General features: G+C 32.0%; 8 protein-coding genes across 9 annotated transcripts in view; 4 read left to right on the top strand and 4 right to left on the bottom strand.

Annotated features, from left to right (window-relative positions):
* LOC107009419 (NEP1-interacting protein-like 1) overlaps positions 1-368 on the bottom strand; it is a 1888-nt gene extending 1520 nt beyond the window's left edge. The window contains exon 1 of the mRNA XM_015208755.2: positions 1-368. This exon is cut by the window's left edge and continues 48 nt beyond it. Within this exon, the coding sequence (XP_015064241.1) occupies positions 1-118 (118 nt within the window). The 5' untranslated portion in view covers positions 119-368.
* Positions 369-13364: 12996 nt separating this feature from the next.
* LOC107008923 (probable prolyl 4-hydroxylase 10) lies at positions 13365-17425 on the bottom strand. The gene is made up of 8 exons (XM_015208137.2): positions 17028-17425; positions 16851-16938; positions 16330-16427; positions 16105-16202; positions 14866-14995; positions 14597-14784; positions 14330-14416; positions 13365-13610 (listed from the first exon to the last, which is right to left on the bottom strand). The coding sequence occupies exons 1-7, from the start codon at positions 17213-17215 to the stop codon at positions 14343-14345; spliced, it is 864 nt and encodes a 287-aa protein (XP_015063623.1). The 5' UTR covers positions 17216-17425; the 3' UTR covers positions 13365-13610; positions 14330-14342.
* A 2362-nt stretch (positions 17426-19787) lies between these two features.
* On the bottom strand, positions 19788-22594 carry LOC107011781. Its single transcript, XM_015211425.2, has 4 exons — positions 21690-22594; positions 21246-21497; positions 20263-20393; positions 19788-20169 (listed from the first exon to the last, which is right to left on the bottom strand). Exons 2-4 carry the CDS (start codon positions 21477-21479, stop codon positions 20031-20033), a joined length of 504 nt encoding a protein of 167 aa, XP_015066911.1. The 5' UTR covers positions 21480-21497; positions 21690-22594; the 3' UTR covers positions 19788-20030.
* Positions 22595-26171: 3577 nt separating this feature from the next.
* On the bottom strand, positions 26172-27221 carry LOC107011782. Its single transcript, XM_015211426.2, has one exon. It carries the CDS (start codon positions 26743-26745, stop codon positions 26365-26367), a length of 381 nt encoding a protein of 126 aa, XP_015066912.1. The 5' UTR covers positions 26746-27221; the 3' UTR covers positions 26172-26364.
* Positions 27222-32913: 5692 nt separating this feature from the next.
* On the top strand, positions 32914-41703 carry LOC107010894 (DNA-directed RNA polymerase II subunit 1). The gene is made up of 14 exons (XM_015210153.2): positions 32914-33242; positions 33335-33598; positions 34541-34840; positions 34923-35081; positions 35221-35382; positions 35483-35703; positions 35817-35958; positions 36040-36376; positions 36531-36816; positions 37099-37357; positions 37442-40521; positions 40789-40860; positions 41043-41099; positions 41176-41703. Exons 1-14 carry the CDS (start codon positions 33159-33161, stop codon positions 41291-41293), a joined length of 5541 nt encoding a protein of 1846 aa, XP_015065639.1. The 5' UTR covers positions 32914-33158; the 3' UTR covers positions 41294-41703.
* Positions 41704-43717: 2014 nt separating this feature from the next.
* On the top strand, positions 43718-51840 carry LOC107011333 (phospholipase D delta). Its single transcript, XM_015210791.2, has 10 exons — positions 43718-44857; positions 45130-45246; positions 45769-45963; positions 47628-47930; positions 48011-48079; positions 48211-48358; positions 48817-48965; positions 49624-49782; positions 50994-51194; positions 51290-51840. Exons 1-10 carry the CDS (start codon positions 43895-43897, stop codon positions 51584-51586), a joined length of 2601 nt encoding a protein of 866 aa, XP_015066277.1. The 5' UTR covers positions 43718-43894; the 3' UTR covers positions 51587-51840.
* Positions 51841-52762: 922 nt separating this feature from the next.
* On the top strand, positions 52763-56109 carry LOC107011868 (serine/arginine-rich splicing factor SR45a). The gene is made up of 7 exons (XM_015211536.2): positions 52763-52901; positions 53039-53058; positions 53951-54061; positions 54151-54250; positions 54569-54718; positions 55499-55571; positions 55657-56109. The coding sequence occupies exons 1-7, from the start codon at positions 52899-52901 to the stop codon at positions 55884-55886; spliced, it is 687 nt and encodes a 228-aa protein (XP_015067022.1). The 5' UTR covers positions 52763-52898; the 3' UTR covers positions 55887-56109.
* Positions 56110-57495: 1386 nt separating this feature from the next.
* On the top strand, positions 57496-61196 carry LOC107011840 (bifunctional nuclease 2). 2 transcript variants are annotated; one of them, XR_003576914.1, is made up of 9 exons: positions 57496-57941; positions 59087-59299; positions 59395-59447; positions 59546-59602; positions 60118-60183; positions 60277-60348; positions 60752-60861; positions 60944-61027; positions 61130-61196. XR_003576914.1 is itself a non-coding variant. In XM_027914781.1 (9 exons), the coding sequence occupies exons 1-9, from the start codon at positions 57680-57682 to the stop codon at positions 61174-61176; spliced, it is 972 nt and encodes a 323-aa protein (XP_027770582.1). In that variant the 5' UTR covers positions 57502-57679; the 3' UTR covers positions 61177-61196. The 2 variants fall into 2 exon arrangements, 1 of the variants encoding a protein (XP_027770582.1); XM_027914781.1 differs by having other exon boundaries at positions 57502-57941; positions 60936-61027.
* Positions 61197-70557: the final 9361 nt, after the last annotated feature.

Genomic DNA, 70557 nt, shown 5'->3' with positions numbered 1-70557 from the left:
TCGTAGATACGGCAAAGCTAAAACAATATTTAACCCTTTCAACGAAATCTCCGATTGAAAAATTAGAAAGAGAGGATGATGAAGGCAAAGCACGAGATGGGTATGCATAAAAGTCCATTCTTTTTTTGTAGGTCGATGGATTCGAAAATTTTTTTGGGGTTTGTCCTTACTAGTATAAAGATTCTGGGGCTCCAAGAAAGCAGCAAATATATATGTGTTTTTTTGAAAGTAGCGATGTATATATATAAGAGTAGGCAAAGAGAAGAAGGTGTATACAGCAAAAGGAGTAATCTTCGTTGCTAAGACAAGTTGACAATTACCCTACAAGAACCAGCTCGCATTTATGACTTTGCTTACTTTTTCGATCAAGATGAGAGTGAAAACGAAAGCATAAAAATAAAAGGTAAAGAAAAAATTATATGGTATGATCGAGATTGAATTAAAATTTGGCTTTTTTGCGAAAATTCAAAGAAAGTGAAGTTTTTTTTTTTTGGTCTTTAGCTAGCGTGAATTTTTTATGTGAGATATTTCAAGCTCTCTTTTATAGAATTTTCGATAGATATTTTCGCTAATTATGTAGATGAAGCTATTAAATTTATGGAAAATTAATCATTATAAAGGATTTTGTAAAAATAAGTAATAAAATGTTCTTCTTATACATTTTCAATATAAATTCTTAAAATGTTTTTATTCATACATTTAAGAATTTATTTAGTAGATAGCTTACCTCTACGATAAATAAAATTTGAAATAACAAGTGTCAGAAGAGATTCGAATTCGATGAAAAGGGTAAGTAATTTTTTTATATAAATTTGCATAATTATCCTTCCCCCAATTAATTTTGAGTTTGGATTAAATTTAAAATTTATTTCTTTTACATCATATCAAAACAAAGGAGCACCTCTAGAAAATTGATGGCCGAAAGCCAAATTCAAATAGAGATCTTAAATTTGAATATATTTTTTTTATGAAATTTATTATAACTAATTATTTAATTTTTCTTGAGACATAATACTCATAATTTAGCAAACTTCTATACTTCTTTGCTTTTTTATGAAAAGTTTATATTTTGTACAAATAATACTCCATGTTTTTTTTAAAAATATGTATAGCCTATTATTTTTTAAGAAGATAAGGCCCCTCAAATTTTGAAGCCTAAGGCGATTTTTTTTTCTTTCAAAATATAAAGTTGTCACTGTCAAATCATGATTAGTTTAATTATACTGATAATGAACGGTGAACTCTAAATTAAATGATTCATATAGCAGATATTTATTCTTAACCGAGGCAAATGTTAAAGAGTACGTACTCCCACATTGTACGAAAAGAAATAAGTAATTTTCTTATATTATTTAAACAATTTCCATTTCATAAACTAATTTTGAAATTTGAATCAAAGTTCAAAATTCATTTTTTTTTCTTCAATTGTATCCCCTTCTCATTTTCTTTTTGAATTTCCCTTCTTTTTTCAGATCAGACTTCAGAGTATTAAAGGAATTGGTGGTTTGGTGAAGGGTGGATAGATCACACTACATTTTATTAAAAATTTAGGCAGAGATATTTTTGGGGAAGGACAAGGAATGTGCATGTCAGAGCACAAAAATAGACCTATTTATATCATAAATCAATAAAATGCATGTAATATATATAGTTAGATTATTTTTTCCCCTAATTTTAGATCAAATTTACTTTTTCAAATGATCTTTTAAATAAGATTTTTTTCATTTTTAAAAATTAAATCAGAAATCTTTGATTAGTTAGTAATCTAAGGTAGAAATGAGAGGCAAATATATTTATGAGATAAAAAGAAAAAAAGAAAAATTATTAATGTGCACTAAACTAGATTTTGGCGTGACGCAAATGCATACAAGGCAACTAAGTATTTTTGTTTATTTAATTACATGTTGGCTTATGGAAGAGTTGTTTAAAAATTAAAAATATGCCTTATGGGGTAGGACATTAGCATTCTTATTTTTTTTTATTTTTGAACACATTGGACTTATCAATAAAATATATGCATTGTTATGTTGGGCTGCCTTTTAATTTGTTTTTCAATTAGATCAAATTATACTGTAGAAAAAATTAAAGTACTAAAAATATATACATTTTGACGTAAGTTTGCACAAAAGTCTTGCTAACTATGGTAATCGTTTGAAAAAAAATATCTTTCTTTTATATCTATTTAATATATTTTTAATATAAGATGATAAGATCCAAAAAAAAAAATATTCTACTTTTTAAAATTCATAGCAAATAAAAAAGAACAAACAAATTTATAGAAATGACACACTATATCTTTAATTTTTTTCCTGAGGAGAAAGAGAAAAAGATCTCTCAAGACAATGAAGGATTTGTTTTCATTGTAAGATTAATTTGAGATACTTAGGATGTGTTCAGTATAGAGAATATCTTTTTTGTTATAAAAAAAAAAGTTTTTTTAAGGATGATAAAATATTTTATCTATTTTAATAATAAAAATAAATTTTACGAGTGATATTACACGTCAAATACACGCCCTTAAAATAAAAGCATAAATGCAAAGTTGTAAAATAAAATAGCTGATTGCAGAATCTCAGCTTTGAATATTTGATATAATATCCGCACTCTTGCTCTGTTTTTAATTAAAGAAGAGATTAAGTTTTACTATATATTAATATTGTAAAATATCTAAGTAATCAGATCACATCTAAAAAAATATGTGAACTTTAATAATTAGTACTGATTAATAACCTGAGAATTAAAATGATAATTTTAGGTGCTCTAATATATTAGTAGGTAGCATTAATAGTATGACAAAAAATTCACACCTATCGCTTTATATAACTTCAATTCAGTAAAAATGTGGAAATAACCGTCATTCTCTTGCGTTACCTTTATCAATATCTTGTGAAAAAAATTACTAGAATAATGTTTGTAAAAAATATTAAAAAACAATATTGAATAATTTATGTTTTGATGGAAAATCGTAAAATCAGACGGCAAAAGAAGAAGCATTCAACTTAAAACAGTGCAGTCTTGTTTAGTAACTTTTTTTCCCCATTGATCTTTTGATATTCAAATCGAGATTTCAATTAATCTGAATTCAATTTTCGTAAAACTTATTTAAGTAGTAATTATTTTCTTAGTAGACGTATTGAAGCCATACATACATAATACATTCACTTTGTTTAAATTTAAGGGGTCATTTGGGGTGTGCGATCAAAAATATTAATTATATTGAAAATGGAATTGTAACAGAAAAGTTACAAGTAATTAAAAGCAAATGGTGATTTGGTTTAAATTGCTCATAATAGTTAGAGTGCTTAACGTGTAAGTTTTCTTTTAAACAACATTAGGCAGATCATGAAAGTTATTTTGGCTTCATTTAATCATGAAGGCATGAATTTCAATAGCCCATACATCAATTATGAAAAATGAATGTATTTATTTTACAATCACTTAACATATGTTTGAATAGATATAATAAAGTTCTATCGATCGGAAAATGAGAAATACTTTTTTTTGTCCAAGGAATGCTTATTTTATAAAGCTAAAAGTATTTTTTCCTATTAAGTAAAGATACTAAACAATGGCCAAAATAAACTACGTACTATTTTTCATATTCACTTTTTTCGATTAATACTTTTGGTGAAATATTTCAAAATAAGCAAATTTCAAAAATTTGGCCAAATTAACTATTAAAACTCAAGATGATATTCATCCAAGAATTTTGGTAAATATGAAAATAAAAATTATTAACTCTTTATGATTAAGATTTTAGTATTTAAACATATATTGAAATTTAAATGTATTAATTTCAATAAAAACAAATGAGTTATTACTTTCTTTGACTAAATACTAAATGAAGCCATAAATTTTCGGAACAGCCTATAGTACAACTCAAGAATTATTAATCAATATTAGTTCACCTAATAACAAAAATCAATATTAGGATGTGAAATGTCACTATCAACTAGTACTGATTTTGTACACTTCTTAGAACAGATTCGGGTAGGCGTTCAATTTTTCTATTTTTAATTTTAGAAAAGTGTATATTGTATTTCAAATTAAATTAATTTGGTGTTTTAAAATTGATTTTTTTATGCAAATAAAAAATAAAATAAGAATAAAATTAAAGCATAAGATACTTAAATATTCAAAGCTTTGTTTTAAAAAATGTGTCTGAAATACTTGTTGTGCTAATTAAAGACGAGTCCGAAACTCAAAGGGTAGAAAATATTAACAAAAATTCCAAAACGGTATATAAAATTTTATATAAACCAAAACGGTAAAATCGCTGCCGACGCAGCGATTTACTTCAACTGAAAAAGTAAAATCGCTGCCGAGGCAGCGATTTGACATTATTTTTTAATTTTCTTTTTTTTTTAAAAAATAAGGTATATCGCTGCACTGGCAGCGATTTATGAAGAAATTTTCTTTTTTAAAAAAAAAATCGCTGCCAGTGCAGCGATTTATAAAAAAAAAAAAAAAATTTCCAATATAAATCGCTGCCTAGGCAGCGATTTATAAAAAAAAAAAAAAAATTTCCAATATAAATCGCTGCCTAGGCAGCGATTTATAAAAAAAAAAAAAAAATTTCCAATATAAATCGCTGCCTAGGCAGCGATTTATAAAAAAAAAAAAAAAATTTCCAATATAAATCGCTGCCTAGGCAGCGATTTATAAAAAAAAAAAAAAAATTTCCAATATAAATCGCTGCCTAGGCAGCGATTTATAAAAAAAAAAAAAAAATTTCCAATATAAATCGCTGCCTAGGCAGCGATTTATAAAAAAAAAAAAAAAATTTCCAATATAAATCGCTGCCTAGGCAGCGATTTATAAAAAAAAAAAAAAAATTTCCAATATAAATCGCTGCCTAGGCAGCGATTTATAAAAAAAAAAAAAAAATTTCCAATATAAATCGCTGCCTAGGCAGCGATTTATAAAAAAAAAAAAAAAATTTCCAATATAAATCGCTGCCTAGGCAGCGATTTATAAAAAAAAAAAAAAAATTTCCAATATAAATCGCTGCCTAGGCAGCGATTTATAAAAAAAAAAAAAAAATTTCCAATATAAATCGCTGCCTAGGCAGCGATTTATAAAAAAAAAAAAAAAATTTCCAATATAAATCGCTGCCTAGGCAGCGATTTATAAAAAAAAAAAAAAAATTTCCAATATAAATCGCTGCCTAGGCAGCGATTTATAAAAAAAAAAAAAAAATTTCCAATATAAATCGCTGCCTAGGCAGCGATTTATAAAAAAAAAAAAAAAATTTCCAATATAAATCGCTGCCTAGGCAGCGATTTATAAAAAAAAAAAAAAAATTTCCAATATAAATCGCTGCCTAGGCAGCGATTTATAAAAAAAAAAAAAAAATTTCCAATATAAATCGCTGCCTAGGCAGCGATTTATAAAAAAAAAAAAAAAATTTCCAATATAAATCGCTGCCTAGGCAGCGATTTATAAAAAAAAAAAAAAAATTTCCAATATAAATCGCTGCCTAGGCAGCGATTTATAAAAAAAAAAAAAAAATTTCCAATATAAATCGCTGCCTAGGCAGCGATTTATAAAAAAAAAAAAAAAATTTCCAATATAAATCGCTGCCTAGGCAGCGATTTATAAAAAAAAAAAAAAAATTTCCAATATAAATCGCTGCCTAGGCAGCGATTTATAAAAAAAAAAAAAAAATTTCCAATATAAATCGCTGCCTAGGCAGCGATTTATAAAAAAAAAAAAAAAATTTCCAATATAAATCGCTGCCTAGGCAGCGATTTATAAAAAAAAAAAAAAAATTTCCAATATAAATCGCTGCCTAGGCAGCGATTTATAAAAAAAAAAAAAAAATTTCCAATATAAATCGCTGCCTAGGCAGCGATTTATAAAAAAAAAAAAAAAATTTCCAATATAAATCGCTGCCTAGGCAGCGATTTATAAAAAAAAAAAAAAAATTTCCAATATAAATCGCTGCCTAGGCAGCGATTTATAAAAAAAAAAAAAAAATTTCCAATATAAATCGCTGCCTAGGCAGCGATTTATAAAAAAAAAAAAAAAATTTCCAATATAAATCGCTGCCTAGGCAGCGATTTATAAAAAAAAAAAAAAAATTTCCAATATAAATCGCTGCCTAGGCAGCGATTTATAAAAAAAAAAAAAAAATTTCCAATATAAATCGCTGCCTAGGCAGCGATTTATAAAAAAAAAAAAAAAATTTCCAATATAAATCGCTGCCTAGGCAGCGATTTATAAAAAAAAAAAAAAAATTTCCAATATAAATCGCTGCCTAGGCAGCGATTTATAAAAAAAAAAAAAAAATTTCCAATATAAATCGCTGCCTAGGCAGCGATTTATAAAAAAAAAAAAAAAATTTCCAATATAAATCGCTGCCTAGGCAGCGATTTATAAAAAAAAAAAAAAAATTTCCAATATAAATCGCTGCCTAGGCAGCGATTTATAAAAAAAAAAAAAAAATTTCCAATATAAATCGCTGCCTAGGCAGCGATTTATAAAAAAAAAAAAAAAATTTCCAATATAAATCGCTGCCTAGGCAGCGATTTATAAAAAAAAAAAAAAAATTTCCAATATAAATCGCTGCCTAGGCAGCGATTTATAAAAAAAAAAAAAAAATTTCCAATATAAATCGCTGCCTAGGCAGCGATTTATAAAAAAAAAAAAAAAATTTCCAATATAAATCGCTGCCTAGGCAGCGATTTATAAAAAAAAAAAAAAAATTTCCAATATAAATCGCTGCCTAGGCAGCGATTTATAAAAAAAAAAAAAAAATTTCCAATATAAATCGCTGCCTAGGCAGCGATTTATAAAAAAAAAAAAAAAATTTCCAATATAAATCGCTGCCTAGGCAGCGATTTATAAAAAAAAAAAAAAAATTTCCAATATAAATCGCTGCCTAGGCAGCGATTTATAAAAAAAAAAAAAAAATTTCCAATATAAATCGCTGCCTAGGCAGCGATTTATAAAAAAAAAAAAAAAATTTCCAATATAAATCGCTGCCTAGGCAGCGATTTATAAAAAAAAAAAAAAAATTTCCAATATAAATCGCTGCCTAGGCAGCGATTTATAAAAAAAAAAAAAAAATTTCCAATATAAATCGCTGCCTAGGCAGCGATTTATAAAAAAAAAAAAAAAATTTCCAATATAAATCGCTGCCTAGGCAGCGATTTATAAAAAAAAAAAAAAAATTTCCAATATAAATCGCTGCCTAGGCAGCGATTTATAAAAAAAAAAAAAAAATTTCCAATATAAATCGCTGCCTAGGCAGCGATTTATAAAAAAAAAAAAAAAATTTCCAATATAAATCGCTGCCTAGGCAGCGATTTATAAAAAAAAAAATTTTTTTTGACAAAAAAAAAAATTTTTTTTTTTGTCAAAAAAAATTTTTTTTTTTATAAATCGCTGCTAAGGCAGCGATTTATATTGGAAAATATATATATTTTTTTTTTATAAATCGCTGCACTGGCAGCGATTTTAAAAAAAAAAAAATTCTTCATAAATCGCTGCCAGAGCAGCGATATACCTTTTTTTTAAAAAAAAAAGAAAATTAAAAAATAATGTCAAATCGCTGCCCTGGCAGCGATTTGTAAGAAGAAAAATTTTGAAATCGCTGCTTGAGCAGCGATTTCATTTTTATATTAAAAAAAAAAATTTTTGGCAAAATCGCTGCCTCAGCAGCGATTTTACTTTTTCAGTTGAAGTAAATCGCTGCGTCGGCAGCGATTTTACCGTTTTGGTTTATATAAAATTTTATATACCGTTTTGGAATTTTTGTTAATATTTTCTACCCTTTGAGTTTCGGACTCAATTAAAGACTGTGCTTCCAACTATTTTTTGAGAAAAACAAGAACAAAGACAGATTCTTTACATAATATACACTAATAAAAATATGTTTGGATTCCTCTTGAATTATAATTAATGATAAATGTAAATTATGAATTAAGTATAAAATTATCTATTATATTCACAAAATAAATAAATATTATTAAATATCCTAATATAATATAGTGAATAACTAATGATCGACGGTGAAAGTACGAGCTTACCTTACTAACAATATGTATGTATATATCACTTTCACTATGTTAATAGGTTCGTGTTTGATCAAATATTTCTACAATTTCCGCCTTGAAAATGTTTAACATGCAATACTTTCCACCTTACTTATATTATATGAAATTATTTATCACTATGGTAGGGGCATGCCACAGAATTAATGGTTCTATAAATAATACAACTGAATCGAAAATAATTTTAAAATAAAATATAAATTTATTTTATTTTGTGTTTAAATAATAAGATTATTGTCTATCAAATCCCCAAATCAAACGATTTCTTAGCATGTGTTAGGCGGGGAATAAATAATTCTAATTTTTCATATTCGATTGACAAAAAAAAGGATTCTCTATATGAAAACAAGAAAATAATTTCGCTGATGAAAGTAATAAAAAACAAGATTCACAATTGACATTTTTATTATGAGTGTATTGTCAATCCTCCCAACTCTCTCAACACACTTTATCTTCACCCAACCTTCCACCTCCCATTTTATTTAATTATCAAGTTTTTTTTATATAAAACTACATTTAGCATAATATTTTATTTACATATCAAACCCAAAAAAATAAATAAGACGCTCACTTATTTTCTAAAATATATTTTTCATGAAAAAAGAATCTTTATATCGAACACACCCTTAGTTATTTCTCTTAACCATGAAGAAAAATATTGATAACCAATCATATTTGTGATGGAATGATAAATACTTCTTTGTTCTTAATCAAAAGATTTCAACTTAAGCTAATTAAACAATGATATATGAATATTTTTATTCAAGATTTTATTACATCAGTTGGTACGAAATTGATCCGTTATTATTGTAACTCAATTAATTAATTTAATGATATAAAATAATTTATTGTTGAAACACAAAAATATAAACTCTTCTTCTTAAATTTTTATTTTATTTTATTTGACGATATTAAAGGAGTAACTGAGTTTATTAATGAAATAAAACAACTTGAAAATTGAGATATCAAACAAATAAAATGATAGCTAATAGTGATTATAACTCATCTATCAAAATAATATAAAAATAATAATCTATTTTTTAAAAAAATATGAAAGTTTTTTTTTCTATTCACTCTTTTAATATCTTGAACTCATAATTTTAAAATTAAAAATAAAATATGATTACCATCAAAATAACTTTCTGTTAATCTTTTATAAAAAAAAATATACACATTAACATGAAATGAAATGAGCAGTAATATTCTAATAAATCCCCGCAAATCATGGTGCACCCAAAGGCCTTAAATGATGATGTTTTGAAGGCAAATTAATTATATGGTATGTTAGGAAATGAAGACGTTTTATCTAATTTCAAAAGTTAATTTTTATAAGATAAAAGATTATTTATTACAAGTCATATTATATTGTATTTTAAAAAAAAAGACTACCTTGATAGAATTGATGTGAAACGTTTTTCTTTTTTCTAGTGGTTTTATCATATTTCTTCACGCATTCAATTCTAAATCTCTTGAATGCAACTTGATAATATTTATCGTATCACTAAGATAAAGCCACATTAATTACACCAATTTTATTTTTATTTTTTTAAAAATTTTTATTACTTGAAAGGAGAGAATTGAATTATAAGATGATGAACTGAGCCTTCACTAATTATAAAAGTTCAGATAGTCAATCAATCTAATAAAGTACGTACTCATGTATTTTCCTAATTATGCCATTTCATGTTTTTCGAGATTAAAAAAAGAAAAACTTACCTTTTGTTTTTCTTTTGATCTTCATTTCTTTTCTTGTTGTATGAGCGATTCCTATAACTAACAAGAGAATCAATATTTTCTAAATCCAGATGGTTTAGTTTGAGGGTGAAGTTTCCGTTAGAGAATTCTGTAGTTTTGATTCAAAGTTATTTATTTTTATTAAAAATTCATAGTAAGTAAAAAGTTAAAATTTATAAATTAAAAATTCTGACTTTGAATTTACTAACTAAAAACGACTATAAAAACTACAAAGGATAGATTTGGTTGGGCAACCCTAATTACGTATATTGTAGGGAGAATCTATTATGACAAATAATTCAACTTCACTAAAGATTATGTGATGTAATTTGAAGGAAAGCTCAACTTAGCAAGCCAATAAACCCTAAATTCATTTTCTTACTTTTTCTAGACTTTTCACGTAAAATGTCATTAATTACTCAACTTGAAATAATTATTACTGGCTGCTAAGTGCTAGACCAAAGAATCATAGTATTAATTAAAAAATAACCCTAATAATAGTACGTTCTTCTAATATGGTCATATTAAATTAATTGTGAAGTGACCATAATTTAATTTGAAGAATCATATAAAAATCTAGAAATAAATAAATCATATAGAAACAATAACTGCATGCGCAGAAACTGATCTGAAAATTCTAGATTTATTTGGGGGATGAGGGACATGATCCTTGTCCCCTCAATCTTCTAATACTTTTTTTTTAAAAAAAAATTATATTTATTTATTTATTTATTTTATTATTGCATTCAATGTCATCTTTTTGAATGCCATCATAGGCATAAAATGGGTAGTGATAACAATAATATTATATAATAATGTCACACAATATAATAAGCATAAAACATACCAAAATATCTGCTTTTTCTTATTCTTTTTTATTTATTAGTTTCTTGAGCTGAAAATGTAATGTATAAATTAATACGCCCAATTGAAGTACATTTCAACTATTACCCAAACAAAAAAATATATTTTCTTCCTCTATGATTATTGATGACGAAAAAATGCAAAAACTCCTTTTACCCTTTTCTTGACGTAATTATAATATTATAGTAAAATACTTGAACCCAATTTTGCCTTTTTTCTTGACGTAATTATAATATTGTAGTAGTAGTAAAATACTTTGAAACCAAGGGCCAGAACACGTTATGACAAAAATAACTTTTAGGCTCAATAAATATAATATAGTATCACTATAGGTATGCTCTAGGTTCTTCATATATATATATATATATATATATCGAAAAGTCAATCACTTCAATAAGATTAAAAAAATGATATATTTTTTGAAGACTCATATATAAATATATGGTTTCATTAATATTATAAATTAATAACTAGTTAAAAGTATAAATATATCTAACACAATTTAGTGAAACATAATTCTTTTGTGTTATATTTTTTTTGTTAAAATTTAAATCTTGTTGAAATTTAATTTTAATTTTTCTTATTGTATTCAAAAGTTTCGATATTGTCTTTTGAATGACACCATATAATTGTGAAGAGTTTCTAAATGTAATAAGTGTTTTCTGACTCTAACTTGTTCCAAAGGTATTGTATTATATTTTACTTTATCATCAATGTTATTTTTTCCAATGATATCAACAACTTTTTCTAAGCTTCTGGACTTATGAATATGTACATTTTCATTCATTCAATAGGTTATTAACATCAATTTTATTGCAGTAATAGAAATCATTAATTATGATTTTAAGTACATAAATGACATTTTCACAAGTGAATCCATTTAAAAAATTTTGATAATTCATCTCCAAACAAATTTTGCGGTATCGGGTATTAATAAATATTAATTTATTAATTAAATAATATATATATAATATAATAATATTTATAATCTCATCTATATTAATTTAGTGAAATTTTACTGACGCATTATTGTGGAGTAGATTTTTAATTTATAGGATCTTTTATTAAATAGGGGGTAGGGGGAATTAAGGGACAATGTGAAATCAGTAAGTATAGGCCTAATTCTAGATTTATAAAGTATTAATAATCCTCAAATTAGATGAATCAATCATACAAATGCACTGATGGCGTAAGCGAACTTTTTATATTCACTGTAATTTAACATGTTATAGCTGATGTTTCGTTTTAAATATTTTTTATGTTTAATCTTAGAGACAGAGACATACACCATTATATTGTTACTTTCTCTGCCTAAATTTGGTTGGGAAGCTAGAAATAGAATATTGTGCGACTTAAAATTGAGTTTCCTTAATTTTCTTAAAGGCTCTCCAATAGTTATTTCCAGCTTCAATATTTATTAAATCTGTATATATGTATGGTCCTGTCCATATGTAATTGTGAGCTATATACATATATAACTTGGAATTATTATTATTATTGATGCATTATGAGAAGTAAATTAATTTGTACTAGCTTGATTATTGAAGTGATTTTTTTGGTCGTTTAATGAGATAGTATGATCATTAAATTTCACCATGCATTGTTAGTTTGTTTTTTTTTCGTATGGTGTATATATAAGATGAAATTAAGAGTATGGGGAATTTCAAAACTTACACCTAGCTAGTGGTGTATAATGATAATGCAACTCTAACTTTTAACAGCAGTGGCGGAGCTAAGTGGTCAGTATAATTAATATCCTCCGTTAGAGAATTATATTGTATGTATATGGATATTAATTATTTTACATCATGCACGTCCAATTTGATATAAGAGAAAAATGTGTACATATTGGAAAATGAAGGGACATTATATTGTGGGGTTCAATTTCAAAATGAAATGTAAAAGAATTGTGTAGCTCTATTTTTTCAAAGGAGTAGTTGAATTATTTATCAGCGATATCTTTCGGTAGATTTGTGTTCCAGTCTCTTCTCTTTTCTTTATTTATATATTCAGTTAACTTATTGCTAATGATTCATTATAGGATTGTCTTGCCATTTTTTCAAGTTGTTGCTGCAACTTGCAGATCGAATTGACCTAGAGAGCCAAAGCCTACACAAATCTAGAATGTTGTATGAACTGATAAATGAAATACCAGAGATCTAGTTTTTGGGATTGCACATGTATATGTGCTACAGGCGGAGCTTTTGCCATGTGGGCCACATTCATCTATATTTAGTAACCCTTTTATTGTTTGTTCTTTTGGAGACTAATTTCTTTCGATTAATGAAGATATTACTCCGGTATTTTCAATGGATTTTTTTCTAAGAATAGAACGAGAGTGAGGAATAAAAATCAACAATCAACTTATCATTTTTAATGTCCCACGGTTCTGCTAGTTTAGAAAGTAAAACACCACCAAAGGCAAGCACTAGGGTCAAGAAATTTAAAACTCGTATTTAAAAATTAAATCCTGTCGTAATATTTTTAGGTAAGTTGAAATATTCTTCCCAACTAGTAAAATGTACTACCAAAAAGTTAATATCTCAAAAAGGTTCCTTCTTGGCATGATTTTGATAATGATCAGTGGAACTCACATATTTTATTTGATTAGTCAATTGTTGTGTAGCCTTCCTTCCTCTGTTTTTAGAGTTTGAGGTGAAAGATGTTTACCATCCGAATAACAATACGTATCGTTGCCATCTTTGTGAATTTACCAATTTTGCTACTTTTTACTTATAAACTTGCTCAGAAATCGAATGAAGCTTCTCACATCTTTATTGTTCCAATTAAACCCACAGATGAAAACACAATTTTACAGAAAAGAAAGGAACAAAATGTTGAGAATGAGTACTATCAAAGTAAAATTGAAGCTTCATGTGTGGTGGCTCTATTCAAGACTATCCTCCTTTTGATACAAATGGCACAACAGCGACTGCATCCAAACTCAAAACTGACCTGCACAACCATATCTATTAAGTGGCATATCAATTTTGTAGAAATTAATAAATCACATAAACAAGCAAATATTTGAGAAGTAGCACTAAATTTAAAGGTTGTAGAAGTCCTTATTTCCTTTCTGTTTCACAAGGACTCTACAAATATTTCGCACTGCATTCCTGTGATTTCTGTTGTGTAGAAAAGCATGATGACATATTGATCACATAACCATAGCCTAGAATCCTACTCTTAATCTGCATCATCAAATTCCTTCCCTGAACTCAAATCATGTCACAAACTGCTCGGTAACTGTTTCCAGAAAACAGCACTGGAACTTTTCTTCTTTCCGTCACAATATACACCATGCTGCAATCTCAGCATAGGCTTCATCGGCACTCAAAGGTACACAAGGTATAGACACCCCTTCCCACAAATAAACATTTTCTCATGCATGACTGCAAACTTCTAGGATGGTACACAGAAAAAAATTACACTAATTGTTTATTTCAAGGACTTAGTACTAAGTTTATGGGTCTCAAGGATCAATACTAAAACACCAAACCAAATGGGAAAATGTGGGAAGAGTTAAAAAAAAAGACCGCCGAAAAGCTACAGCAAGATTCATCAACATAAATGCAAAGTACTAGCAAATAAAACAAGTTGTGTACATATAAGAAGACTGCAGAGGGTGCACATATTTTTTGTGTATTAAATACCACTCAGGCGAAAATGTTTACCTATAGCAGTAGGTTAAGCCTTGTATTCATGGACGCGCATCCATTTTGTAGATGACCATTTGTTACCTTTAATTACAGGGCACCCACCTAAAACAAGACATATGCAATACTACTTAGTTGCCAATCAAATAAACATTGCTCATTACTCCAGAATACAATATAGCAATTAAAACTTTGTGAGCTAGAAGATGGATGTCAGTAATCAATAATCAAGTTCTCAATGTTCAGCACCCATTATCCGTATCTGCTTGTATGCAGATTACTCACCATGCAAACTTGATGGATCTAGAACTGCATCAGGCTTCATGCTCCAGAAAAGCAATGCGTCACCCATCTTTGGTTTTACAGAGAGTCCACCTTTTCCACATACAGATAGTTCATTCCACCAAGGGACTGCACTATAATTTCCCTTTGCAGCTGGGAATACTGTTTCGCCCCCTTCATCAACATCTGACCTGCAGCACGCCAAGAGAATTGTCTAAGGGATTCCACGAGAATACATTAAGAATAAACCTTGCCGGGAAAACGTCACTTACAAGTACATTAAAACCGTCGCAATGCGTTGACCCCCATTTTTAGTGTTAAACTCATCAAGAAAGTAATCGTAGTGGGGCTCATACTTTTGCCCCACTTCGTAGTGGAGAATTTGCAGACCTTCACCGTGCTCTGTAGACAGAAGCAGACACATCAATTCACATGCAGTTTAAGGCATTACATGATGACAAAGAGTCACATAGATCACTACTGAAAGAGGCAATTTGAGCACGTCTAGTAGTGCCGTCCAAACGAATCACTGGTTAAGCATCAAGATGATGCATCTAGTTTAAGGTTCTTCTTAAAAAAAGTTAATGAACACTTAGGTTCATAGAATAAGTTATATCTCTGAATGTGTAAGGAGCAGAAATGAATCTAGTGGTTGACACTAATAATGCCTGGAATAGTCACTAACTAATTAGTAGACTTACACTAGCAAGATAGGCCACTTACTACTTGACTTTGGACATTATACTACATTCATACTCATCCCCCGCCACCATCCTCAATTCAATGCATATTAAATCAGCATCCAACAACAGACCAAAAATAACGCATCCAATTTTATATTGGACAATGCATACAACTCCAGAAATCATCAATACGACGAAATTAAATTAATTGGTTGGAAATGTAAGGCTCTTTCTGTTGGATCTCTAAAAGATCATTCCCCTTGGTGTACATCCATATTTAGCATAATGAAATTCCTAACAAATGTATACAGTATATTTCTATTACTGGTGATGCCAGAGAAAGCTGTCCAATTTCCTTAAATTATGGACAAATAGTATTACTCCCTCAAGGTCCAATCTGTTTTGGAATAATTTGACAGACATGGTTTAGAAAAGGAAAACAAAAAAGACCTTGACGGACATTGTAAATATGAACAAAATACCAAACTAACGTTAGACCAAAAAAATGGAGCACAACGAGTCAAGTCAATAGAAAATGGGAATGTAAAAATTATTCAGTTTCTAAATATAAAGGTGCTGGGACGGTAAAGGACGGCAAACAAAACAGTACCAAAGAAATAGTGACAGAGAGAGTACATTAGATAACACCATTAAATAGAGTTCATCAAAAAAGGAAGAACTAATTAGTGAACTAGGAAAAACCATTTTCAGACACCTCAAGCTTTATTAAATGACTATTCTTTCCATAACAGCTAGAGGGGAAATGATCCTTCGGTAATAAGATGCATATTCATCGAGTTACATCCTTCGTTAAAAGGAATTGCATACCTACTGGTATGAAGGTGAAATCTGCAATCCTTTTCTCAATATCCCTGATCACCTTATCACGCCCTCTTGCAAGAAATGTTCCAGAACTGGTTCGGACTCTGGCGGGGAGGGAATATCAGGAGAAAAGAATTAGAGAATAAATGATGGTACTAGAATTAAATATCCATAATCCTCAGCATTACAACCTAGCTCGACAATCCCCGGGTATGTAAATAATATGCTTACCTGCTGTCCATACTCTTGCCAGTAGAACTATCTACGACACTTGACTTTTGCATGTGAGGCTTGGCAAGACTAATCAGATACTCACATTCCTCCTTGGACTGCCAAAGAGATAACAATAAAATTAGGGCAATGAATCTGATTGATAGCAGTAAATGTATCAATCAATAGATCAACACCAGTATCATATTCATAGTTGGAAAAAGAAACTTTGGCATTGAAAACTTCCATTTGAGCATGATTTTTATTGAAAGAAAATCCAATCAAATCAATTCTCCTACAGATTTCTGTGACATTCTTTTCTTCTTTTTTTTCCATACGCTAAGCAGCAACAGAATCCCGATAAAAAATTTCACAAATCACAAACTAATTGTTGGTAAAACAAGAAATTTCTAATTTTCTACAAACTGAGGCATAGCTGTAAGCATAAAATTGACAAAGAAATATAGGTGTAAGATAACTAGTAGCAGACATAAACACAATGTAACACTAATTGTAAGAGATGAAATCTTTAAGAGAGATACCAAGAAGTTATGGTAAACGTAGGCTCTTGGTTCCGAAGAAATCACTTCAACCCACTGATCAGTTTTTCCATCGTCGTCATCATCTTGTCTGCGACCAAAAACAAGAACCCCCATCAAAGTTCATCAGATCCCTAAAACAAGAAAAAAGAACAAAGACAATCACAAATGAATGGGTACCTTTGAACTGTATTGTGGGCTATAGAGGTGAGATCGTGTGCTTTCTGAGAGCCCCTGTGAAAGGAGATAATTCGGAAAGCAAGAAGAATGAGAGCGAAAAATGACAACACAATAATCCCACCAAAGATTAGTGTAGAATTCGACGATTTTCGAGGCCCCAATCGAGAATGCCTTCCTTTCACTGCCATTGCTACTCAAACCCCACGATGAAATCTGCAAAATCTTGAAATTTTTGAAGATCTAATCTACAACTTTGATCAGCTAATGCAACTCGGCAAAGAAATGGAAACAGTGGGTTTTAAAATTTTGACTAATCAAACACAGATTTTGTTTATTTGTTTATTTTCGGTAAAACAGTGTATTTATCCTTGCAGACTTTCTGTTGTAATCTGTATGACAGATGGATGCATTACTACTTACTTACTACGCCTAATTTAATCTTTACATTTTTTGTGTTGAACTTTATACTTCACCCAAAAAATAAAAAACTTATCTATTCATTTTTAATATTTGTTTATTTCAGAAACATATTTAAAATCACAAGATTTTATAAAAATTTACTTTCTTAAATGCTGTATCTTTTTATTTATTTTTTAATCTTGTATTGAATTATAATAGAACAAGTATATGAAAATAAATGGAATGTTTTAATAAAACAAGTAGTTTAATGTATTAAGTTTTCGAATTATAACAATTTATTGTATAAAATCTTATTCTATATTCTTGTAAGACACTATTTTCACAGTTAAAAGCATTTAATTATAATTTTAATTATTTGATGTAATATCAAATAAAAATAAGTCATATTTATCATAACTCTTCCAAAAAAAATTCTTTAGATGGTAGACCACTACATTTGCTACATCCTACCTATGATAGTATTTAGTTGCACCATATTTTCTTCTTTCAAAACTATTTAGTTCATGAAACTCAATTAGATGGTTATTAACTAATGGGAAAAGGGTCTGATATACCCCTCAATTTTGTTATTTGGAGCTGATATACCTCTTGTTATGAAAGTGACTTATATATACCCTTACTTATAAACAAATGGCTTACATATACCCTTTTCCTCTAATGGAAATGAAAAAAAAGATAATTTAAATCTAACTTTTTATTATTTTTTTCTACAATATATAATCCATATGAGTAAATTTAATCCTCGTCAAACATATTTTTTTGACTTTTTTTTTGTTTCAATGACTAATTTAGAATTATTATTTTAATAATCAAATTTATTTATGTTTCACGAATATTCTTATAAAACTTATTATATATGAGTGACTTTCATAACAAGAGGTATATCAGTTCCAAATAACAAAATTGAGGGGTATATCAGACCCTTTTCCCTTAACTAATTGGCATAAAACTTTTTTCCTTAACCATGCTTAGTGGGGAAACAAACATTCCATGTTTTCTTACCCTTACCCTCTTTTCAAGGTATATTTGGGTAACACATCATGGTTTTGTTTCTTTTTATTTTAAAACTTTTTTTTTCTTTTTTAAAATTTGAATATTTTAGATATGATTCTGATAATGTGATAGAATTAAAACTTTTTTTTTCTTTTTTAAAATTTGAATATTTTAGATATGATTCTGATAATGTGATAGAATTACTCCACCCTTATTTATAGATTTTAAGTTCAAACTTTTAGCGTGAAAAAAATTATTTTGAAATAAACAAAAAAATTATGTTGAAATAAACCATACAGTATATAATTCAAATATAATTAAAGCTTGAATGGACTCAGAATAATTAAGCTACGCAGATATTCATTACTCTTTTACACCATTTAGTTTGTGATTATCGTTGTACATGCATCTCCACTATTATAATTAATTTCAAAGATTCTCGCAAAACAATATTAATAATTTCAATTCTAGTAGATAGCACTTTCAACTTGTCTTATCTCTACTCTGTATTTCCTCCCACCTTCGTTCAATTTTAAACTATATCTTGTATTTATTATTTTTTATACTATATTTAGTATTTATTATTTTTTAATTAATACGTGAAAAGAGTTGAAGCGAAACATAAATTAGGATGAAGAGAGTGTAAGTTTGGAGCAAATTTTCAATAATAGTAAATCAGTAAGTTGCATTAAGGAAATCAGATCGAATTTACAGTTGTCAATGGAAGACTTGGCTGAACATAATGGAAAAATCGTGCTTTAATTTATTTTTTTTATTTATGTGTTTAACAAAATTATGTTTATCCTTGCAGGAATTATTTTTGCAAAATTTCTCAGTCAACTACCATCATCAGCCTAACTAATTTGAAAAAGTATTGATTCACAAATTTTTGACTCCTCATCGATATATAGGTCCCCAGGATATATATAATTGACTAACAGACGAAAATAAATAACTATATATCAATGGAAACAATTTTTTATATATATATTTTATCAGTGTAATTCAACTTAGATAGATACATTATAGATACCTGTATATATTTCGTATCAAAAGCATATAAATACCCATTTAGAAGTGAGTAAAAGGTTATATCATAGACGAATCTAGAATTTAAAGTTTATAAATTCTTAACGATTATAAAAAATTTTAAAAAAAAAATTTTAATCCAGAGAAATCCAATCCTCGCTAAAGAGAGTAATAAAACTTAAGCAAATTATTACTTAGCCAAGAGCTTACGTTGTTAATGGATTACTACACTCGATACCCTAGATCTTCCCTTGGTCACTATCACAAGAAGCTCAATTTGTGAGCAAAATGATAATATATGACTTGTTCTGCCAAAACTTGATGAATTGAAAGCTGAAATAGATGGAGTATCTACAATAATAGAACCATTATTTATTAACAGTAATTTCTACCACAGGTGCAGCAGAGTAGTTCACAACCCCAATACAATAACTTCAATGATCATACTTCCTTTGAGGATCACACACTTGAGCAAACAATGATATATATACAAGCACAATATACAAACATACATGAAACATGACTTGTGTGTGTGAAGCCTTGAACGGCGTCATGAATTGGCTAGAAGATCCCAAAGGTGCTTGTGACTGGTGGAGGTGGAGCCTTGTAGCAATATAGTTGCGGAATATAAGTGGAACCGTGGCGTTCCATGGACTTCAGTGCAGGCTGGTTTAGATATGCATATTTGCTCTTTGTCCACCTGCAACTCTCAAATATGTAAGCGGACAAAGTAGCTGAGCATCAATTACTGAATCAGATTTTTATCACAAGTACATAGTTACGTCTCACTTACCAGTCCTTTATACCAACTCTCTTCTCCTTCATGTTCTCATTGATTTCGGAGATGTTCTTAGGTACCATTTCGTTCTCCATGTCATCATTATCCACCTTCAAGGAATACACAAAGTATTTGTATTCCTCCGCCTTAACAAAACCAACAATATGTAAGCAAGTTAATTCGAAATAATGGAATCCAAATCAACTACTATAATAATGGAATCATCATTTTTTTCTATGCTTTCTCACAATCAAACATCACACTTCACAAGGTATCCTCGAGAAAAATAAGTATTTCCCCCTATCGATCAGGAGATGGGATGCTATTTGTACATCAGTTGCCTGTAGTAGATTACAGAGCAATATACAGAGTTGTCAATTGACCTGCTATCAATCTTTAATAGTACAAGTTCCAGATTAATCTTCACAGTTTCTACAAATTAGTAGTGAGATAAGGAAAAGCTAGGTCACTGTCATTGGTTATATTTATCACCAAGTGCAACTTATGAATCTCTTTTAACTTATATTATATTCATAATGAGACAGAAAATAACAATGGATCTTCATCCAAAACATTTTTTTAATCATCTTTGTATAGTAGCCTATTGGGACCATGTATATATAATAATAAGCTTTTGCTTATGGGCATAGAAGTATAGTAGTTGTCCATCAATTAACTATTATTATTGGCCCTTTCAGCTGAATATATGACTTTTAAGGAATCCTTTTAGATGGACAACACGCAAAGAAAGTGGAACACTCAAGTATTATCTATTCAAAGTATGGAAAAGTCGCAGAGTCATATTGTGTGATTTTGACATATCTCCCACTTACTATGCTTTATCAAAAGATTTATGGCAAACAGGACATGGATCAGGATAAGGAAAGATCCAATTTAATATGCACTATTTACCTATAATTATTCACAAAGTGTATGTACATGACATGATTCATCTATATATAAAAAGGAACAGTGATAAATTGATTTGAAAACTTTACCGAGAGATTGCGCGCCCTGATTCTGGCTGCAGCCTTGATGGCATCAAGGAAGTGGTCTTCTTCAGTCTTGCGCTTCTGCTTCCAATACTTAGCAATCTCCTGTTTGGTATGGCTTGGTGTTGTCACTTTCCTGCCAAGAAGAAACCTGGACGTTGGTGGTGGTGGTGGAGGTGCTGGAGCGATCTTCTTTGACTTTTTTCCATCAGCTATACTTTTGCCTTCCCTTTGCTTCATGATTTCAACAGATTCTTGCTGGATATCAAGATTATGAGATGATGACGAATATATTTATGTACTACAGTTGCAACAACAGGACTGCAAGTTGTGACCTCTCAGTAGGGACGGATTTTAGACTAGTTGGTCAGAGTCAGAACAGTGCACCATACCAACAAACAAAAATCAAGATAGAATCACAATTTTGGGACTAGATGTTGGAGGACTTACAGGTTTGATGTACAATAGAGTCAGCAAATAACAGAAAACTATGCTGCAGAAATTGCTGATACTTGATCTAGACAGACGCCTTTGAAAACTGTGAAGGAGTCTTTATGCTTGATTATGGCAAACTTGCGGATATATATTTACGATATATGACAATAGAATATGACCATGATGGAAGACCTTTAAGCCACTTGCTTAATTAACTAAGAAATTAGAAAACGGCCTGTCATTACAATTTATCCTTATGTCAGCAATTTGGTGGGGCATCATCAGTTAACCACCACCCTTGTCTCTGTTTTTTTGTGTGTCGTGATAAAAATTTCTTTCCCAAAAAGCAACATAGTTTCCATCGCAAGTGCATTGCTAAAAATGATATTGGATGGATACTTTTGACGGCTATAGTGGACAATATGCGCTACTTCAAAATTTTACAACACACCTGAAAAGATTAGTTTCTTCTATTCAAATATCGAGATCTTATCTTATCCTATCCTCTCACACAGTAAGTTATCAGCGCATCTTGCCAGAAATACAAAAACCAACCTTGAGCAGTCACTGAAATGAAATCATAGAAATGAACACCAAACATTCTGATTTACGCGGTGTTAGATTGAAATAATCCCACAATTCAACTGGTACTATTGGAATGGCTGGTTCTTGATAACTACATTCTCAATTTTTACAGTCAAAACTCCTATCTATTACAATTTCTACATTCATCATGACGGTTCAGATTACACTGGTGCATAGATTGGGTCGATGAGGAAGAAAGGGAGATTAAAAACAATAAAGATCGCACTCATAGTTGATTTTAACGCAGAGTAGCGTAAGCATCTCTTCCTCAAGCTTCATAAAATATTCAAGAGAGAGAATATAACACGGTATAGTCCCACCCACATAAATTATCATTCACTTTATTGTGGCCCATCCGCCAATAAGAGAGCACACTTAAAAATAAAATAATGCAACGTAGATTGCTTTTGCTTATGTGAGCAGATATAGAATACAAATCAATATTGAACTAATAGTCTATCAGAAACAATTATATGATCTCACTTGTGAAATTACAGTAAGGAATCGTTTGGTAGAATATATTAAGAAAAACAATGCATGTATTATTATTGTGTATTACTAGTACCTTGTTCGGTATACTTTTTCAACCTATGTATAACTAATGATTGTGTATTAAGGTGTGCATTATTAATACCATGAATATTTAGGTATTAACAATGCAATGATTTTAATACATGCATTAAAATGATAAAAGACTCAATTGACCCTTAAAACCTTTTTTTTTAAACATGTTTACCAATTTCCACTATAAAAGAGGAGGGTATCTTTGTAAATAGTTTTTTAATGCAATACATACTATTTTAAATGCATCAAACCAAATAATGCATTAAAATAAGTTATATATAATTAATGCAAGCATAACTAATACATGCATTACTATCCACTCTATTTAGCATTATTCTTATATACTCTACCAAACAACCTCTAAGTATGTTGTTGTATTAGTTGTAGTACTAGATCTTCCTTCAAACAACAATAATTGACCCATTGGAACAATTTGACTTTCTAAGGAATCTTATTAGGAGGATACACAGAAAGTTTAGCACTCAATACTTTCTATTTCTATTCTGAGATGGAGAAGTTGTACAGTAAGTTATAAATTGTATGATTTGACTGATCATACAATACTTTTGATGGCCTAAACTTTAAAAATGAGAAAGAACATTCAAAACAATTATATCAATCAGGATGAGTCCTTGATAGAGGGGAAGCAATTCCAAGGAGCTGATAAGTGTTTAACAAATGATAAACAGGACAAGAGCCTAAAGTAATCAACCACCTGAAAAAAGAATCAGATTGTTTTTTGTTATAGTTATATAAAATGATTCATCTATCAAAATTTACTAATCTGTAAGTACTGATGCTGTCTTTAATGAAATAGATATTAAACCTCACCTAGAGATTGTCTTTCTGCCCTGATTTCGACTGCACTTAAATGGCACGAAGGAAGTAATTTTCTGCAGTTCTGCTTCCAATATTTTAGCAATCTCCTTGTTGGTAAGACTTACCGCAGCCATCTGCTCAACCGACAATTTCCTGCTAGAAGAAAGCCTGCTTGGTGGTGGTGGTGGTGGTGGCAGTGAAGCAGTGCAGCGATCCTCTTAAACTTTTTTCCTTCAGCAACACAATCAACTTTGTTCTGCTTCATTTTCAGAGTCCCAAGCAACTACTTTTTCAATAGGATTCTTGTTGGATTTAGAAAACTATAATTGAGTAAAGCCCTTTGAAATCCTGGCAAACTTTCAGACATCCTAGAGTAAATGTCAGCAGAGTATGCTATTCCATCCAGACCACTAAACCACTAGCTTAATTTACTACAGAACAAACATCATCATCCTTAGTTCAGCAGTTTTGTCACCGATTAACTAGACAATATAACCACCATTATGTTGTTTCTTTATTGCATCTTGCTACATGTTCCCTTTGCTAAGCAACACTGAACACGAACTCATTATCAGTGGGGTTAGAATGGTAGGAATGATACTGATGTCAGAAATTTATGAATGTAGCAGTGGCCAATGGACAATATGCACAATCCCTTTGATCAAGAAACTTAAGTATAGCCTGCTTCTCAAAGAGAAAGATATACATAAATTATAAGGAAACAGAACTTCAAGATGAATCTTGTCCAGCCATGATCATGATAACTGATTATCTCAGCACATGTCTGCACCAGGATCATTAAGTTACAACTACTAAGATCAACCTTGCTAGAATTTTTATCTTACTTCCTGCCCAACTCCCCACTATTCTATCTCGGAGAAGATCCATTATTGTACTGGGAATTGGCTGATGAAATGTTTCTTTTCTCAGCACAAACATACCAAATGACACATGTTTGAGCTTGATGTTCATTATTAAGACAAATATATAAAAGATTTCCCCATTGTGAAAGGGAGAACCAGCTCCTCAACAACTTATGAAACTGCAGACTACGGGGCAAAACTTAATTTACAGATTTATGGTAAGCAAAAACATTACGGATCTTTGACCTCCATCAGTTGGCTTATAATTAAATCTGAATTGCAGATAAGATGACTAATAATTTTGCAAGGCAAACAGTTACCCTTCGGGTGGCCCAGTGGTTTGAGCTTGGGACTTCCATGTTGGAGGTCTCAAGTTCGAAACCCCTTGCCAGCGAAAGCAAGGGGTTTGCCTTCTGGATCGAACTCGTCGCGCCAGGTTTACCTGGTGCGGGTTACCTCTCCTATGTGGTTTGCGAGCTATTGCATAGGAACGGGGTTTTACCCTGTGTGCACCCAAAAGGGTAGCGGCTGCGGGTTTCCCTTGTCGTCAAAAAAAAAAATTGCAAGGCCAACAGTCAAAATAATGACAAATACACCTCAATACAATATAGTGGGGCCAGCATATGAATCATCACAATGTATATTGTTCCATTAGATCCATCTCAATCAAATTTAATAATTTAGGCTCTCTATCACTAAAAGTGCTCTATATTTTCTAATAGCACAGAAATCTTCTGGCAAAATAATTTATTTCTCCTTCTCCGGTGGACATATACTAGAAAATGCTCATAAAACTATACTAAACCAAAAGGTTGCTGCAGTCTTTTTTTTTTGTTTTTTTTTTGAAACTGTAACATTGTATTTCACATAGTACTTAGGTAGTACTGAAAAAACATATTTACAAAAGCAGTCTTGTTCTGTCAAAATAAACAATAACTTATAAACCAGACCACCCTTCTTTTATTCCTACTACACTACTATAATAATGTACCTTAAATTGCAACATAACAAGAGAAGTTCAAGACAAATTTCTATAGGTAATGATTGAAATGGACAATCAGAAAATGGATCATCAAATACCCTATATATAAGCTAAATAGGGGCAAAGTTCCAAATAAGAAGAACCACAAGCAGAAAATCTAGAATATAAGAGCATAAAATAATATAGCCAAGTAAGCATATATATGTACATTCATATGTGTGACCTCAATAAAGATATCATGGGAAACATCTTTCATGTCATAAAGTCCCAGAATGCCAACAAGAACAATAAGGATTAATTTAATGGAAGCAAAATCAACTTACCAGTACCAGAGGTTCTCGCAGGAAAGATACTGCTGATGAGAATGGACAAGGGACATATCATTGAAGGACAAGGAAAAACGAAAAGCTACAAAGCAAACACGTATGCATGGCTATGGACAACACAGGTTGTTGCAATAATCAGAGATGCCAAATATACTAAGAGACGGCCTCAAATTTAGTTGGCAAAATAATTCATTAGCTTTTTCAGTACAAAGCCTAAGGTTTATCTGTAGGTAGGAGTCTCTGAACATCTAACTATCCAAATCATGAATCAGCAATCGTTTAACATTATACTTACAGCATATAAAACAAAATTGTCTTAGATTTCATCGTTCTTTTCAAATGGAAATTAAAACTTCTGTAAAGAAAAGTCATAAAAGGTGAGTCTTTATTGATCCAGTATAAATATTTACACAAAATATGAAACAACAACTCACAAAACCAACAAAATGTAAAAATCAAAATCTCATATACACAAACATCAAACATCTCTTAAATCCATACACAAACCTCAACATCTAAAAAAAAAAAGAAAATCAAAAATCAAATCACATTCAAGTCTCAGAAGTAATCTTCAAAGCTTTATTTTTTATCCTATACCTTGCAGCTCTAGGAATAACCTGACTAGGACCAAAATGAAACTGACCCGGACTATCAGTCATGGGTGGCCCGTCATCATACACATAGCCCACAACCTTCCCACAATTCATACACATCATCTTAGTCCTTTTCCTCTGAATTCCCCAATAATCAAGGGTTTCGAAAAAGGGTCTAATTTTATCTTCTTTCTCGAACTTGAATTTGGATGAATCAACAGCGGAGAAAGATAGAGTACCTTTATTGCCGGCTTCGAAGTAAAAATCCGGTGGGAAAAGATAGTTGGTATGGAGATTGAAGTTTGTATTGCACTCTTTACAACTGTAGATTGATGCCATCTTTGACGGTGAAGGGGTTCGATTGTGGTGAAGGGGTTTTTATGAAGAGAAAATTTTGGGGAAGATGAATTGGGTTCAAAACCGCGTTCTCCGTGAATTTGGAAAGGCGTTGAAAAGTCTGATAATCTAGACGCTAGGCGGCAAGAACAAGATTTTCGGTCCGACCTAGGGCAATGAAAAATTCATTTCATTTCATATAAGATAACGTAAAAATTAATACTAATATTTTAGAAATATATAAAATAGGGAAAAGGTAAAAAATATTTCTCTAATTTCATTTAAACGAAAAATTGGCTTAACTAATCGTACAAGATAATGCTATGATCAAATATAATCAACTAGGGTTCAAAAAGAAATCGAAGAAATTTTTGGGACTTAGAAAGTTGAAAATCATGTCGGAACAAGAAGGGGAGGAAATAGAGCTTTGGGTTTCCATTTTTAAACGTGAAGGAAAACAAGAAATTTTGGTCAGGTGAGATTGAAAACAAAGCCCAAAAAGACTTTAGACTTATGTCCACTAATCTTTTAAAGAAGAAATGATTGTTCTTTATAGTAATATAGCTCAACACTATTTAATTTTTGGAGAAGTAAAATTAATTATAATTTAGTACATAGATAATTACAGTAAAAATTTAAATTGATTTATGTTGATACATCAAAATAGAAAAAAAATAAATAAGGCAGAACGAGGCAAGGACGAAGGGAGTTATCATTCTATCGCTTGATGACTTGTTTGAGGCACAATTTTAATTATCGGGTGAATTTTTTTCATAGAGCAAGAACAAGCTATTGTTATCGCTCTAAGCTTTTTGGGGGATACATGCATAAGTTGATGAGAGAGAAAGAGTAGAAAAGGGTCTGTTATTATTTGTTGTTGAATTTGGTGGGTTAAAATAGATAATTGAATAATTTAGATTGAAATTGGGTTAATATTGATTGATTTGGAGATTTTCGTCCATAGAGGAAAACGAATGAAAAGTGTAGGGACATCAAAGATAAAAATAACTTCATTTTAAAGTAAGAGTAAAGTCAATTAATAAATGAAAGTCGAGAGGTATTTTTGAATGTTTTTCAATATATTACATAACACAATTTAGTAAAAAAATGATTTTATTATTTTATTTTATTTGGTAAAAAATTAAATATAGTTGAAGCTCATTTTTCAACTTTTTTATTGCATTCAAAAGTTTTAGCATTTTCGCTACTGCAATTTTTTTTGAGTTTATGTGAAATGATTTCTTTTGTACTCACGTAATATTTACTTATTTTATATGTCGTTATTAATTTTGTAATACCTTTTAAATGAATTTTTTTTTTTGGATTCAGTTTTAAGAAATTTCTTATGTTGCTTATATAATTTATTTTATGATCATCGTACAATTTTTTTTGGATATGATTTTTAAAAAAAAGTTGCTTATATAATTTATTCTATGACCATCATACAACCCATTTGGACATGGTTTCAAGAAATTTACTATGTTACTGATATAATTTATGCTCCAGGTATATGATAAAAAATGTTTTTGGATATGGTTTCAATAAATCTTTTGTGTTACTTATATAATTTATTCCCTGACCATTATACAAATCATTTTTTAATATGATTTTAAGAGTTTTCTTATATTGTTTATATAATTTATTCTCTAATCATTACTACAAATTATTTGTTCATATAGTTTCAAAAAAACTTTCTATATTGATTTGCTTATATAATTTATTCTCTGACCATTATATAAATTATTTTTTAATATGATTTCGAAAATTTTTCTATATTGCTTATATAATTTATTCTCTGACCATTATACAAATTATTTTTTGATACGATTTCAAGAAATTTCCTACATAACTTATATAGTTTATTCTCCAATCATTATACAAATTATTTTTTGGTATGATTTCAAAAAAAATCCTACATTGCTTATTTAATTTATTCTCTGATCATAACACAAATTATTTTTTGATATGATTTCAAGAAATTAACCTATATTGCTTGTATAATTTATTCTCTAACCATTATACAAATTATCTTTTAATGTGGTTTCAAAAAATTTCCTATATTGCTTATATAATTTGTTGTCCAACCATTATACAAATTATTTTTAATAAAGTTTCAAGAAAATCTCCTATATTGCTTATATAATTTATCCTTCAAACATTATGTAAATTTTTTTTTAATATGGTTTCAAAAAATTTCCTACATTGCTTATATAATCTATTCTCTGACTGTGACACAAATTATTTTTTGATATGACTTCAAAAAAAATTCTATATTGCTTGTATAATTTATTCTCTGACCACTATACAAATTATTTTTTTTGATATGATTTCAAGAAATTTCCTAAATTGCTTATATAATTTATTCTCTGACCATCACACAAATTATTTCTTGATACAATTTCAAGAAATTTCTTATATTGCTTATATAATTTATTCTCTAACCATTATACAAATCATTTTTTAATATGGCTTCAAGAAATTTCCTATATTGCTTATATAATTTGTTCTCCAACCATTATAAAAATTATTTTTAATATAGTTTCAAGAAATCTCCTATATTGCTTATATAATTTATCCTCCAACCATTATGTAAATTATTTTTTAATATGGTTTCAAAAAAAATTCTACACTGCTTATATAATTTATTCTCTACAACACAAATTTTTTTTTGATATGGTTTCAAGAAATTTCCTATATTGCTTATATAATTTATTCTCTGACCATTATACAAATTATTTTTTGATATGATTTCAAGAAATTTTCTACTTGCTTATATAATTTATTCTCTGACCATCACACAAATCACTTTTTAATACGATTTCAAGGAATTTCCTGTATTGCTTATATAATTTATAACCATTATACAAGTCATTTTTTAATATTGCATATAAAATTTATTCTCTAACCATCATACAAACTATTTTTCGATATGGTCTCAAAATATTTTTATATTTCTTATATAATTTATTTCTCTAATCATCATAAAAAACTATTTTTAAATATGATTTCAAGAAATTTTCTATATTGCTTATACACTTTATTCTCTGACCATCATATAAAATATTTTTGGATATGATTTCAAAAAAAATTTATATATTGCTTATATAATTTATTTTCTTACCATCATACATTGAATGTTTTTAATAAAAATATAATAAAAATTATTTGATACTAAAAAACAATGACTACAATTAATAAATTAATTTTTACAATACATATAATTAATGTTCCTTTTACGATTGTTGCGGGAAAGAAGTAATTGTTGTCTTCAAATGGTATATATTTTTAGAGAATAAAATCAATACTTATAAATTATATATCATTGGGATTAATTTAGAAAGTTGGGAAATGGTAATTGAGAAAAATACTATGTTCACATGTGGATATTTAGCATAGCCACTAATAAACTAAAACATTTTCCTTGTAGAAAGGTAATTATAATAAAATAAATCTAACTTGATTTTATAATATAAATAAAAGGCGGACTATTAACGAATGGTAAATAAAGTAAATCTAGCACAAACATAAATGAATAGAATTAAAAAATTATTGAACGAATATTTTTCAGTAAATACAGCTAATACGTTAATCAATAAAGTAAAGATTAATATAAAAACAACTAATTGAAAAGGTGACAGTCAATAACTAATCACTTAATTAATTCAAGTGGTAATTTAAATCATTCAATATACTAGTAATAATTTTATTTAAATAGTTGATTGAAAAGAATAATGTACAACATCATAAATTAATGTATAAAAACTTAAAGAAAATATTAATTAGTAAAAGTCTAATAAAAGGAAATGAAAAATTGGAATAATCGATCAAATATTAGAAATTTTATATAAAAATAAATTTTCAGAATTGATTGTTATGTTATGCACCTATTCTACACATATATTTAAAATTATCCAAACGAAGCTATGATTAAAATATATTGAATTTTATCGTCTAATCGACAATCTATAAAAAATAAAATCTGAAGAATCTGAATGATCGGTAAGATGGTTAGGAATCTTTACACCAAAGAATAGTTTTTAAGAATTGTTAGTTTTGTTTCCCACTTATTCTACATGTTTGTTTTAAAATTATCACTATAAAGCTATGATTAAAATATATCAAATTTTACCGTCTAACCAACATAATCTACTAACACTTAAAAAAAATGAAAATTTCAAATGACCAGTAAGACGATAAGATTTTTACTCGAAAGAAGAAATTTTAGGATTGATCGTTATGTTTTCCAGTTATTACACACTCATTTTAAGATTATCACTAAGCAATTATAATTAAAATATGCTAAATCTTACCGTCTAGCCGACATAATCTCTATTGACACTTACTAAAAAAAATTTAAAAAATTCGAATGATCGATAAGACGGTTAGAATTTTTAACACGAAAAATTGAATTTCATAATTAGTTGTTATGTTATCCACTTATTCTACACGCATTTAAAATAATTCATACGAAGCTATAATTAAAATATATTGTATCTTACCATCTAGCCGACATAATCTCCAGTGACACTTATAAAAAAGGATATAAAAACTGAATAACCGGTAAGACGATTTGAAATTTTACACGAAAGAATAGTTTTTCAAGATTTATCGGGATGTTTTTAACTTATTCTACATACTTTTTTAAAAATTATTACTCTACAGCTATAATGAAAATATACCGAATCTTACCATCTTGTCAACATATTCTATATCAACACTTAGAAAAATAATATGAAGAGTTCGAATGGCCGGTAAGACGATTATAATTTTTTACACGAAAGAAGATTTTTTCAGGATCAATCGTTATGCTTTTCAATTATTACACAAATATTTTAAATTATCACTAAGAAGCGACAATTAAGTATACCAAATCCTACCGTCTAGTCGACATAATCTCTATCTACACTTGTAAAAAAACACGAAGAATACCGTTAAGACGGTTAGAAATTTTTACACATTTTTCAGAATCGATTATTATGTTATCCACTTGTCTACATACGCATTTAAGATAAATCCTACGAAGATATAATTAAAATATACCGAATCTTACCATTTAGCCGAATCTATTGACGGTTAGAAAACGAATATAAATAATTCAAATGACCGGTAAGATGGTTAGGATTTTTTATGCGAAAGAATAATTTTTCAGGATTGACTGTTATGTTCCCACTTATTCTACAGATTCGTTTTAAATTTATCACTACAAATCTATAATTAAAATATACCAAATCTTACTATCTAGCCAACATAAACTATATTAACACTTAGAAAAAGGCTATGAAAAATCCGTATGACCAGTAAGACGTTTAGGAATTTTTATATGAAAGAATGATTTTCAGGATTGGTCGTTGTGTTTTTTAATTATTTATCACACGCATTTTAAATTTATCATTACGAATATATAATTTAAATATATCAAATCTTATTGTCTAGCCGACGTAGTCTCTATTGACAGTTATAAAACTGAATATGAAGAATCCGAATGACCGGTAAAACGGTTAAGATTTTATACACGAAAGTAAGATTTTTAGAATTGTCATTATGTTTCCATTTATTCTACACACTCGTTTTAAAATTATCACTACAAAGCTATATATTAAAATATATCAAATCTTATCATCTAGCCAACCTAATCTATCCTAACACTTAGAAAAAGAATATGAAGATTCTGAATGACCGGCAAGACGGTTAGGATTTTTTATACGAAAGAAAGATTTTCAGGATCGATCGTTATGTTTTCCACTTATTACATACTCATTTTAAAATTATTAGTAAAAAGCTATAATCCAAATCTTACCGTTATAAAAAATATGAATAATTTGAATTACCGGTAAGACGGTTAGGAAATTTTTATATGAACCAATGATCTTCAGTATTGTTTTTCACTTATTCTATACACGCGTTTTAAAATTATCACTATAAAGTTATATAATTAAAATAAATCGAATCTATATTGACAGTTATAAAATGAAAAAAATGAAGAATTTGAATGACCGGTAAGACGGTTAGAATATTTTACCCGAAAGAAAGGATTTTTATTCAGAAGAGGAAGTGCCTGACGCGCATAAAAGCGCAGTTTAGCATAAAACCCCAGATAGCGTAAGTTAGCGACCTGTTGAGAATAGGGCGGTGTCTATCCTTCTATAAATAGCGGTGTATTGTCCAAAGTGTAATTTTGTTCTCAAAGCCTCCTTTCTGAAACTGAGAGGAGACGAAAGAAGCGAAAACCAGATCTGTACTGAACAAGTGAAATTGACTGAAGAATGGAGTCTTAAAATAGAAACTTACATATAGATTAATCAAAACCCTCTGTTATTTATCTTGTTCGAAAAAAAAAAAACAATTATTCTACTGTANAAACAATTATTCTACTGTATAAATTTCTTCTGTAGAGGTGTAACCTAGGTTGCGCCACCATGGATTTGCGCTTCCCCTTCTCGCCGGCGGAGGTTGCCAAGGTCCGGACGGTCCAGTTCGGCATTGTCAGCCCCGACGAAATTGTAATTTTCACTAATCTTGATTCATTTTCTCGAATTCTCTAGGGTTTAAATTGATTTGGTTTTTATAACTTGGTTTTTTGACGTAATTGCAGAGACAAATGTCTGTGGTGCACATTGAGCATGGTGAGACTACGGAGAGAGGGAAACCAAAGCCTGGAGGGTTGAGCGATCCTCGGCTTGGGACGATTGATCGGAAGATGAAGTGTGAGACGTGTATGGCGAACATGGCTGAATGTCCGGGGCATTTTGGTCACCTTGAGCTTGCGAAACCTATGTTTCATATAGGGTTTATGAAACCTGTTCTTAGTATCCTTCGGTGTGTCTGCTTCAATTGCTCCAAAATTCTGGCGGATGAGGTACTTTGATTGACTTGAATTGTTAGGTTAAAAGTTTGTGTACAGTGAAATTGTCTTCTTTGTCCTTTTTTTTGGTTTAAGAAGGATTGAATTACTGATCATATATTTTTCACTACCTGGTTTGATGTTCATGATGTCAATTAAATTATAAGTGGGTAAACCATTAACATTTGGAGGTTTCAGGTTTGCCAGTGGAGGTCTAGAAACAGGTTTTGAACAAGTACAGGCTGAACAAGTTTTGATAGAGCAGTATTTTTCTATTACATCAACATGACCCTTTTTAGGAGATAGCTGCTATTTACTTACTAGTTAATCAGGATTTGGTAGTTCAGTGAATTGTATCTTTTTGGAAGGTTGCAAATTTCGTCATGCCTTTTCATTTTTCCTCCTGTTAGAAGGGAGAAATGATAAAACACTCTAATTGCATACCAATGTGAATAGATAGAAGATTCATTTAAAAGAAGGAACATAAAGAACTCTATGAATGCTCAAATCAGGGAAAAGAGTAGCAACACTTCCTATATGAGTAGCTTTTACCTTAGAAGAATCAGGAAAATTGACATAGATAGGATTGGGTAAAGGAGTAAGGTAAGTGAAAAGCTCAGGATTAGAAGATAAATGTTCTGAAGCTCCCGAGTCTAATATCTATTCACTAGACTTGATTAAAATAAAGAGTAGTCAAACTCACTCCATTTTGATTGTTTATTGAACGGTGAAAATTGGATTATAATTCATGTATAGAGGTGATTCTAAAACTAGACAGCACTTAATGGTCTTGCTACATTTCCTTGCGCTTTCACTGAAGAATGAAGAGGAAAAAACTTGGTCTAATCTTGACGTCTCATAAGGAAGGAAGTGGTCGTGTCTCTATGCATTATTTCTGATACTCAATGCAGCTTTGGGTTGGGTAATTGAATCTGTGGGTCTTCCGATTTTGTGCAGGATGATCCTAAGTTCAAACAAGCCATGAGAATCAGGAATCCTAAAAACAGGCTTAGAAAGATGTTGGATGCTTGCAAGAACAAAACAAAATGTGAAGGAGGGGATGAAATTGATGTACAAGGTCAAGATACTGAAGAACCTGTCAAGAAGAGTAGAGGTGGCTGTGGTGCACAGCAGCCAAAAATTTCAATAGATGGTATGAAGATGGTTGCTGAATATAAGATGCAAAAGAAAAAAAGTGATGATCCGGAGCAGATGCCAGAACCAGTTGAAAGGAAGCAACAACTCTCTGCTGAAAGGGTATGTGCCTGTTTACCTCAGGTGTTCTTATTTGCTTGGGACGACCTCTCATTGTGTGTATAATCATTACCTCATATTGTAGGTGTTGAGCATTCTGAAGCGGGTAAGTGACGAAGACTGCCTCTTGCTTGGCCTAAATCCAGAGTTTGCTCGCCCAGATTGGATGATTCTTCAAGCACTTCCCATACCACCACCGCCTGTTCGGCCTTCTGTGATGATGGACACTTCATCAAGGAGTGAGGTATTCATTTTCCTGTTGAGGCTCTAGAGCTTAGTGAACTGTTGCTTAAAACTTTTGCTTTCTCTCTGCTTTCTTCTGTTCTTCATTTCTAGAAAATTGTGCCAGTTGGATTACCTTCTTCTGTTAAAATTTCATGTAGGATGATTTAACACACCAACTGGCCATGATTATTCGTCACAACGAGAATTTGAAGAGGCAGGAAAGGAATGGGGCACCGGCGCACATTATTTCGGAATTTGCACAGTTATTGCAATTTCATATAGCTACGTATTTTGATAATGATCTGCCTGGACAACCAAGAGTATGCTGATTATCTCTTGAACATCCTTTTCTTTAACTGTTGGATCCTTTGAAACTTCAATTAGTTCTAATTACTGGCTTTTACTTATTCTAATTTGCAGGCTACGCAAAGATCAGGTAGACCTATTAAATCAATATGTAGTAGATTAAAATCAAAGGAAGGTCGGATCAGAGGCAATCTGATGGGTAAAAGAGTAGACTTTTCTGCTCGGACTGTGATTACCCCCGATCCAACTATTAACATTGATCAATTGGGAGTCCCATGGAGTATTGCTCTGAATCTCACTTATCCAGAAACAGTGACACCATATAACATTGAAAGGTGTTTTTTTGTTGTTGTAGAAATGAAACCCCACACTTACCAAATCATTTGAAACAAGAAGGAAATTTGAACTGTATATGTTTGTGCTGATTGAAGCTGGGTTTTTCACACAGGTTAAAGGAACTTGTTGAATATGGACCTCATCCACCTCCTGGTAAAACCGGGGCCAAGTATATAATTAGGGACGACGGCCAAAGGCTTGATCTTCGATACTTGAAGAAGAGCAGCGATCAACACCTTGAACTAGGATATAAGGTTTGTTTCTTTCAGTTCCAAGTAATTGAGGGGCTTTTGATGTCTGTGGTAGCTCCGTAACAGCCAATGCTGCCTATGCAGGTTGAGAGGCACTTAAATGATGGAGATTTTGTTCTCTTCAATCGGCAACCCAGTCTACATAAAATGTCTATTATGGGACATAGGATTAAGATCATGCCATACTCAACTTTCCGCTTGAATTTATCTGTCACTTCTCCTTACAATGCTGATTTTGATGGTGACGAAATGAACATGCATGTTCCACAGTCGTTTGAAACCAGAGCAGAGGTTCTGGAGCTTATGATGGTCCCTAAGTGTATTGTTTCACCCCAGGCAAATAGGCCTGTAATGGGTATCGTCCAGGATACCCTTTTAGGTTGCCGCAAAGTTACTAAAAGAGATACCTTTATAGAAAAGGTGAATCTGCATGTGCCATTTCATAATTCTTTGTCAAATATTTCATGATTTTGCATGATCTAGTAAAGAATGCTTACTTTTGGCTTGCAGGATGTCTTTATGAACATCTTAATGTGGTGGGAGGATTTTGATGGGAAAGTACCCGCTCCAGTGATATGTCTTTATGAACATCTTAATGTGGTGGGAGGATTTTGATGGGAAAGTACCCGCTCCAGTGATTCTTAAACCAAGGCCACTTTGGACTGGAAAGCAAGTGTTTAACCTCATCATACCAAAACAAATAAATCTTTTAAGATATTCCGCATGGCATAATGATTCCGAAAAAGGATACATAACTCCTGGAGATACTCAAGTTAGAATAGAGAAAGGGGAGTTGCTATCTGGTACTCTTTGCAAAAAGACCCTTGGGACGTCCACCGGAAGTCTGATTCATGTTATATGGTATGCATTTTCAGAATTTTGTATTCCCCCCCCCCTTCCCGCCTGCGTCTTGATTGCATGCACAAAAGGGCTGGCTTTGTGTCGAATCCTAAACACTTTTATGGACAATAACCGTCTTGTGTGCGGGGCTTGCTTTCCTCCTCCTGTTTATCTGCGGATGCTGTCATTAGTTAAATGCCAGGTGGATGAGATGATAGCTGCAAAACATGGGCTTTATAATTATGTTACCGTAAGCAGAGTCATTGTCATTTTTCCTGTAGTTAACTTTGCCTCTGCAAACAGGGAGGAGGTTGGGCCTGATGCTGCTCGGAAGTTTTTGGGACATACACAGTGGCTTGTTAATTATTGGCTTCTTCAGCAAGCTTTTAGCATCGGGATAGGAGATACAATTGCTGATGCTTCAACGATGGAGAAAATTAATGAAACTATCTCGAATGCAAAAGCCAAAGTCAAAGAACTTATTAAAGCTGCTCAAGAGAAGCTGTTAGAAGCTGAACCAGGGCGAACTATGATGGAATCATTTGAGAACAGAGTGAACCAGGTACTTTTTGTAAATGGACATCCATCTTTTCCTGTTCCTTTTGCTTGATGACTTCTTTTAATAATTTTTTCGTTGTAATCTTAGGTGTTAAATAAGGCTCGTGATGATGCTGGAAGCAGTGCAGAGAAGAGTTTATCAGAGAGCAATAATCTTAAAGCTATGGTTACTGCTGGGTCGAAGGGAAGTTTTATCAACATATCTCAAATGACTGCCTGTGTGGGGCAACAGAATGTTGAAGGAAAACGTATTCCATTTGGTTTCATAGACCGTACTCTTCCTCATTTTACCAAAGATGATTATGGTCCGGAAAGTCGTGGTTTTGTAGAGAATTCATATCTCCGGGGACTGACCCCGCAAGAGTTCTTCTTCCATGCTATGGGTGGTAGAGAAGGTCTGATTGATACTGCTGTGAAAACTTCTGAGACCGGGTACATTCAGAGGCGGTTAGTGAAGGCCATGGAGGATATCATGGTCAAGTATGACGGCACTGTTAGGAATTCATTGGGGGATGTAATCCAGTTTCTGTATGGGGAAGATGGGATGGATTCTGTTTGGATTGAGACACAGAAGCTGGATTCTCTGAAAGCAAAGAAAGGAACATTTGATGACATGTATGCATATGAGATCGATGATCCTAACTGGAACCCAAGTTACATGTTGCCAGAAGCTGTCGAAGATTTAAAAGGTATTCGGGAGATTCGTAGTGTGTTTGATGCGGAGGTCCAGAAACTTGAAGCTGATAGACATCAGCTTGGGACAGAGATTGCTGTAACGGGTGACAATTCTTGGCCTCTTCCTGTTAACATTCAGAGGCTTGTCTTAAATGCCCAAAAGACATTTAAAATAGATTTCCGGAGGCCCTCTGACATGCATCCGATGGAGATCGTGGAAGCTGTTGATAAGTTACAGGAGAGGCTTAAGGTTGTTCCTGGTGATGATTATCTAAGCATGGAGGCTCAAAAGAATGCTACTCTTTTCTTCAATATCTTGCTCCGTAGTGCCTTGGCTAGTAAAAGGGTTCTGAAGGAGTATAGGCTTAGTCGAGAGGCTTTTGAATGGGTAGTTGGTGAGATAGAGTCTCGCTTCTTGCAATCCCTTGTGGCACCAGGGGAGATGATTGGCTGTGTTGCTGCACAGTCTATTGGTGAACCTGCCACACAGATGACTCTTAATACATTTCATTATGCTGGTGTGAGTGCCAAGAATGTTACTCTTGGTGTGCCAAGGTTGAGGGAGATCATCAATGTTGCCAAGAAAATCAAAACACCTTCTCTTTCTGTGTACTTGAAACCTGAGGTAGGCAAAACAAAAGAGAGGGCCAAAACTGTCCAGTGTGCGTTAGAATATACCACTTTGCGGAGTGTTACTCAAGCCACAGAAGTGTGGTATGATCCTGATCCTATGAGCACCCTTATTGAAGAGGATGTTGAATTTGTCAAGTCATACTATGAAATGCCAGATGAAGAGATTGACCCTGACAAAATCTCTCCATGGTTGCTTCGCATAGAGTTAAATCGTGAAATGATGGTGGATAAGAAACTTAGCATGGCTGACATTGCTGAAAAGATCAACCTTGAATTTGATGATGACTTAACCTGTATTTTTAACGATGATAATGCGGAAAAGCTAATCCTTCGAATTCGTATTATGAATGATGAAGCTCCAAAAGGTGAGCTGGATGAATCTGCTGAGGATGATGTATTCCTTAAGAAGATCGAGAGTAACATGCTGACGGAGATGGCTCTCCGGGGTATTCCAGATATTAACAAGGTGTTTATAAAGAACAGTAAGGTGCAGAAGTTTGATGACAATGAAGGATTTAAAGCAGAAAATGAATGGATGTTGGACACTGAAGGTGTAAATCTTTTGGCAGTTATGACACACGAAGATGTGGATGCAAGTAGAACAACAAGTAATCACTTAATTGAAGTTATTGAAGTTCTTGGTATTGAGGCAGTTCGTAGATCACTGCTAGATGAGTTGAGGGTTGTCATATCTTTTGATGGGTCCTATGTGAACTACCGACATTTGGCCATATTGTGTGATACCATGACCTACCGTGGTCATTTAATGGCCATTACTCGGCATGGTATCAACCGGAATGATACTGGTCCCATGATGAGATGCTCGTTCGAGGAGACGGTGGACATTCTTCTCGACGCTGCTGTATTTGCAGAGTCAGATCACCTGAGGGGTGTAACAGAAAATATCATGTTAGGTCAGCTTGCACCAATTGGCACCGGAGGCTGTTCATTGTATCTCAATGAGGAGATGTTGAAACAAGCTATTGAGATACCATTACCTAGCTACATGGAAGGTGGTCTTGAATTTGGCATGACACCTGGACGTTCACCTATCAGTGGAACCCCATATCACGATGGAATGATGTCTCCAAATTATTTGCTCAGCCCAAATATGCGGATGTCACCGATTACAGATGCTCAATTTTCTCCGTATGTGGGTGGCATGGCTTTCTCTCCCACTTCATCCCCTGGTTACAGTCCATCATCCCCTGGTTACAGCCCATCATCCCCTGGTTACAGCCCGACCTCTCCAGGATACAGTCCCACTTCCCCCGGTTATAGCCCCACATCTCCTGGTTACAGCCCCACTTCCCCCACTTATAGCCCCAGCTCCCCTGGCTACAGCCCGACAAGTCCAGCATATTCTCCAACCAGTCCTTCATACTCACCCACATCACCCAGTTATAGTCCAACATCTCCAAGCTATAGCCCAACCTCGCCTAGCTACAGCCCAACATCACCTAGCTACAGCCCTACTTCTCCGGCGTACAGCCCCACTTCTCCGGCCTACAGCCCTACTTCTCCGGCCTACAGCCCCACTTCTCCATCTTACAGCCCCACTTCGCCATCTTACAGCCCCACTTCACCTTCTTACAGCCCCACATCGCCTTCATATAGCCCCACCTCACCCTCTTATAGTCCGACTTCTCCATCATATAGTCCGACTTCTCCTGCTTACAGTCCTACCTCCCCTGGTTACAGCCCAACATCTCCCAGCTATAGCCCAACATCACCATCCTACAGTCCAACATCACCAAGTTACAATCCCTCGGCGAGATACAGCCCCTCCCTTGCGTATTCGCCAACTAGCCCGAAGCTGTCTCCTTCTAGTCCATACAGCCCGTCATCTCCAAGTTACAGGTAAACAACCTTGGTTTGATACATGTGTCTTTGATTCTTCTGCTGAGACAGGAAAGGTTTTTAAGTTTGTTCTGTTTGATAATAATGCAGCGACTTTGGTAGCGCCTTAATCTTCTTAATTAGGTCACTTTACCTAAACTTATATCTGGTTTTAGCTTCATAATAGCTAGTTAGTTTCTGAAGTTGTCGGGTTTTTGTATTGGTGGATTTCAGATCGGTTCTAGATATATTACTAATGATGTGATTAAATGTGGTTTGTGTTTGCAGTCCCACATCACCATCGTACTCTCCAACATCTCCATCATATTCTCCTTCAAGCCCAACCTATAGTCCCAGCAGGTAAGTGATGTGCATGGGTTCCTTTATTTGATCTACTGCCTGAAAGCTTTCTGGAACTTATATTGTTGGAGGGTGACCTCCTTTTTAGTTTCAATGTGTCTTTGCTGCATGTTGAATTTAATGAGCACTATTAGCTGATCTTTTTTGAAATAATTCTCTTTTTTTTGCCCCTCCAAAATCAGCCCATACAACAACTCAGGTACAAGCCCAGATTATAGTCCCAGTTCTCCCCAGTACAGGTTAGTTGGCTTTTACTTGTCTGGACCGTCTTGCAGTGTGATTTATGTTAGTTTCTAAAGTCTGTTTTTTCTTCAGTCCAAGTGCAGGGTACTCACCAAGTGCTCCTGGGTATTCACCATCATCTACTAGCCAGTACACCCCACGTGTGAGTGAGAGAGACAACAGAAGTGTCAAAGATGACAAGGCTGGGTGATCATTAGGGAGGGAACAAAGTTGTATTTACTTTGAACTTTAATCTTTCAGTTGCTAAACTGGCTCATTAGTCATGACTGTGCTTTCTGAAGGCATAAGATTGCTGTATAATATTTTTCGAAGAACACAGGCTTTTTCGAAGAACACAGGCTTTGTTCTAGTTTCTGGGTTTCTCTTTTCCAGTCTAGAATACTTTGGGATTATATTATATAGATGCAGAACACATGGTTCCTTCTTTTAAAGTAGTGTGAGAACTTCGGTGTTTTCGAATAATAAGAAAATTCGGAGGGTTACTCTTTTACTGTTTCTGAATTTAGACTTGGTCGTCTGTTGTGTTATACTCTGTTGGAGAGAGACACTTTGATTAAAGAAAACGAAGTGAATGTTTGTTCAAGTGAATGAACATGCCTATAGATGAGTGTGTTGTTTTAGATACAGATCCTTTTGCTTCTTTTGGTGGGATATAGATATAATTTAAACAAGTGTTGTTACTCTATCCTGGTTTACTGCTGACCCACATGAAGCGGATAACCAAGCTTAGCAAGTTTTTGAGTACATTGTTTGCAAGTTTGAATATATATATATATATATATATATATATGAAATTCGTTGGAATTTGAGTAGCGCAACGTCTGGCGCTATATTGGCCGGGATTACCTGACATACGCAGATAAATGTTGAATTCTCAAATGAAGGAACACTATTATTTATGTCAAAATTTAAAGGCAACTACGTGGAAAGCGATTATATTGTCTGCTTTTGAATTAACAGGTAACCTGTACTACCAACAATTAGATTGTGTATATATCTTATCAATCAATTTTATTATGTTAGTTATTACTATTTTTTTTAGTTGGAAACATCGCTTTTGCATATAATGACTAAAAAATAAACTACTTGGAGATGTCATTGTAACACTTTAATTGTGGATATTTTGATAAGGTGGATAACCAATCACTGTCTTTCATCATGAATTTTTTCACCCAAGACATTATTGTTATCGAGTTCACCCCCACAAAAATGTGTATTCAAATCAATAATTAATGAGTTCAAACAATATTTGTTCACTATATCAAAATATACGCATAGGTATTTGCTTTATGAAATCCATAGTAATTTTATATTTAGTTTTATCACTAACTATTATTATTTTTTTATTACATTTTTTAAGATATTGTATTACTATATTCAAAGAATGATAATGATATAATTATCTTTTTATTTATAGTTTCTTAAAGAATTTGCCAAGTCAATAGTTTACGACTATTATTGGACAAAGGAAGTATGAACTTAGTGTCTAATTTACAATAGCTATATATGGGATGATTAATAAGCAAAAAAAAGAAAAAAGAAAAAGGAGTTTTTCTAAGTTAAACCTTTTGTCTGTAAAGTAGAGGCTTTTAAGTGTTGCAATTGGAAATGACAAGAGAAGGGAATAATATTAATTCATTTTGGTTTTTGTAAAGCTATACTTATTGGCTATTGCTACAAATATTTAGCCTCTACACACTTTGATTAACTCAAATCTTTGATGATCGATCACCACAAAATTGGTCCAATAGAAAACGTCGGCCTTAAAGTCAAATATTAAAGAAAAAGGCAAACTTTTCTAATCAATTATCAGTTTCTACAATCACCAAATCAATGGATTTTTCTCTCTCTCTCAAGATGTGCACACCATCAAATTCCAGAATATAAAACTTTATAAATAAACAAATAAAATAATATAAAAATGCCCTCTAAATTAACTGCGATAATGTGCTGTCTTTGTGAATTTACTTTGTCTAATGAAATATGTTTTAGTTTGATCCTTTTTAACTTGTGTATATAAGAAATCATACTAAAATGATATGTGAAGTTTTTTTCTTAAAAGTTATAATGGACTACTTTAATAAATCATTAAGTTCAAGTTTTACTTTACTTGTTAGTCATAAATGCATTTAGTAATTGTAAATTGTAAAATAAAAAAAGCACGTGTTATCTAAAAATTACTACAAAATAACGTCTTAATATGTAACTTTAATTACCATAAAAAAACAGTAATGATTAAATTTATATGCAATTTTTCTTTTGGTGTCATATTATTTTACCTTGTTGTTCTCACGTATTCCTTAAATTTTTTATTTAATCAAAGGTATATTTTATTATATTAATTTTGATAATATTTTATATAATTATTTAATAATTAAAATAGTACGTATAAAAAGTTTTTTTTTTATCAAAAAAAAATTAAAGAATAAACAAGTAAAATGATATTAAGGGAAACTAAATATGTCGACATTCTAATATACGATTTTACCTCCCTTTTGCTAAATACTAGGAAAATATTCTTGAAAATGAGTTTCAAATTATCAAAATGTGATTTTGACTCTTTTCTTTTTAATGAAATATTTTTCAATTACAAGAACTATTTTTTTTTTAACAGAACATATATAATCTCTACTTTAAATGGCAATACCTTAACCTCCACCGCTATGGTGTCACCTGTTCGGAGTCGTAAAATCTCAGCAAAAGCCAACAACTTGCAGTTATTCATCTCAGCGTGACGCCACCCATTTTTCTCTTCTATCTTCAAACACACCCATTCTTCTTCTCTGTGAAAATGGCAGAAAATTCATCTCAGGAAAACTTCATCTGTTTACATGGAGATTTGGAGCTTCACATCATTCAAGCCCGTCATTTACCCAACATGGACTTAACTTCTGAGCGTATACGCCGCTGCTTCACAGCCTGTGATGTCTGCCGGAAACCTCAAACTGGATCCACTGCTGACGACGGAAACGGCGAACTACCCAATGTGAAAAGCACCGACCAGAAAATCCACCACCGGAGTATAATCACTAGTGACCCATATGTTGCTGTGTGTGCACCCCATACCGCTCTTGCCCGTACACGTGTTATACCCAATTCACAAAACCCTGTTTGGGATGAGCATTTCCGTATCCCTTTAGCACACCCTATGGACTGCTTGGATTTTCGTGTTAAAGATGATGATGTTTTCGGTGCTCAAGTTATGGGTAAAGTTACAATTCCGGCGGAAAAGATAGCCTCCGGTGAGGTGGTTTCCGGCTGGTTTCCCGTCATTGGCGCTTCAGGGAAATCTCCAAAACCCGATACGGCTCTCCGGTTATGGATGAAATTCGTTCCATATGATACAAACCCATTGTATAAGCGAGGAATTGCTTCAGATCCTCAGTATTTAGGGGTAAGGAATACGTATTTCCCATTGAGAAAAGGGAGTTCAGTGAAGCTATACCAAGATGCTCACGTAAGCGATAAGTTCAAGCTGCCGGAAATCCAGTTGGAAAACAATACAACCTTTGAACACAACAAATGCTGGGAAGATATATGTTATGCAATTACAGAGGCTCATCACTTGATTTACATTGTTGGGTGGTCTGTTTTTCACAAAGTCAAGTTAGTTCGAGAGCCCACCAGGCCATTGCCGCGCGGCGGTGACCTGACACTTGGTGAATTACTTAAATATAAGTCCCAAGAAGGGGTGCGGGTTCTGTTGTTAGTTTGGGATGATAAAACTTCCCATGATAAGTTCTTTATTAACACGGTATGGATATTTAAACTATTACTACTGATTTCTTTGATAAAATATATTGGAGTAATTTTGGATACTTTATTGGCTGTTATTTTAAGTATGCGCTCAGATAGCTGTTAGATAAGAATATTGTGTGAGTGCTGCTAGTTGTTATTATTCTAATGGCGTGCTCAATTTACATTATAATGAATTGATTTTTTTCTGTTTGCTTTCAAATGACTGCCTCATTAGTTGTAGTTCTTGTTGGTCAATCTCACAGCAGTTTGAAATGGCATTGGATGCAGGCAGGAGTAATGGGAACTCACGACGAGGAAACTAGGAAGTTCTTTAAGCATTCCTCTGTAATATGCGTTTTGTCACCACGTTATGCTAGCAGTAAGCTCAGCCTTATCAAGCAACAGGTTATCTTTCATAACCATTGACACATTTGTTAGATTATTTGTACTTTGAGATCTTCTGATCATTGAATTCTCTATGTGCCTGTGAAGTTATTGACCCTTAAACCATGCCTTCAAATAGTTTGCTTTCAGAATCAGGCGTTCCATTTGATGGAGGGTGTTCTTTCTTATGACTTTGTAGAAAATATTCTTATAAGTTTGCGGAAGAAAGATGGGGCTTAAGGAAGAGCTTCGTCTCAGCAGAGAAAACATAAATATGAATGCTTGCCTTCTGTGGCTTGACAAAATATTTTCATGAATGAGTGGAATAAAGTTATATAATTCTTCTTCTAGAGCAGCAGTACTTGAAGTTTGTGTGAAGCTATATTTTGTATCGTCAGCATAAATATTCCCTTCTGAGAGTCTCTTCAATCCTTTGATGAAATATAATATCAATTACGCCAGTTTCCTTACCTCTGGATTTTTTATTTCCTTCTACCAATATTGCAATGAAGTGATTTTGTGAGCTGAATATTCTTGCTTCAGGTAGTTGGAACCATGTTTACACACCATCAGAAGTGTGTTCTGGTTGATACGCAGGCACCTGGTAATAATAGAAAAGTAACAGCATTCTTAGGAGGTCTGGATCTCTGCGATGGTCGATATGATACACCTGAACATCGCTTATTCCGTGACCTTGACACTGTATTTAAAGACGATGTTCATCAGCCTACATTTCCTGTGAGTTGTTTTTCTTCTCAATTTTTTCCTAGACAGTTCTGATATCTGTCATATGTCTCTGGGATGATTCTTTACTTTACATTGTTGATAGTTTTCCATAACTGTGAAGGTGGTTAAGGGATCAGCACTCTTGAGTGTAGATTCACAAAAAAAACATTTTTACTATTCTTGCTGATTTATTCATATTTCTTTTCTACAGTATTTTCACCATAGGTTTTACTCTTCTATTTGTCAAATCTGTTTATGAAGCCGCTTTTCTTGAGCTGAGGGTCTATCCGTAACTTCTCTACCTCACACAAGGTAGGGGTAAGGTCTATCCGTAAACTTAGCATGTTGTAGTTGCTAAGTTTTTCCTTGCAGAATTTGGAACAACAATGATTGCATTCAGCAGACATTGAAATGGGCTTGTGGAATGCGGATCATAGAAAACGGTTGGTCGTGGCAAATGGCTGGTGTAGTTAATGCTGGTGGGATGTTGTTGGCACTAACAACATAATTATTATACTTAATTATCAATGCGGGTAACAGCAGATTTATCATCACATATTATTGTGACCAAGTTTTCTAGAAAGAAAGAGTTTTAGGTTTATGTAAAGTATCTAATAAATTCTTCTTCTGAAATAACAAATGTAAGCCATCTTTTCATATTTTGGGAGACAATTTGCTGCTAGATATTTAGTTAGTAGCTATTATCACTCACATAATCTAAATTTTAACAAGCGAAGGGCAGATCTGTAGTTTACAGTGGTCCAAGCTCTCAAGTATGTTGTAGTTAGTTGCGGAGGAAAGCCGGAAAACATATGGTTTCTCCACTTACGTAATTGCTGTAGATGCTTTGTTCAGGAGATTTATTAGCTGTTTAAAAATGAAAGTTAAAAGGTGAATACTGAAACTTATCTCCCTGGATTTTGAATATTAACCTTTCAAACTTAAATATGGTTCTTGACATCCATAATCTTTGTAATTATTTTCCAGAAGTTTTATGAGCTTTAGATTGCTATTTCTTCTTTCATTTCTTATTATCATGATTTCTTTCCTTGGATGCATTTTTTGAAAAATTGAACTTACCTATTACTGACTCTGTATTGGTTGTGTGTTAGTCATTAGCCTTAATTTAGATAAGCCTATTTCATCTCCAATGCTCAATCTGTAACATAAATCTGTTAGCAATGGAATTATTGGAAATAATTATTCATTAACAAATAGCTGTATAATACAATATTCAAGAACTGTAATAAAATAGTTTCCAACATAAACCATGGCATAAGAAATTTTGTAGATTATTATCAATATGTTAGTGATTGATTTAATGTATTTCAGTGTTGTATGCCATAAAATATTTAGTATTTGATAGATATTGAATATTTTTTTGAATCCTAACAAGCATGTCTACCGTTATATTTTGTATCTTCAACTTTGAACATTCTATTGCAAGTATTGAATAGGGTTAGCTAAAAAGTCCCTTAGTAACTGTGCAGGGTCTTCACCTTCTGTCTCAATTGAGATCAAGTTGAATACCAAGCCCATTTCAGCATGTTGCATGTTTACATGCGTTCTCTGACCTTTTTCTGGAACATTTTCCTTTCTTCTAGTTATTTCTATTTCTCTCAAAAATTGATTATTCTTTTCTCTGTTTTGATCTTTTTTTTGGTCGCATGCATTAGGCAGGGATCAAGGCTCCAAGGCAACCATGGCATGATTTGCATTGCAGAATTGATGGACCTGCTGTATATGATGTGCTTATAAACTTTGCTCAACGATGGAGGAAAGCGACAAAGTGGAGGGAATTCAAGTTCTTTAAGAAAACAATGTCTCATTGGCATGATGATGCTATGCTAAAAATTGAGCGTATCTCATGGATACTCAGCCCTGCTTTTGCTGTTTTAAAGGATAGTACTGCAATCCCAGAGGATGATCCTAAATTACATGTATATGGGGAAGATCATTCAGAAAATTGGCATGTGCAGGTAGATCCTTTTTTTGTTTTGTGGATATCTTTGAATAACTTACATCCTTTTTAACTTTCATCCTCATTCTTTTATTGCAGATCTTCCGTTCCATTGATTCTGGTTCAGTGCAGGGCTTTCCCAAGACAATTGACGTTGCGCAGGCACAGGCAAGGAAACCATAGCCTTTGTTCTATTTATGAACTTTTGCTAAAGTAGCTGTAATACGTTAGGAACTCTAGGAAGAAATCTTGTCTTCCCCTCGCACTTCACATTTTCTTTGGCGTTGTATCTTTTGCAGAACCTTGTCTGCTCAAAAAATCTGATGGTAGATAAAAGCATTGAAGCCGCATATATTCAGGCAATAAGATCAGCTCAGCATTTCATATATATTGAAAATCAGTATTTTCTTGGATCGTCATATGCTTGGGAATCATACAAAGATGCAGGTCAAATTTTGATATTCTTGTTATGTTTCTGAATTGCAATATACAAGATTACACTCTGTAGCGTTGTATTGATGTTGGCTTGGCTTTATATTCTTGTCCATATGTTAAGTGGAAAACATGGATTGTTGCAACTTAATGCATTGAAACACATAGGTAAAACTCAATAGTGCGGTCAGAATATTGTTCAGCAATAGAATATCATCTAAATGACCATTTTGTCACTTGGAATGCATCCCCATTTTAGAAATTAAATAGGATGTTGCTTCACACATGGTAAGATTCCAAATTATGCAGCTTCCTAGAAAAAATGAAATGGTTTTGAGATAGTGCAACCTCCTAAATAAAATTTGTAGCTCCTACATAGTTTTCCTTATATTTCTTTTCGAGATGTACTCATTTTCAACACTCTTGGAGTTGTTACATTGCTTCCTGATTCTCTTTGATGTTCACTTGATCAGGAGCTGATCATCTGATACCGATGGAATTGGCACTGAAAATCACTAGTAAAATTAGAGCCAGGGAACGATTTTGTGTATATGTTGTCGTGCCCATGTGGCCTGAAGGGGACCCCAAGTCAATCACTATGCAGGAAATACTCTTCTGGCAGGTTATTTTCGTGAAACTCTTTGGTTATGTCTTTTGGATTTTATGAAGAAGCTAGGTAGTTTTAAATGAGCAATGATTAGGTGATACTGATACTGGCCATAACAATTAAAAAACTGATTAGGTGATATTGGCCTCAAATAGGCAGCTATATCTAGGCAAGGATACTTTCAGAATAGAAACGCCAGCTATCTTGAAGGGTTATTGCATCCAAATATCTGAATGTACTAGTCATAAGAGTGTGCATTAGCATAAACAGTGGCCACCTCTTTCTAATATCTATAATCATGCCTATCCAAAAGAGAGAGCTTTTATTTGCTTTAATATTTGAATGAGAAAATATTCTTCTCCTTTAAAATGGTACATTTCCTTCCTTAGACATGGAGGGACAAGCCAGAAAAAGGACTTTGAAAAGGGATGTTTATGGGCATTATTGTATGTGTGAGGACCTGACGGAATGAAAAATGAGTGGTGATTTTGATAAAAGACACTACTTTCCATGACATATTTTCCTTCATGCCTCTCATTGTTATTATATTACTATGCAATTTTGATGATTCAATATGCGATTAACTGAATATTGAAGGAAGAAGCCATCTGAAAAAAGGTACACAAGAAGAAATGAGAAGTGTTGTTTTAAGATTTTTGTTTGCTTTCAACAGAGCCAGACAATACAGATGATGTATCAAGTTATTGCAACAGAGCTCAAATCGATGCAGATTTTGGACTCACATCCACAAGATTATTTAAATTTCTACTGCCTTGGTAACCGTGAAGAAATTCCAGGCTCTATTGCTCAATCTTCTGGTAATGGTGATAAGGTAATAGGGAATTTTCTGATTCTTAAAATATTCTTGTAGTGTATATACAGTATTATACACAACATACACTTGGGAGCAGCTGCCTTTAATATTGATAAAAATGGGTTCTAGTGTCTTGAAAAATGGCTGACCTTTTAACATTAAACAATATCAAAATTTCCTTAGCTCTGCTTGTTTTACGTCTCCTCGAACTCTATATTGGTCGCTCAATTGGTGAATGATTATTCAAAAGCTTGATTACACATGTTGTAGCATGCTTTACGATGGACCACTAGTTGGGGGTGAGTAAACCATTTATGATAGAGTGAGACTGACTTTAAAGGTGCAATTGAGATGAGTTCTTCAGGTGAACAGAATAGAGTTGTTTCACGAGCCACCCACAAACCTATAGTTGGATCCATGAGGAAATGCCAGTAAGGCAGTAACTGAAGGCTTACTCTAATTATGTCGAGAGGCTGACTGAATCCAATCATATACACCCTGAAATGAAACAAAGTTCAATTTTATCAAGTAGCTAAGTAGGCATACGAGTTAGTTTGACTTAAGAGTCTCATCTCAATGTAGGAAGCAGACCCGCTACTCTCCCTCTGTGGCGGGTGAAAGTTCTCAAAGTGTCATATGCTGTGGACTTTTGGTATTCGTGTGGCCCAATGAATTTAAAGTGTTCTGTATCTGAACAGAATTATAATTTAACTTTCAAAAGGAAATCTAATTGTATTATCCAGATTCGGAATTTTGCTTGAAAATCGGTATCTTAAACGTTTGCTCTATATCCACGTGGCAGAGGATTTGGGGCTAGCAATGTCTTTAAGGTTTTAGGTTTAATACCTTTTTATGCAGCACCATATTTTTGCAGTACCAATATTTTTGGTCTTTCATGCTTCCGTTTAAGGTGTGAAGCAGAAGAAAGAACATGGGCCGATTGTTTGGTACTTTGATTGCTATTTTACCTTTTCTCTTACATCATACTTACCTTCATAAATTATGAGGATATGTTATGCAGGATAGAGAACAAAATAAGAATGTGGGTATTTCTAATGCATAGATTTAGGAACACCAGTGACCAAATCAACCCTCATAAAGTAAACACAATTTTATTTCGTTGTGAGTTGTCATCCTCTATGCTTTCTTGTTTTTTGTTTCATTTTGCTTATCTGATTTTGACCAAGCTTGAATACTTTTGTGAGAAGTTTTTTTTGACGTGCAACCAGGTCTCAGACTCATATAAGTTTCAGCGTTTCATGATATATGTTCATGCCAAAGGAATGATAGTGGATGATGAGTATGTTATAGTGGGCTCTGCCAACATAAATCAACGATCCTTAGCTGGTTCGAAAGATACAGAGATAGCTATGGGTGCCTACCAGCCTCATTATGCATGGGCAGAAAAGCAAAGGCGTCCACGGGGACAGGTTTGATAGAAAATCACATAATGCACATACTTCATCTTGAGAAAACGTTAACGAAACCGGATGCATTTATTTATTCATCTTGTCTTGATCTCCAGATCTATGGATACAGAATGTCCCTATGGGCAGAGCACCTTGGGAGGATAGAAGAATGTTTCAAGGAACCAGAGGCACTAACATGCGTGAGGAAGGTGAATGAGGTTGCTGAAGAAAACTGGAAGAGTTACACAGCTGAAAAGTTCACACAACTACAAGGACATCTTCTCAAGTATCCAATACATGTAGGCGCGGACGGGAAAGTAGGTCCATTAGCTGAATATGAAAATTTCCCAGACGTAGGAGGTAGAATTCTGGGAAATCATGCCCCTACTATCCCAGATGTTTTGACTACATAGTCAGTCCTCAATAATTAACACGATTGTGAGTGTTTGGACACTCTGAGAATATGTAGCTGCAAGATCCTTATTAGTCAATTTTGTACATTTGTTCTATGTTGTACAATAGAGGGTGAAAAAACGGGTAGAAATGATATGATTGTGGGCTTATATTTGTGCTGAATATTGTGGGTCTCATGGGACTATATAGTTGAGATGTTAATTGTTTTGATTCATTATAGTTCATGTGCTACAATTTTCTTTTTAACATTCAATTATAATAGTTATTGATGACAATCAATCAATTAACAATCTAATACTTTCTATTAGATAAAATTGATTGATTAGAGGAGTTTCTGAATGTCAATTTCTAGCGTCCCTGATAACTTATGGTGATAGGACTGTTATTTTGAACATTAAAGCTATTAATTAATCAAAATCTTGTATGAAATTTCGATTAAATTTGAACTTCTATGTATTTGAAATATATATATATATATATAAAAGACATTTTAGTATGAACGAGGGTTAAGTAACGGGAGAAATACTAAAATTTTAGTTCTCTTTATTTACGTATAAAAAAGAAATATAATTTGAATAATACTTCGTGACAAACGAGATAGATACATCATGAATGTATCGACAAAATTATCCACATTTGGAGTTACCGAGGATTTTGTTTTGTGGGTACACACAACATTGTCAAATCAGTCTTGTTTTTATTAAAAAAATGCTTTTTCACTTAAATATTAGGTTTTTCTTTTTTGGATTTGGCCAGAAACTTTGGCCATAATTTAGTTAGGATTGTAAAAATAACATATTCACATTATAAATTAACTTTTTTCTTTTAATTTTTTTTGAATATTTTATTCTTTTAATTTTAATTAAGAAAATATATATTATAAACTTTTTATATTTTTAGCGAAATTCTGGTTAATTTTTTTTTTTTTGACTATTTAGCATTTATCTTTCTTTTTTGGTCAACAGAAGCTTAGCATTGGTCGCTTCCAAACGAAAAAGACTATCCATTTTTTTAATTATTTGATTCAATTAGAAATTGAGTTGGATCACGTCCAATTGAGAGGTATACTTAATATATTTTTAATTAAATAACATAATGAAGGAAAAATTCAACTATTAATAAATAAAGTTAGAAAATATTCTTAAAGCCAGAGGGGATTGAAGTGGTGTTATTCAAAATAAGAGGGCATAACTAAAATTGTGGTTATTTAAGACAGGCACGCTTAAAGCTTCAACTCTTGCATCATTCTTGTCGCGTCAATTTAGGGTTCGCTTCGTATTGGCAATTTAGGGTTCGCTTCCATCATCCGAAATGGCAAGCTTTGCTCTCTCTAATCTCCCATTATATCTTTCTTCTATTTAATATATATGTGTTTTTTGCATATTTTCAGAATTTTTCAACCTAATTAATTGTCGAAACAACAAATTTATCATCTTTATGATTTCTTGCAGGCTGATTCTCCTCGCAAAAGGTACCACTCTGTTTCTTTATAGAACTTTGAGAATTTTCTGTTTATTTGTTGCATCGCCTTGATCCGTCTTAACTTTCCGTAATTGGTTTTATTTTTATTAGGGTTTTTTTGTCTGTATTTCGCTGATCTATATTTTCTTTATTTGATTGTTGGCCTTGTGAATGGTGAATACATTGTTTTATTCATCAGGCTAGTTGGGATATCTATGTGGCGTAAAAATATTAACTGGGGTTTGTTTGATTTTGGGGGAGTTCACTTTGATTTGTGTTTTGGAGAGATGTTAATGTGTTAATCTTTTTTAATAGAGAAATGGTAAGGTATGAATCTGTTTTTGGAAGAATTGTTTTTAAGTTTATCATGTAGAGTTAGTTTTCCGTTTGTTTTTTTGGGGAATGTCACTGAAGCATAAAACATTTCTGAGGCTCTCATATTTTGTATATTTTGTATAAGGTTTGATTTTTTTTCTCTCTCTTTGATTTGAAGCAAAGTTTTCCAGCGAACATCCTAATGAAGTCTCCCACTATATGGTCTTCAAAGGTCCTCCTACTTATTGATAAAATTGGTCATATGCTAAGTCTTTCTTGAGTTAGAAAGTATCGATCAATCTTTATGGATAAGTTTTTGGCATTTTTTACAAGTATAATTGTTGAGCATGTTAATGGAGAACACACTAACATAGTCTTAGCGATGCATTTGTGTTTTCTTTTTGCACACAAATAGATCTCCAACGGATTTTCTTTTAAGCCACTGTCTTTAGTAGTATTAGTTGACATAGAAATTTTATGAGCTACATATACTTGAAAAAGATGCCATTTTTACTCGAGGAACCATCTTTAAAGACATGTGGTTGGTGTTAATAAACTGGTTCAATGTTGTATTTTTGGACTCCCAGGTATTCCCGCTCTCCTTCACCTTGGGAAGAAAAGTCACGATCTCGCTCTCGATCCCCAACTAGATCACAGTCAAGGCCAAGAGGAAGATCCAGGTCCAGAAGTCATGGAAGGTATGAGTGGAACTTTAGTTTTACTTCACCTTCTTTATGTTAACAGCTTCGTTTCGGTTTCTCAAAATTTTCCTTCATGACTTGATTAGGGCTGAAGATACTAATCCTGGAAACACACTCTATGTGACTGGATTATCTTCAAGGGTCACTCAAAGGGATCTCGAAGAGCATTTCTCAAAGGAGGGAAAGGTTGGTTTCTGGTTTACGTATAAGCAAGTTGTTTTCTGGTTCTGTTTCTGCCATGATTTGGTGCTCATACTGCATACCAACATTCTCTCTCGTTCAAAATAATTTGTATTGTATCTACTCTTTATAATGGAAGTTTTTCATTTATGATGAATATCTTAGAAACATCTAGTTTTCATTTAAGTTTATTGTATGAGCAAAGTCTTGTCAATGCATTTGCCAAGATATTGATGTGTTGTGGCATTTTGGCTGGATTCTTTTCTCATTGTTGATACTTTAAAGCTTGCTATTGAAGTTTCTCTTTTACTTTCTTTTGATTAGGTGAAGTCAGCTTTTCTGGTTGTGGAGCCCCGTTCTCGCATCTCTCGTGGTTTTGCTTTCATAACAATGGATAGTCTTGAGGATGCCAATCGCTGCATTAAGCACCTTAATCAGTCCGTCCTTGAAGGCCGGTCCATAACGGTGGAGAAGGTCAGCTATTTATACATTGATTGGTGAACCATTGTTCTGTTGGCTTGCTTTTCTTTTTTCTTGACTTGGAGGTTTTCTGATTATATTCAGAAGACATTACGTCAGCTTTGTTGGCAGCAATCAAAGATGATCAGTTCTTCCATTGCAACATTATATTCACTCAGCTTGACCAAATGGCCCGCTAAAACAGCTTTTCACATGCATCTGATCGACTAAACTTAGCAACTATTTTGCCAAACAACTATACAACCTCAGCAAATACTTCAAACTCTCAACTAATCAAGGGTCATTATCAACAATAGAATCAGGCTTTTATGGTATCTCATCCTGGTGTTGGTTCTATCTCCATCTTTTAGCTGTTATAAGATGTGCGAAAATATTTAAGCTGCTATCCTGTGTGACTAGTGTCCTATCCTATTTCTTAGTAATGGACATCATTGTGTGCTTGTGCCACCTTCAGTTATGCAGAGGTTTTTCGAGGAGACTTGCTTTTTTTGGCACAGATTAGTTGAATGTTTTGTTCTTCCTTTAGGAGTGCATTTGGTGATTCTCGTTTGTTTTGGATGTTAACATCATAGGTTAAGATTTCATAGAATTACAAATATATCTGTTTTTTTTTTGTTGCGAAGAGAACACCCGAGATTAGCAATTTCATATTCTTCCATTACAAGGAATTCATTCTCTAGAATACATTATCTGGTCGAGATAACCCATTTGTTCTTGATGTAAATCTCATATGTTCAGATTTCACATATTGAGATGATATTTTTTGTTTTTCAGTCTCGTAGAAAAAGGCCAAGGACTCCAACACCTGGTCATTATCTTGGGCTTCATCAGAGCGCAAGGGGTGATGGTAAGCTTCTGATGCTATGTAAGTTCCTATTCTATTCTATTTTTGATTTGTGGAATCTCTAAAGTACTCATTGCTTTGGTCAAAGGTTATCATGGTGATCGGGGTAGGTATCGTGGCCGTGGTGACTATGGGTACCGAAGATCTCCTAGACGCTCTCCATATAGAGGTGGGCGAGATTATTCTCCTAGACACTCTCCATATAGAGGTGGGCGAGATTATTCTCCTAGACGCTCACCTTATGCTGGAAGGTCGAGACGTGCGCGATCCCGGTCATATTCTCCTTATGAGAGGAACTACCCTCGTGGTTATAGATAAGGGGTTTCGTCCTCAGCAATGAAAACTGCTTTTGTAAGGATCTATAAGTTTGATGTGGACTAGTCTTGATGTTAAAGAGTACTGGTTAATGAATGTATGTCTGGGTTACACCTTGAATGTGGATTATCTGTAATCTTTCTGAAACTTTATGATGTATGTATTCTCTTTTGTTGTCTTCATGGTCGTGACATCGTTTACGATATAGTGTTGGTTCATTCTTACATGTTGTTTAGCAACTTTCTGGCTTGTGGCTTTGTCATTGTCAAGATCCTCTCTTTTCTTGCAACTTGGATACTAGTTTGAAGAGAAAATGTATACTTCATCCAGTAATTTGCTTAATGGTATTTTCTTGAACAAAATGGAGTAGCTGAGTTTCTTAGATATTTGTTGATGACTTGATTTTACAAGATATGACATTCTTGGAGATGTGTCGTGATAAAATAGCCATGTTCGTTATTACAAGGTGGTCCAACCCCAACATGACATTTGACTCATTCTAGTACAGACATGAGGGCCTACGAGCTTATCAAGTTGTTAAAAGTAGATTCTTTAGTTAATTAGACATCCAATTATAAAAAAAGAGTAACAAATGGATAAGAATTAAGATGACTAGACACGGAACAAGCTTCCAAATGTCAACAATAATATCCTAGATTTTCTAATGAGCACGTGAAGATATTTTACAAAGTTAGTGTAAGTATCTATATTTGGTAATTGTTAATAACAAACGTTGAAAAGAGAATGTGCCTCAATAATCATGAATTGGTATGAGGATTCATAGACTATTCACTAGTCTTACATATATGACTTTTTCTTCTTCTTCGTTATACATACATATGACCTGGTAGTAAGAGCTTTGACTATTTTTGTTCGAAAATTTAAGGGAGACCCTTGTGAAAGTTAAATTTTTACAAGTAGTGATCTACTTATAAAAAAAAGTTCATTGTAAAATTTTACTTTCGATTTTTCTATTTAAGATCAGGGTATTAATAATATTTTGATAACATAATTTTAATTTAATATTATAATATTGTTATTTTTTTTAATTTTATATATTTTATACAATTTAAATTAAAGTAGTCTTTTTAAAACGAAAAGAACTTGTTCCATATTTAGTATGTGGTATTGTGGTGAACAATGATAGATTGCCAATAACAGGGTAGACCTAACAGGAACTTATCTTCCTCGACTTTCTTTTTTCCAACACGTTATTTTTTAAATAATAGAAATGAGATAAACGTGAATCTCAATTCATCGCCTAGCACGATACTTATAAAATATGGCATCATAAAGTATATCGATATAAAAGTTTTACAATTCAAAAGATTAAATTTTAAACTGTTTAGAAATAAAATTTGTACTACTCCTCTATTTTAATTTGTTTATTTTATTTTCTTTTTACTCCATTTGAATAAGAATTTCTCTATTTCTTTTATGACATCTCTTTTAATTTTTAACTTTGTAAGTAAACATATTTAAAATTATAAAATTAATAAATATTTTGATAGTGTATGTATTTATTTTAATATTAATATAATAAATAAATAGACATAAAGTTGATAATAAAAAATATCTAGAAATAGTACGTATTTTTGTATTGGGGAAAAGGAATCTCGTCCTCCTTGTGGAAGTGTAGTAGAGTATTTTAAAAGCCACTTTAACATCAACATGCTCCATTCCTTCGCCCAACAACAAATATTTTTGTCTTCTCCACCTAATTTATTTTATCCCTAAATCCCCCTTTTTTTTTTCTCCTCTCTCTGTAAACCCAACATTGAATTTATTGTCTAACAATGCTCGGCGTTGAGTTAAGGATCTCTACCGTCGCCGGAGTTTTCACCGATCTACCGGAAACAAGTCGCCGGAGTGCCAGCTGGAACTGTAACTCCTCCATTGGAAATATCTCATATCATCTCTCTTCCAGAAATAGGCATTGTAGAAAGTCCAGATTCATGGTAATCTGTAGCAAGTCATCACGCGGAAGCTTTAATCGGAAATCTAATCAGAGTGATGAACCGGGTGATGATTATATTGAAGCTGTCGTTCTCGTTTCAGGTATGGAAAATTACCGTTTTGCCCTTTTCTCCGATAATTTTTTGTTAGAGAAATACTGATGTAGGTAATATATTCTTCATGAACATTACTTTGTTGAAATGTATGAAAAAGATCCGATTTTTCTCTCTATGCTTTTGCTTTTTTAATCAATGTAGCTCAACTGCTATTAGTAAGTGAAAAATGGAAAATGGGTAGCTAAGCTGCTAGCTCCACAGACTTTGAACAAGTAGCTTTCCCAGTAACATTTGGTGATCCTGTACGAATTAGTCAAAAGAACCAATGTTATGGAATGGAGGGACCTAAAATCTTTGCTCCGCCTCTCCAAAAAATGTATTAGCACACGTGGATCATTCAAAAAGAAACTACTTTTGGAGTATCTGATGCACACATTTTCAGGGAGTCTGCAAGATAGCCTATAATCATTTCAATTTGTATAAAAAATGACTTGAGATGGGAAATCATGCGCTCTACAATAATTTGAGAAACTAAATAAGTCAATTGATAATTTATATCTTGAATACTGAATTACAGAATCTGTTGAGTTCCCTATTTGATTCATATGATTCCATTTTGGTTTAGTCAGGTCTATTTCATGTGGTACCAAATGAATATGTATATGTGGATTTCTCTGCTGCCATTATGTAAGTTGTGACATTGGTCCTGGTAGAATTTTCATATTTTAGATATTTCTACCAAGTCCTTTTCTATCACCTTTTGGAGGTCTGTTCCAGACATGACCAAACTATCACAGGCTCTCTCTCTTTATTCTCTACCTGTGCTACTTGCATCTTTTGTTATTATTCTTCTCCAATATTCTACGCTTGCACGTCTGTCTTATTATCCTTATTCATCCATCTTAATATCCATATGTCAATATTTATTCCGTGGATGTGATGGGACATAGGGGCTCAGCACTCAATCTTAATATAATATTGCTGGTCTAGTACTTGTATAAAAATAACCTTTCACTTTGTTAGGCATCTTTTTATTTGCATAGCCACTCATTCATCTCAAATACTTTAGTTATGTGTACTTTGAAATCTAATTGCTTATCACATTTTATCTGTAGTCTTTCTTCTGTATATTAGTATTTTCTACCCTGCATCTGAGGCTAAGCATGTTTACCAATGCTGCAATGACTACAGAGACTATGAAGCACTACAAAATGCATATGGGTGGATTTCAAGAAGAAACAAGATGGCGCTCATCTGCTCACCTGATTCCCTCTTCTTTTCATCCTAAGGATCGTATTGCTGATGCATCATCTTTAGGGACAGGATTTCTTCGCCGTTTTAAGAATCCAACTATTTTTCTTAAGATTTCCTGTGGTGCAGAATATGTCTTACCAATTATTGTTGGTATGTACTTTTAAATTTCTACTTGGACAACTAGCAGTGTCTTGTAAACAGTTATATCATACTGTTATCATAACTCTTACTGCCTGCTACTTCAGGAGAACATGCTGTCGAAAAACTTATAGATTCATTGCATGAGGAGGAGACTGGGGTAATTTTTTTCAAGATTTTGAGAACGCATTTTCTGACTACTTTTCCTTATCTTTCTCTTAACATTTCTTTGAGATGCTGACGTTGGGCCTGCTGCAGGATTGCCCCGATGAGTTCCTGCTTTTGAGGAATCTATTGTTGAAATCTGGCTATGAAGTATGTCAATACCACTTTTTATCTATTTCATCATATGCATCCTTTCTCAATCTTGATTTTTTAATGATAAAATAATATCAATCTTGATTTTAGCCATGTTTACTTTTAGTTTCTCTTTTTGAATTTGTTACCACATTCCCTGATATTAGAAACCTTTGGTTTTCAGAAGCATGTCATATATTCAAATGTTCATATTATTTAGTTTTATATATTCAAATGGAACTTTAGGAGGCGGCCATTAACTCTTTCTGCTTATCTTTTAGCTGCCAGTTCATGATACTAATATGCTTTTACCAAGTATCATGAAAAGTTCTTACTGGTTACTCTAACTTGTAACATGGCAAGTGAGCAGGAGGCGGCTACTCCTCACTTACTTCTACGTGTTTGTAAGATGTAACACTTCCTTTGAGATGTGATCACCTTTAAATTGGGGAAACAGACACAGACACCTCTCCTTTAATTGTTGTTTGAAGTGCTAGTCTTACTTTCTTAATTTGGTGATATATCGTTTCTAGGTTAAAATGGTGAAGATTACAGAAAGAGTGACTAGTACTTATTTTGCCAGAATATTTTTCCACAAGGTATGTTCAAAATACTTTGTTCATAGATTGAAAATATACTCCTACTTCTGTAATTGCATTTAATCTGAATTTAACATTTTTGATAATACCCAGGCAGGGGAAAAAGACATTATTAGTGTGGATGCTCGTCCCTCCGATGCCATTAATGTTGCCAGAAGACTTAAGGTATTGTTCTTATGGGACTTTGAGATTCAAGTTTGATAATGAATCGCTTCATATAAATTGCTTACCATTGTAGAAAACATTATGTCTCCTGACTGTTTTCCATTTGACCTTTTTCCTAGCATGCTGAGATGAAAAGATTGACCTCTCTTCCTTGAGCCCAGAGTCTATCTGAAACAGCCTCTCTACTTTCCAAGGTAGGGGTAAGGTCTGCATACACACGATCTCACTAGACCTACTTGTGAGATTCTTGAGGACTTGTGGTAAAGTTGTATGTGTATGATCAACTTCTTTTCAGTTTTAGCTCCTGTTAGAATCAGTCTTATTAACCTCTCTTGAGCTGTAATGACCTAACTACAATTTTGACAGCCGTTATCTGTAATTTAGCTTGTTCTGGTTTATGCAGGCACCAATATTTGTGAATAAGCAAATTGTCTTGACTGATGCAACAAGAATAGGTTATGGAATGGACCGATCTAGCAGAATTAAGTCCACCTATGACGTATTACTAGATAGGTTGGTCTCTTTTCTCTCCTATGTACATTTCTTTGGACTTTCTCCAAACTTAAGACTAATTCTGTTTGGCGCAGTGCATCAGATGGCCCCGATTTACTTTCTGAAGAACTTAGTATGTTGAGAAATATGAACTTAGCAGTGAATGAGGAGAGGTACAATGATGCAGGTACATCAAAGTAAACTTGTAATTATTTTGGTGGAAGCATCTGCTATAGTTTTTCTGTAATTAATTTGTTGACACATCACCTATATTTTCTGGTTCCTGCAGCTTTGTGGAAGGACAAACTGATGAGACTTCGTGAGTTCAAGACATGAGCTCTAAAATCTTTCTCCAGGTACATCTTTCTACTGTTCAATGAAAGAGTTCTTTGATTACATTAATAGTGTCATGGAATGAGCATATTTATATTATGTTGGATTATGTATATAGTATTCATCTGACTCTTGAAAATTTACATTATTCCACAATGCACATCTTTCAAGTTTTGCTGCTATCCGTTGAAACTCTCTCCTTGTCTTTGCAGAAATAAAATGTAAATATTCCTTCTGGATTGATGGCAGCTATGACACCGCGCTGTATTTCAACTTTTCAGTATCACATTAACAAAAGTTTGGAGGAATCAATAATCTTCAGGGAAGTTCAAGTATTATTGTTGTGTACATGTTCCCCTTGCTGTAGAAATCTCGAAAAGTAAATGCCTTGCTACCTATGTTGTGTCAGTTGGGGTTTTATCTAGCTAACCCGACAATGCAACCTCTAGGTAAAATGTATATAGTTTGATTGTTGCTGAAGAATATATGAACTATGTGATAGTAGCATGTGCACATTCAAGATGAACTCCTTCCATGCCAACAATAGTAGTACTAAACTTTCAAAAGAAGAGAGATGAGATCAAGCTTTGAAGTTGGTTTGCCAACAATAGTAGTACTAAACTTTCAAAAGAAGAGAGATGAGATCAAGCTTTGAAGTTGGTGGCTGAAAGAAAGCTGTCCGTGAAGGTCAGGAAAGACGAGAGTTTGTTTAGTGCAAGTCAACAAATATTGCAAAGATGGCACGACTTAAAAGCCATGTGGTGATATATTACCATGACACACAGATGGTGTCTTTCCTTTTCCTCTCATCACCACTCATAGATAGTTGTATATAAGTTAAGAGAAGGGGCTGGAGTGACTATGCTCAAGTTATATGTTGTACATTCGATTCCATCCATATTGGCAGCATTTGTTATATCCAGATTCCAGATTATTAGAAGAATTGGAGATTTAGGAATATTGTAAAGTAATAATTACCAGAAGGGGGTTCTTTGTCAAAAAACCTTTCAAGCGATCAACATCTCCAGTTCTTTTTCTGTAGAAGGCAGATTACATAAGCTGTTTTCACATAGTATATTGTTTTCTTTGCTGTTTTCAACCCTTCTTTTTGCTCTCTTGTCAAATCACTAACTACGTACATCACTTCAGTTTATGAACTACGCACTCATAGTAACGGTGGTAAAATTAGCCCGTGAAAATATAATATATCTTAACTTGTGAGCCGTACATTTATTAGCTCAGCCCATAAAAAATTGGGCTGATATATAGAAATTGTGACTTATATGTTACAGTTATATATAGCTGTAGTAAGGAAAAAAACAATTAATCAGATACTAAATATCATACAAGAACAAGGGAAACCTCCAGAATTTTTGTATATTTATTCATCAGATCAAACAATAAGTTTGCTCATCAAGCTTGCCTCTTGAATTGAATTCAGTTCTTGAGCTTGCAATCGAAACTCTCAAAGAAGTAACTCATATAAATTCTTCATTTGACTTTAACATATCTGATGTTGACTTTGGTATTGGTATCATATAAATTGGAATTATTGAAGTTGTTTGGCTGTAAAGGATTCTCTAAAAACTCTGCAGCGTCATTCATAGCTGGAAGCCTTAATGCCAATGGACTCATCCAAAAATATGAAAATTATTTCCTGCTGGTTTTCGTACACTTATTACTTGCCTTTTAACAACTTTAGAAACTTAATTCTTTTTCAAAATTGCCTCTTTGACTCTTTCCATCATGTGTCTTTTAGACAATTTGCTTGCCCTACCTCTACGGAGAGGTAGAAGAGATGGTTTCTGTTAGACCGTCGGCTATAGTCTAGAGAGAATTTTATTTATTATGTAAATTCTAATCCAGAATCTCGTAAAACTTATGAATGTTTCATACATGTGTCATTAATAGTTTGAGTGGAGTAAAATGTTATATTTTATCAAAAATTTTAAATTTTCAAAATAGTTTCAATCTCAAGAAATTTATACTCCCAACATTCTACTTTCTAATTAGGATTTTCATTAAAAAAATATATTTTAAAATGTTATGGATATTTCACTTACATATATATTCAGGTAGACCTTTGTATATTTTTTTTTGTTGGCAACAGTAAACGAACAAGTTTAGATTTATACCATCAACAAGAATGATTTATTTATAGAAAATTGGTGTAGATATACTAGCATAATATATTATCTTTGTGGAAATGAGAGAAAAAAAAGATAAAAGAGAATATCGAGAATCACACGATCCTTATTTGTATATGCTACTAGTACTCAAAAACATGTATACTATATATCCAAGGATGAGTACTCTTGGTGTTATAAGCTGTATTTGAATTCAAATGAATCTATTACTTTCAGCTTGAACAAAATATATTACTATAAAAAGATATACTTATCAATTCGAAACTATTGTCTCTAATTCGAAACTATTGTCTCTAAGTATGGGGATCGACTGATCTAATTTCCAATTTATACCGTATGTGCTTCCAATAATAGCAAATCAATGAGGTAAATATCGTTTAATTCCATTATTATGTATAAACAAAAACGCCATTAATATATATACACATATAGAGAGAGACAAAAATGATGTATCCTTCAAAAGGTTGAACAACATAATTAACAAGAAAATTAGTGGCATATATACATATAGAGAATGATGATCAAATGGTCTTATTGTATCGATGCCAGAAGATGAGCATGATAATACATCTTCTTATGATATATAATCTTGAACGTTTCTCTTTTATCATCACCGATAAATATCCTTTCTTATCAGTATTGTTATTATTAATCAACATTCGTCTTCCATATCGATGATGATTTTCTTTTGCATTCCTTGGCCTTGATGTTGAAATTTCCCCTCTCTTATGCTGATCATATGCAGACGTAGATACACATTGACCCATTAAATTTAACCAAAATCCACTAATAATTCCCAAATATTCAACCCCTCTTTAAGAATTTAATTTTTTTTCCCTCTCTCTATCTAGAATTAAAGAGTGCCATTAGAAGAAGATAGAGCAACTTAATTGATCACTATTTTTGAGCCAACTTTTCAGCATTTTTTGTATCATCGGTTTTTTTCCCCTCTTCTACGTGTCTTTATATATAAAAATAAGTATTAGTTTAATATTATTTCTATTTAATTAGGAAAAGCATATATGGTGTGAGTGGATTTTCTCAAAAAAAATTATAATATAAGCGTGTTTAGGAGTATATTTTGTTGTCGTTATCTGTAGAAATTTTAATATTTTTTTTTTATATCCATAAGAAACAACGTATCGTCCGTTACTGCTATGATTGGGACAAGTCAAATGTGTGTTTCATGGCTTACGTTTCTGAAGTCATGAGGAGGCCTACAAAAAAAATGGTATTTTTACGCTACCAGATCAGGTTTAATGTCGCATGTAATTTTTTATATTTTTAAGATTATAAATCTTACGTTTAAGGTACTTGTAGATATGTAGAACTGCAAATCATGCATTGTAAGTGTGCCTTGTTGTAAAGATGAACTTAAACCAAAAAATAATAAAAAATTGTTGAAAAATTAAAAAAAATAGGGGAGAATTAAAAACCTCGGACGGTGTTTAGCTGGATGGTGTATGTTTATATGAATGATTGATCCTCATGAGGTGTGTATGATTAGGATGAGGAGAAATAAGTACATTAAATTAATTAGCAATTATGTATTCTACCAGAAATATGTCCTTTTCTTTGTATAATGCAATTATAAAAAGGTTCTTCAAAGCTACTTGTATTTGTGAATAAATATCGAGGGAAATCTGCATGATTGATTATTATTAATTATTATGTAATTATGAAAGTGATTACCTAATTAAACGCATGAATCACTTAAATAAGTTAGTGGTTGGAGCATTAAGTCCTAAATGATATGTGTGTGGTATGGTCTATAATTCACAATTAGTGTCATATTTTGTTATTAATTGGCTTGGATTAATGCCCCAAACCTATTTAATATATAATCTTCGGGTCCATATTGATGTTAAGTACTAATTGTGAGATAAGTGAGATTTGATCAAGCGATTTAACACCTCGTTATGATTTGAGTCACATTGATTTAATCTAAGTGATTTAGCATTTTTATTAGAGTTTGAGTCACGTTAAAAAATAAGAAAAAATACTATTGATTCGTCTAAGGATGGGGTGGAAAAGAAAAAGAAATAACAGTACTGATCATATAGCAGTAGGCAGGAATGGCATGTCAATTTTTGTTTTTCATTAATGGTTTACTTTATTAGGTGGGAAATTAAATCTGAATATTCAATCCATGAATTTTAAAAGAGTTTAAAATGACTCTGAAATTAACTATTTCTTCTGATTTTATTTATTATTTGACCTACTCGGTGGATCAGATAAGACTTCTCAATGTCATCAAATAAATTAAATTGTTGCACTATTATATTTATTCTCATGTTTGACAATTCTTATACCAGTTTGATTTTTTTTTAATTGTACATATAGGAAGAGGGAAGTAGAAAGGAAACTAAAGGATATATCATAAAGCGGAAATCAAATAATTAACTGAACTATTAAGATTTCTCAAATTAATTATTATCGTATGCAAAATATTATTGTGTTTCAATGAAATATACCAATTAGAAGAATAAAGTGACAAAAATGTTTAGTTGTTATTAATTGGACATTGACTTGATAAATATTAAATTTGTATATTTGGGTTGATGAAGAGTTAACATCAGGTGGATTTTTGGAAGTTTCCTCATTTGATTGTGTTAGCTAACAAACAAATATTTGAAATACTATGTGCAGAATGAAGAGAGAATTCAATAGTTTGCTTTGTCCTTTTTATTTCCTCTGTGGGATCCTTTCATATTTGAGCCTCTTAAATTATATTGATGCATCGTTAGCTCAGTGCCATAAAGACCAATAGTAATATTATGTCATGACATGATGCTTAATTTTCTCTTATTAGCTCACCATATATTTATGTTGTGTACTCTTAATAGGTAACATAGGAATGACAATAAAGCAGAGCGAAACAGGTTGATTTTTATTTAATCCTTTTAAAATCATAGGCAGTTATTTTATGATAAGAAATTATGATCCAACAATTTGAGACACAAGTGTGTAATTTGGGAACTAATTTAAAGTAATTCAAAAGCCTCTTACAATGTACATATATTGATATTTAAAACAATGGAAATAATTACATGGGTAAAAGTTATCAAATATGTTACAAATATTCACTCTTTTCAAATAACGAGGGACCAATGAAAAACATTGAATGAACAAACAAATACTAGTATGTATTACTATTTGACTAAAAAAGTATTTCGATTCTGGTGTCGGTAAATTTATGAGTGTGTATTAAATTTGAAGTTATTTCATCAAAATTAAACTTGCTCTCTCCAATAGTGGATTAATTAAGTTTTACTTCTCGTGTGAAAAAATTAAACATCAGAAAAGTTTTCTAGACTTAGTTACTTTAAAGTTTAAACTATCGACCTGTTGTGCAGCAGAAATTCATTTTGCAACAAAAATAACATTTTAAAGTTAGCGGTCAAGAAAAAAACTTATATTAGAGAGATAAGTCAAAAAAGCAGTAGAAAGGATAAGAAAATAGGCTTACAATTTACTGAGGACATGACACTAGATATAAAAAAATATTTATTGGGTTATTATTACTGGTAATTCCTTGTGTTTGGTCATTTACTTATTGTATTCACTAGTTAATATTGTTCATTTATACATCACTATATTTTTCTTTCCGTACGTAATTTTGTTATGCTTTACTTTTAAATTGAGGGTCTTTCAAAAATAACTATTCTATTTCACAAGATAAGAATGAGATTACGTATATATCCTTATACACCAGATATATTATTATTGTTATTAGGTCAAGAAAAATACTTATGCACCTGTGATGTTCATGAAAAATCAAATAAAAGCAAGATATTGATTAATTTATTTTTCATTGGTCAATCATATATAGTTAATTAAATGTCATTAGTTTAATAAAAACATGAAATATAACAAGCTTAACCTCTGCAGCTAATAAGGTGTCACATCTTATACGTGAATTCAAAAAACCCAAATGAAAGAGCATTTAATTAGTATAGAAACTTTGAAGGTGTTTGGCCGAGTGATACACTGTATCGTAATAATAGAGATGGAATCAGCTTTTGGATATATAACTTTATGTTAATTTTATTTTATAATTCCATATTATGAGATGTGATTTCATATTTTTAAAAAATTATAATATGGGAATTATAACATGATTTGAGATATTTTTAATACAAAAATTGATCTACAAGTTTATATTTTATTAAAACAAAACTTACATTTATATCTACCTAACCATTTCTTTCATATGTAAATAAAATTTATAATTACACTAATAATTTTTAAAATTTATTATTCTCACCAACACATGTTACTTTAACTCACACCAACCGATTGTTGAGTAATAAATTTTTTTTCTACATTTACTCGAATACCTAATTTATTATAACTCAAAGTAACAATGTTGGTTCGTTTCTTCATCACATGATCAAGAAATACAAGTTTAGTGTCAGGAAATTGTTCATACTGGGAGGATTATATTACATACTAGTACACTACAATTTATGTTTAATATTTTTATTGAATTAAAATTTGATGAAACAATTACTTAAGTAAAAAACAAATAGTTCCGTAATAATTTATAAATTTTATTTATTTTATAAGATTGAATAAATAATTGAAACTATTTTAATAGTTTTACAACTTATGATATTATTATATTTATGAGAAAATATACCACACAAAAATTTCATATCGCATATAAAAAAAATTAATTTTTATCTCATAATTTCATATATGATATTATATCGCATGACCATACGGGCCGTTAGCAATAGTAGATATGTACAGCACATATTAATTTGCTTGAACTGTTTTTCTTTAATATATATGTACCACAATGTTCTTGTGTTTCGAATAAAAATGGTTTGAATTGGCGTGACCATGCCAAATTCTTTTGTATCCATTTAATTTTGGACTAGCTAGCTACCTAGGCTAGACCACCATACAGCTTTATCAGTAATTTCGAATTTTAGTTTCATCTTGTGCACTTAAAATTTTCCTTCTTCTTCATTGTTTGGATTGAAAGTGGAATTTAAAATTATCCAAGAAAAGAAACAAGGAAAAAAGGAATAATTAATTATGTAGTAGGGTCATAAAAAAAATTTGAAAAAATTAAAATGGTTTGCTAAGAATAGTAATTGGTCCCTAGTGATTCTGAAAAAAGAAGTTGCAAGTTGCCCACTACAGGAATCAAATCTAATATTGGTTGGTTTTATATGCAGAATAGCCAGCAAATGTGAAGACTCTCTTAAATGACTCCCATATTGTATCTGAATTTGTCACGAGCATAAGCTTAAAACATTAAACACACTTTCCTGCCAAAAGGTAAATAATTCATTCTCAATTCCTTTCGTCTGAAAATTTTAATAAATATTCTTAATTTTCTTTAACTTATGTATGAGTTTATTTTTTTATTAAATTTTCTATGTGAATTTACTTTCTTATATTTTAAATCCGTCGATAAAGTTTTTTAGAGATGCGACACAATGGCACAACTGTAGTACAAATGATTCGCCGTTCATGAAGGAAGAGAAGAAGCTAAGCCGAGATTCGGAACTAGTTACGTCGTGCTTCTTTGAAGATAGAGGCGGATCTAGAATATTGTATGACCTATACATATGTAGGTTTTTAACTATACTATATATATATATATATATAAGGTGCTAAGTAAACAGGTTATACCGAATTTAAATAGATAAAATGAGTTGAATTAATAAAAAAATTGAATAGAAATAGGCTAACATGAGAGAATAATTCAACTTGATCAATTTTTATTAAAGTCTTAATTGTTGTATTTGTCTATCTTTTATAAATTTCTAGTATACCTAATTTAAAAAAAATCTTTAACTATATATAACAATCAAATAAAAAAACACTGTTTTTTGGATCAATTTAAACTATATATCAACCTAATTCTTTATGAATAAAAATGAATTAGAGATTATTGTTTTTTAAAGAAAAAAATAATTAACTAAGCTTACCTCCTCCACATATACAACTATATACTCTATTTTTTTCTCCGTCCATTATTGTTTGTCATGATTTTTATTTTTAGAGTTAAATTGTAAGAACTTTAATTAACATTTTAAAGATGCAGTTTTACATCATATTGATATGGAAAAAAAATGCAATTTATAGTACTTTTCACATAGTTTTTTAAAATCTAAATTTTTTATTTAAAATATCGAATTAATATAGCCTAATTTAACTTTGAAAATTAGTCAAATTAATTATCGAAAAGTACACTATAATAAATAAAAATGGACAAAGAGAGTATATATAACAATATTACAATTATTATCAATTAAGTAAATTTAAATTTTGAATTCACCGATAAAGGTAACTCCAAAAAGTTCGATAAACTTTAATTTGATTCCCTTGCTGGGTCTGGTTAGTTTTACATTAAATATGTGGGATGCCCTATATGCCTATCCATCTCCCCCTTCAGTGAATTTATTTATGTATGAGACTGAGAAAATTAAAGAGAGATTCCCTTTCCCTCTTCTCATTTATGATTCATACTCACTTGGTTGGTAGTCCTTCAGTATCACCATCATGGGCCATCCTTTCCTTTTCCTCTCTCATTTAATAATTTTTATAATTTTTATGTATACGTTTTTATTAGAGTCAATTAAATTAAATTTCTAACCACGAATGAAACAACTGTATCCAATACAAACGTTCTTTTTGTGTTATGTCACCCACTCTTGAGTAACAATTTTACCCCTTCTATATCTTTTAAACACTCATGCCCTTTGTACCACTCTTTTGCTTATATTAATTTATAATATAGTCAATCGATCTCTTGCTACAATATGTGTAGGGGTCCGTTATATAAACTCGTACCATATCGATTCTCTAGAAGATATTTAGTTTAACGTATATATTATGCATGCAGCTAGCACAGAACAGTAATTTCCAATTAGTACTGATTGATTTTGCTTTAAACTTTTTAAATGAGAAGTACTCCCTCTGATTCATGTTTTCTGGTCCATGTTGATTTGTGACATTGCTTTAAAAAGTATTTATATAGTTATTTTAATGTTAAGATGAAAATATTTAACTTCTCTCTTAATTTGTTAAAACGGATAAGTAAAAAAAAAATTCTATTTTAATATAAGTATTAAATAATAATAAAATGGAATGAATAATGTGAAATAACTATTCTTTAAAAATATATCACCACAAATAAGTTGGAGTTGAGATGGAGGAAGTAACTAGGAAGAGTGGGTTCATAAGTGAAGTTTCAAGTATAATAGCATCATAAATA

Source organism: Solanum pennellii, chromosome 2, assembly GCF_001406875.1.
Source record: "Solanum pennellii chromosome 2, SPENNV200".
Taxonomy (NCBI): Eukaryota; Viridiplantae; Streptophyta; class Magnoliopsida; order Solanales; family Solanaceae; genus Solanum; species Solanum pennellii.
Note: the sequence above shows the minus strand (reverse complement) of the source record. Positions and strands in the feature narration are given on the sequence as shown.

What these genes read in the sequence shown, in the direction of transcription:
- LOC107008923 (XM_015208137.2), bottom strand. Translation starts at nt 17,215, where the DNA reads ATGGCAGTGAAAGGAAGGCATTCTCGATTGGGGCCTCGAAAATCGTCG. An exon ending in TTTCACCTTCATACCAGTAG is followed by an intron (nt 14,996 to 16,104) that starts GTATGCAATTCC and finishes TTCTGTCTACAG; the next exon opens with AGCACGGTGAAGGTCTGCAA. An exon ending in AGATCCATCAAGTTTGCATG is followed by an intron (nt 14,417 to 14,596) that starts GTGAGTAATCTG and finishes GTCTTGTTTTAG; the next exon opens with GTGGGTGCCCTGTAATTAAA.
- LOC107011781 (XM_015211425.2), bottom strand. Translation starts at nt 21,479, where the DNA reads ATGAAGCAAAGGGAAGGCAAAAGTATAGCTGATGGAAAAAAGTCAAAG. An exon ending in TCAGGGCGCGCAATCTCTCG is followed by an intron (nt 20,394 to 21,245) that starts GTAAAGTTTTCA and finishes GGTTTTGTTAAG; the next exon opens with GCGGAGGAATACAAATACTT. An exon ending in AGAGTTGGTATAAAGGACTG is followed by an intron (nt 20,170 to 20,262) that starts GTAAGTGAGACG and finishes TGAGAGTTGCAG; the next exon opens with GTGGACAAAGAGCAAATATG.
- LOC107011782 (XM_015211426.2), bottom strand. Translation starts at nt 26,745, where the DNA reads ATGGCATCAATCTACAGTTGTAAAGAGTGCAATACAAACTTCAATCTC.
- LOC107010894 (XM_015210153.2), top strand. Translation starts at nt 33,159, where the DNA reads ATGGATTTGCGCTTCCCCTTCTCGCCGGCGGAGGTTGCCAAGGTCCGG. An exon ending in ACACTTCATCAAGGAGTGAG is followed by an intron (nt 35,082 to 35,220) that starts GTATTCATTTTC and finishes AATTTCATGTAG; the next exon opens with GATGATTTAACACACCAACT. An exon ending in AGATACCTTTATAGAAAAGG is followed by an intron (nt 36,377 to 36,530) that starts TGAATCTGCATG and finishes CGCTCCAGTGAT; the next exon opens with ATGTCTTTATGAACATCTTA.
- LOC107011333 (XM_015210791.2), top strand. Translation starts at nt 43,895, where the DNA reads ATGGCAGAAAATTCATCTCAGGAAAACTTCATCTGTTTACATGGAGAT. An exon ending in CAGAAAATTGGCATGTGCAG is followed by an intron (nt 47,931 to 48,010) that starts GTAGATCCTTTT and finishes CTTTTATTGCAG; the next exon opens with ATCTTCCGTTCCATTGATTC. An exon ending in CTTCTGGTAATGGTGATAAG is followed by an intron (nt 49,783 to 50,993) that starts GTAATAGGGAAT and finishes ACGTGCAACCAG; the next exon opens with GTCTCAGACTCATATAAGTT.
- LOC107011868 (XM_015211536.2), top strand. An exon ending in GCTGATTCTCCTCGCAAAAG is followed by an intron (nt 53,059 to 53,950) that starts GTACCACTCTGT and finishes TTGGACTCCCAG; the next exon opens with GTATTCCCGCTCTCCTTCAC. An exon ending in ATTTCTCAAAGGAGGGAAAG is followed by an intron (nt 54,251 to 54,568) that starts GTTGGTTTCTGG and finishes TCTTTTGATTAG; the next exon opens with GTGAAGTCAGCTTTTCTGGT.
- LOC107011840 (XM_027914781.1), top strand. Translation starts at nt 57,680, where the DNA reads ATGCTCGGCGTTGAGTTAAGGATCTCTACCGTCGCCGGAGTTTTCACC. An exon ending in TGTTGAAATCTGGCTATGAA is followed by an intron (nt 59,603 to 60,117) that starts GTATGTCAATAC and finishes TATCGTTTCTAG; the next exon opens with GTTAAAATGGTGAAGATTAC. An exon ending in CCAGAATATTTTTCCACAAG is followed by an intron (nt 60,184 to 60,276) that starts GTATGTTCAAAA and finishes GATAATACCCAG; the next exon opens with GCAGGGGAAAAAGACATTAT.